The following is a 67445-nucleotide window of genomic DNA, read 5'->3' on the forward strand; positions in this document are numbered from 1 at the left end:
CCGGCGGGGTGACTCCCGGGGGTGGGGTGGGGGCAGGGCAGCCCGGCTGCACCACCTGCTGCAGCCCAGGGACATGACTCGGGCTCACAGATGCACCGATCCTTTCTTCTTAGCCTGCAGACAAGCTATTTTTGTAGAGCTTTTATGCACTTTCTTTTTTTTTTTTTTTTTTTTAGAAATTTATTTATTTTTTATTTTATTTATTTTGGGCTGTGTTGTGTCTCTGTTGCTGCGCGCGGGCTTTCTCTAGTCGCGGCGAGCGGGGGCCGCTCTTTGTTGTGTTGCGCGGGCTTCTCATTGCGGTGTCTTCTCTTGCTGTGGAGCACAGGCTCTAGGCGCGTGGGCTTCAATAGGTGTGGCGCGTGGGCTTCCGTAGTCGTGGCTCGCGGGCTCTAGAGCGCGGGCTCGGTCGTTGTGGCGCACGGGTTTAGTCGCTCCGCGGCACGTGGGATCCTCCCGGACCAGGGCTCGAACCCGTGTCCCCTGCATCGGCAGGCGGACCCTTAACTCCTGTGCCACCAGGGAAGCCCCTGCGCGCCTTCTTCTAAAAGGGAGGGAGGGCAGGAAGTGGGAGTGCGGACAGGATGACCCCTTCTCCCGCGTGGCCGGCTGCCCCTGGCCTGCACTGGACACACTTGGGTCTGGCCGGCAGGGAGGGGCCCCGGGGGCTGGGCGCACAGGTGCTCTGGGGCCCTTGGAGAGGACAGAGTGGGAGGCTTGGGCGTGGTGGCCCTTGTTAAATGTCATAGGGAGAGGGGACAAGGGGCGGGGCCCTTGGTGGAGGAGGTTAGGGGGGCTAGATGGCTCCGTGATGGGCATGGGGCACACGTCACTGTCCTTCTGCCTGGAGGTTTCAGCTTTGGCAAACACCGTCATCCGAGGAGAGATTTTAGGACCTGATGAAGCGGCAGGCATTCCCCGAAAGCCCAGCTCTCGGAGTCGGGGTCCAGCCCTGCCACACTGCCATCCCAGTGGATGACCATCTGGTTCCTTCTGAAAATCTCCCCCTGCGGTCCGGTATAATCATTGAATAAACACCTAGAATAATTGAGAGCCATCCCTGGAAAGGACCTTGGACAATGTGTCCATGCAGATGACCAGACTTTCCATTTTTGTTGTATTGCTGTACCTCTATTTACTTAACATTTTTCTTTAAATTAACTGCTTTAAGTTTTTTAGTCCACCTGAACAGGGATGACACATGTATCACACTTTGAGAACCACTGATGTCATCCAATTCACCCTTTTTTGCAGGTGAGGAAACAGACCCACAGTCATGAAGTGATTTGCCCAAAGTCTCACCAAGACGTGCCAATTTGGGGCTGGGCCTGGGGTCTCCCCCTTTACAGTTTTGATTCTTTCTGGTAGAAAGTATCATACTCTCCTGTGTGCGGAAACGATTCCTAAACGTGGTTCTATCAGTCAGCCCGGGTCAGGGTCCGCCCGCAGACCCAACCGGGGCAGCTCCTTCCTTCTGGAAGGAATCCCTGCTTGCTGGAGACCTGGCTCAGCTGCTCTCTGGAAGCTCCTGGAATCTTTGATGCTAATATTCTGGAATGTCTGGAACACATGGCTGCTGAGTGACTGCTGGGTGCTTGGCACGTCTTGCCAATGCCCGGGGGGAGGGGCAGGTCTTCAGTTCTGGGACAATTTCTTAGAGTATGTATTTCCTTTTTTTCTCCCATCTATTTTTTCTTTTTCCTCCTGAAATGTCTGTTATTTGGGTGTTGGATTTCCTGAACCAATATTCTTCTCTCCTATTTTTGTCCTACTTTCTAAAAGCTTCTCTTCAGTTCCATCTTTTAATGTTGCTAGTCAATGTTTTAAATTTCAGCATTCATGTTTTTAATTTCTGAAAGCTCGTTTTGTTTATTTTTCATACCGCCCTGTTCCTGTTTTAGGGACACATATCTTTCCTCATCTCTGTAAAGATATTAACTATGGTTCCTCTGGACTTTCTTTCGTTTCCTGTGCTAGTTCCTTCTCTGTGTTATTTTTTAAGTTCCGTGGTTATGTTGGAGGCTTTCTTCCTAAGCCTCGTGATCCTCTGCTCTCCGGTTGTATTTGAAAGTGAAACACTAAAAATCCGATCTCAGTGTCTTCCTGTGCATGTGAGCAGGGCTCGCGGAGGACAAGCCCTGGTCTGGGAGGCCTCGTGGTGAACTTTTCTGTGGGGAGACCCCCCTTGTCTGTACCCAGAGGTCTCTTCTCTGGGATCTCAGAGGAGGAGAAGCGTCGTGTACGTGCCGCCTCCTGGTCATCTGAGTATAGGATGGGAGGAGGGCTGTCCAGGTTCAACACTAAAATCTTCAGCTTCCCCCCTTCCCAAGTCTCCAGCAGAGCGATTTCCTCTTCCAGGCATCCCGATGTCCGTGTCAGGGCGGCCAGCCCTGCCCGCCCTGCTGCTGGCTGTGGCCCTGTCTTCTTTCTGCTCCGCCACATCTGGAGATGAAGCACGAAACCGGCTGTTGATGAGAGAGAAGATGATGCGGCTCGGGGGGCAGCTGGTGCTGAAGCCGGAGGAGGAGCTGGCCAACCAGAGGCTCGGGGCCCTCAAGGAGGCTGAGATGCAGGAGGCCCTGAGGACGGGGAGCATCCCACCCAGCATGCACTTCTTCCAAGCCAAGAGCCTCATTGAGAAAAGTGCGGTGTTCAACATCCTGAAGAAGATGCCAAAAGGTAGGGGTCTAGAGGGGATGGTTCTGGGGTCCTGGGGACATAGGAGGTACTAAATTGGAGCCGGCGGTTCTTGTTCTGAGTGGAGCCCAGACTCCACTGGGACCCTGAGCCCTAGTCCTTGCTGGTGGACTGGGGGCGGGGGCTCCACGTGGCTGCCGTCCACCCTGAAACCAAAACCCTGGCTCCGAGGGGCCTCGGCCTGAGACAGACGGCAGGGAGGGGGCTTGGACGTCACCGGGCATCCCTGGCGGGGCTGGAAGTCGTCCCCTGTAAGAACCCTATGCCTCCCTGCATCCGTCCTTCTAGCCTTTCCAGGGGCTAAGTTACCGAAGAGGATGCGTCCTGGATAAACACATTTCTAGTACTTCATTGCTACTGTCCACTGGAAAACAAATGCACAACATGAGAGCTGGGAGTTCAGTTTTATCTGGGGCCAAATGAAGACTAGAGCCCGGGAGGCAGCATTTCAGAGAGCTCTGAGAAACTGCTCCAGAGAGGTGGGAGGAAGGTCAGTATAGATGTGATTTTGGTGAAGGGGGAGTACATGTAATGAAGCACATATCTTTTGCAGAAGGTTCTGCTAGTCTCGTGAAGGTTACAGCTCATCACGAGGAGCAGACGTCACCATGAAGGAGTTTAGTGCTTTTCTAGACACGAGGAGATGCAAGAATAGGGCTCATAAAATCAGCTCCTGAAAATATCTACCTGAAGGCCTGCTCTGCCAGTTTTTCCCGGAGCGCAGAGGGCCTCCTTCCTGCTCTCCGCCCTGAGCTCCTTTCAGGGCGCCTTGAAGTTCAGCAGCTGCAGCGGCTCATGACTCAATCCTTGTAGAGGTAGGTGGCGAGTGCCACTTCGCAGGGGACGCTGCTGTATAAACGCATCGCTGTGGACAGTAGAACAGTCATGGTCCTGAACACATAACTTTCTATACTTTTTTTGGGGTATTATTGAGATTAAAGAATGTAAAACCTGTGAGGTTGGGAAAGCAGCCTCCCTGCTTAGAGAGGGGACGCTCCAGAGCCCGCACGGCGGGACACCTGCCGAGGGGCCGGTGTCCGGGCCAGGCGCCCAGACGCAGCAGGAGGGCAGGGGGGGTGAACCCCGAGCCTCGAGTCGGCGTGAGGTCTGAAGGAGGCCAGAAGCTGCGGGGCTCGCGGGAAGCAGGAGGCGGGCAGGCCGCGGGTGGGGTGGCGCGGAACAGGACGGGGGACTCGGGGACCCTGGGCGAGCGGGCTGGCGGGGGCGGGCGGGGCGGCCTTCTCACGCCCCTCGCGCCGCGCTGGGCCCGGAGGACTCACCTGGAGGTCGGGCTCCCCGTGGGAGCTGGAAGCCAAGAGACGCAGCCCAGCCTTCTGATTGCAAACCCACCTGCGGCCTCTCGGATGAGACCACGCAGGGCTCCTGCCGGTGAGGGACGGGGTCAGGGAGCCAGGAGGCCGGGCCGCCCCAGGACGAGGCCGCCGCAGAGGGAAAGGGCCCCGTGTCCCAGGAACGTGGCCCCACCGAAAGCCGCGGCCCTCTCGTCCGCCTGGGCTGGGCTCTCGGCCTCGAGCCCCGGGGTCCGGCCCCCGCTGCCCTCGCCTCGCCCCAGCCGCCCCTCTCCCTGCAGGGGCTGCCTTACACGTCCACGACTTCAGCATCGTCAGCGTGGACTGGCTGGTGAGAAACGCCACCTACAGGCCCCACTGCTATTTCTGCCTCACCCCGAGGGGGACCCCGCAGTTCAGATTTGCTCGCTCGACGCCCCCCACCCTGAACACAACAGAATGTCCCGAGTGGGTTTTGCTGGAGAAGTTTCGAAAGGGGCTGCCGAATATCACCGAGTTTGACCACAGGTGGGTGGTGGATCGGGAAGAACCCGTCTCGCACCTGCGCAGGTGGGGTTGGCGTGTGCGGTGTCCCCGTAGGACAGACCCTCCTAGAAACACCTGGCGTTAAAAAGTTCAGGAGGCTTTTTCTCTTAACTTTATGGGATCCTTTGCTTCACCAAGGCATTCAACACCTTTGCCGTCCGCAGCAAGTTCCCGGTACGTTTAAAACCCGATTTGAGGGGCTTCCCTGGTGGCGCAGTGGTTGCGCGTCCGCCTGCCGATGCGGGGGACGCGGGTTCGCGCCCCGGTCCGGGAGGATCCCACGTGTCGCGGAGCGGCTGGGCCCGTGAGCCGTGGCCGCTGGGCCTGCGCGTCCGGAGCCTGTGCTCCGCAACGGGAGAGGCCGCAGCGGAGGGAGGCCCGCATACCGCAAAAAAAAAAAAAACCCGATTTGACCAGCGACACTGCTGCTGCCCGAACGGGATTTGTCCGGACCCTCAGTAAGGCCGGAGCCGAGAGGGCGCCGGAGGGATGAAACAGCCTGAGAACGTGATGGCCAGCTTCCTAACAGACTTGTATACAATATTATCATAACTATTCTAATCATAGCACCATCTACACAGGGGGGGGGGAAGAAAAAAAAAAAAGGAAAGAAAATGCAGTTCAGTGTGCATTTTAAGGAGGTTGCCCAAGGCCACACAGCTGGTAAACGGCTAATCGGGGAAGTAACCTGCGTCCTGTACTGCCAAGTTCACAATTATTTCCATCGGACCCCGGGCTTGAGTTTGCTGGGGCTGCCACGACGGAGTACCACAGACCGGGGGTGGGGGGGCTTAAAGAATACAAATGTATTTTCTCACAGTTCTGGAAGCTGGAAGTCCAAGATCAAGGTGTGGGCGGGTTTCTCCAAGGCCTCTCTCCTGGGCTGCCAGACGGCCGCCTTCTCACTGTGCATGGACCCCTGGGGTCTCGGACACCAGCCCTGCCGGGTCAGGGCTCCACCCTTACGACCTCATTTAACCTTAACTACCTCCCGAAAGTCCTCATCTCCAAACACGGTCACATAGGGAATTAGGGTTTCAGCATATGAATTTGGGGGACACAATTCAGTGCATAGCACCCTCCAAGGAGAGCTTGGTCTGAGATGTCCGTTCAGTGGGGTCAGCCTGGCTAAGAGGCCAAGGGGGACAGCAGAGCCTGGCTGGTGGGAGCATCCTGCCAGGTGTCTCCCGGGGAGCACGTGGAGGTCCCGGGGGGGGGGGGGGGGGGGGGGGGGCCTCCGTCCGGGAGCCTGGGCAGGAGTCCTACGGGCGGGAGTCCTACAGGCGGGAGGCGACAGCCTGCAGCAAGCCTCTGCGCACCCTTTGTATCCTGACAGCCTGCTGAGGAATTTCACTCTGATGACCGAGAACCCCCAGGCGACTTATGCAAACCAGGACGTGGTCTGGGCCAAGTTCGAGACCATCTTCGTGGCGATCGGGGGCCTCGTGAGCTACGCCCCGGTATTCCGAGACTACATCTCCCAGGGCCTGGAGGAGTTCTACCAGGACAACGTGCTCTACCTGGAGCTCAGAACCATGCTGTACCCGGTGAGTCCGTCTCTGCTCTCCTCTGCTCAGGCTGGACTCTCTGCTCTTACCCTGTGGGGCTTCCCGGGCTCCCACCCTAGGGCTGCACAGGACCGAGGGCCGGCTTCACCCCCGAGGGGCCTGGTGCCTTTCCGGGGGCCATGTGAGCAAGAAGCCCTGGGCCGGCCCTGCAAAACGGGACACGTGCGCCTCACTGCCCGTCACCTCCCTTCCCTCGTGACCCCCGCGGCCCGGCTCGCCCCGACGCACGGGGCCTGCTGATGCATGGCGTCTGCCCTGGACTCTGGGCAGTGCCTCTGGCTCAGACCGTCCTTGACCGTCGCCTTTCCCATCCAAAGGCGCTACAGTGAGTCCCACAAGACGATGCCCCTGGTGCAAGGCCCGCTGAGCCTTTCATCCGGTAAATGGGTCTAGTTGCAGGTAGAGCGGGGTCTGGTGAGTTCCTGGGGGCCCTCTCTGTGGAGCACGGGGCCTTCTATGGGCAACACAGGCATTTGGTTTGACTTTGAGGAAGAAAGGTCAAAGAGAAAGAAAAGGAAAAGATTGAGAAGAGTCCAAAAGTATCCCAAAGTGTCAAAATATTAACAGATCGCTCACTAGGACCTTTGCCTGTTGGCCAGAAGCAAAGGGTGATGGGGTCTCAGGTACCTGAGATGGGCCGACCTCAGCTTTGCAGCCCTGAGCTGGGGGAGGCGGCGGGGTGGCTGGGGCTCCCAGCTGGGGAGGCGTCCCACAAGGAGCCGGGGCGGGTCGAGTGCTGCCGAGAGAGGACCCTTCGGGTAGGTATGGAGGAGGACTTGGCTGAGGACTTTTGGGGGGCGGTGGAGCCTCTCCCAGTGCCTTTAGGGGGCTCACCAGAGCGCGTGCGTTGCGCTGTAGGGGAGCACGCTCGCCCCCGAAAGTGTCACTCTGGCATGTGGGTTATTCCGAGCTGCAACAGCCAAGGCCCCAGAGACACAGGAAGAGCCTTTGACCTTCCCCCTAAGTGCATAAAAGCACCTAAAGGCCTGTTCTCGGCAGAGAGCCACACCAGAGGCTCTGCAGAGAATAGGGCCGGGTGCGGTCGGGGGACTCCTCAGGGCCTGGACACCAGAGTCCACCCTGCCCCGTTGTCCCTGCTGGCCCAGCAAACGTGTGTTTACCAAACACTTGCTCTTTATCACCCTGTGAATTGCCTTTCCTCCCCTTTGAAGTCCCAAACCCCTACCCCCAACATCCTCTTTTGTCTTGAGCTGAAGATGGTATTTAAGGTGAGGGCTTCAGCCATTTGGGTGAGTGGCTCAGTCTTCCTGGGTCTCTCCCACGTAGAGCTGTGATTAAACGTCTGCTGGATTTTCTCCCGTTAATCTGTCTCATGTCAGTTTAATTCTCAGACCAGCCAGAACCTCGAAGGGTAGATGGAAATATCTCCCCCTACACCCCGACCGTTGGCCAGTTGGCCTAGGCAGCTGGATTCAGCTTTACTGGCTGGACACCCCTGGCCCCAGGCCCCTGCATCTCAGAGATCCTGGCAGAAGGTGAGAATCCTTATCCTGTCAGTCTCCTGGATCTCTGCCTGCAGGGGCTTTTGGAAACAGGAGTGGTAAGCGTCCTTTTTCTCTTTTCTAAAATCAGATTAGCAGGAGAAAATATTTGTGGAGCTAGTTCTTAGGCCTTAGGGGCTCTGGGTCAGTGAATCTGGAAGAGAGCTCTGGGCTTGTGAATCCTTTTCCTCCCAGAGATGGTTGCTGTTTTTCTGCGTTTCTGTCTTTTGTGTCATAAGGAGGAAAACCATTGGTCTGATTGGTTTTACCTTTTTCTTGTTCTACGTCTTGAGAGTTTGGCCTCAGCACCAGTGAGAAAACTTGCGCTGGTCCTGCCGTCTGGAAGGCGCAGGCACCAGGGCATTTGGTGGCCAGTCGGATAGACTGGGATTCCTAGCTGTCACCTCTGGTCGGAAGCACAGGCCACACACCTGGGCTTGCAGCCAGCGTCCTTGTCCGGCTGTGCCGGCTGCCGGGGGGTTTGTCAGAAGGGGTCTCCGCCCACAAGGGGCCTCTGTCATCTCAACCTTCACGGCCTCCTTTGCTTCCTTCGACCATCCTTGGGAGCGAACTTTCTGGAGCTTGTGAGGCTGTGTCCTTTGCCCTCTCCTGCGACACCTCTTTTGTTCATGGTTAAGCCACGGAAAGCCTTATGGTGTGAGTTGGTATTACGCTCCTACTGTCGATGGCCAGAGGATGGATACTTTGAACTGGAAAAACTTCTAAATTGGTAAATTTTTTAGAGACCTCTCCTTGTAAACACCTGTTTTATTGGTACCAATGTTAAGACCAAAAGGTTACCTTAACTCAAACGAACAAAATGGTTTGGGAAGCTGTATGGAATTCAGTATCCTAGCTTCGCCTCATGGGTCTTACAGATGCTAATAAAAACGGTCCATTAATTAACAAGGGAGTGAGAAGAAGGGTGAAGTGGGGGCTCTTTCCAACAAGGTAGACATCTGTAAAGGGTTATTAAGGGGAGAGTCACAGGACTGGTCCCAGCAGTGTGGGAATCTATAGATGGTTATTAAGAAATTGGATGAATACAGTGGACTCTGATAGGATTAAAACAAAGATTTTGATAACAGCACTACCCAAGGCTGGGTGGGCCAAAGGGACCCCCGCCAGCCCCCACCCCAACATGAAAAGGCCCCAAACAAGTCCTCTCTCTTTCCCCCAGTTTGGAGAAATTTAAAGGCCAGGACGCAAAGGTGACACCTAATAAGCTGACCGCCAATCCCAAGGGCAACAGTCAGGCTGATTAACCAAGTTAAAGATTGACAGGAGGGCCTGGGTCCCTGGGCCGGACTCCCCACTGGGGGCCCAAGGCCTCTGACAAAGGAGGGTGGAGGGAACGTCCCCTGACCCCTCGATGCGGGAGCCCCAGGAGCTGTGGCACCAAAACCGCTCGTGGAGCTGAGTTGGGGTGTGAGGGTAGACAAGGTTTATAAAGCTTGGAATGTTTGAGGAGTGTTTGATGGGAACGGATGTGATGTCCAGCTGAGAGCGCTTCCCCGACGGTATCCAAACTGGTCTGTCCATTCATCCAAATTATTGAGCGTGCCAAGGCCTTGCCACGCTCAATAATTTGGACTGACTTCAAGGGTGGCACTATTTTGGTTTTGTTACCATATTCCATGGTCTTTACTGGCTCAGAAATTTTACTGTTTGTACACCCAGAAGTAAAAGGGCTCCAGAGGACTGACACACATTGACCAAAGTCATAAGAGACAGATGTATACACAAGAAAGTCAGAATGCAGTTTTCAGAGAAAATGATCAATCAGACCAGTCACGTATGCTTCCCCATCGGTAAATTCTCTCTTGAAGACAAATTTTTTTTAAATTGAAATATAATTGATTTACAATGCTGTGCCAGTCTCTGCTGTACAGCAAAGTGACTCTGTTTTACACACATTCCTTTATTTTATTTTTTTTGAGTATAACTGCTTTGCAATGTTGTGTTAGTTTCTGCCACAGAGTGAAGTGCACCAGCCATACACATACACGCATCCCCTCCCTCTTGGACCGCCCCCACATCCCACCCAACTAGGCCATCACAGAGCACCAAGCTGAGCTCCCTGTGCTAAGCAAGTTCCCTTTAGCTATCTATTTTACACATGGTAGTGTATTTATGTACATTCTTTTTTTCTTTTTTTAGTGGTATGCGGGCCTCCCTCTGTCGTGGCCTCTCCCGTTGCGGAGCACAGGCTCCGGACGCGCAGGCTCAGCGGCCACAGCTCACGGGCCCAGCCGCTCCGCGGCACGTGGGATCCTCCCAGACCGGGGCGCGAACCCGTGTCCCCTGCATCGGCAGGCGGACGCGCAACCACTGCGCCACCAGGGAAGCCCCTCTTTTTTTAATATTCTTTTCCATTATGGTTTATCCCAGGAGACTGGATCTAGTTCCCTGTGCTATACAGTAGGACCTTGTTGTCTATCCATTCTAAATGTAATAGTTTGCATCTCCCAGCCCAACACCAAACTCCCCGTCCATCCCTCCCCCACCCCACCATGGCAACCACAGGTTTGCTCTCTACGTCTGTGAGTCTGTTTCTGTTTTGTAGGTAGGTTCATTTGTACCATATTTTAGATTCCACGTATAAGTGATATCATATGGTATTTGTCTTTCTCTTTCTGACTTACTTCACTTAGTATGATCATCTCGAGTTGCATCCATGTTGCTGCAAATGGCATGATTTCATTCTTCTTATGACTCATATTCCACTGTATATATGTACCACATCTTTATCCATTCATCTGTTGATGGACATTTAGGTTATCTCCATGTTTTGGCTATTGTGAATAGTGCTGCTATGACCATAGGGGTGCATGTATGTTTTTGAATTATAGTTTTGTCCGTGTATATGCCCAGGAGTGGGATTGCTGGATCATATGGTAGCTCTATTTTTAGTTTTCTGAGGAACCTCCATACTGTTCTCCATAGTGGCTGCACCAACATACATTCCCACCAACAGTGGAGGAGGGTCCCCTTTTCTCCACGCCCTCTCCAGCATTTGTTATTTGTAGACTTTTTTTTTCTTTTTTTTTTTTTGTGGTATGCGGGCCTCCCTCTGCCGTGGCCTCTCCCGTTGCGGAGCACAGGCTCCGGACGCGCAGGCCCAGAGGCCATGGCCCACGGGCCCAGCCGCTCCGCGGCACGTGGGATCCTCCCGGACCGGGGCGCGAACCCGGTTCCCCTGCATCGGCAGGCGGACGCGCAACCACCGCTCCACCAGGGAAGCCCCTGTTTTTATTTCTATTGCCTTGGGTTGAAGGCAAATCTTAACTTCTCCTGAAGCCAAACTCTCTGATATGTTTGCATTCGGAGTCTAAGTTTTAAATCCTGGGTGGGATCCCTAGACTGACTCTATCGCCCTAGTTTGACTTGAAGGGTCGAGGGACCCTGTCGTGGAGGCTGCTCCAGCCCTGAGAACCTGTCCTTCCCATCCTGAGTCAGGGCCCCCTTTCCCTCACTTCCAGGTCTCTACTCTCCTGGGTATCCTGGATGACCCCCTTTTCCTGGGATATGTCCACACGTCCTTGAGGTCGGCCCAGGTGAGGGTGTGCACCTCCACCAGGATCTGGTGATTGTTTGGCCGGTTTAACGCTGAGCACAGACCTGCATACCTATTTCTGATTCTTGGGAAGTGGCCGTGGGCCTGACCTTGGCCCCCAGGAGAGACTTCTTTGTCAGCCTTGTGAGCAGAGTCAGTAAGTCCTGGCTACAAACGATCCTTTCAAAAGAAAAGAGAGGGTCCAGTCCCCCTTTTACTAAGAGAAGAATTTCGGAAAGAGATGAGCTGGCCCTGGACTAGCCCGTGTAGGGTGGAGGACAGTGCATCTCCCAGAGCCATTAGTCAGTCCCCTGTTTGGCCTGAAATCTCTTCCTTTGCCCAGCTGGGGCCCCGCCCCCCAAGCCCATCCTCCTCTGGAGTCTGGGTTAAGCCCTGCCTCCACCCCACCCCCCGCTTCTGGGGACTGGCTTCCTCTCGCTGAATCCCTGTTTATTCCCAGCACCCGGGTGTATGTCAGCCCTGGTTTCCCAGCTAGGGAAATGACTGTGAGTCATTTCAGACCCGGCAGAGTCCTCCAGAGGCTCCAGGGGTGATAATCACGCTTAGGGGTGGTAGGTGCACATGGGACTAATTTGGAGGTGCTCTTTGGACCCTGACCTCCCAGGGTCCCAAATCTTGGGTCTTGGGTTGGGCTAGGAAGCTTCCGAGTTAACTAGCCAAACACCCCTGTCCCCCGCGCCCCGTGGCTCCTATGCAGATGATCTGACCCAGGCCACACGTCAAGACCTTTTCAAAGCACTTTATCGGCATCGTCTCCTTTGAGCCTCACAGCCTGCACTTTGCAGATGTGGAAACTGAGGCTCGGAAGGGTCAAAGAGCCTGACCCAGGCCATGTGGGCAGTAAGCAGGGACGGGACAGGGGCCGGGGTGCTGGGCTTGGAGAAACCCTGTGGGGCCACACGCATCTCAAAAGGAGCTCCCCGATGGGCTTCCGGCCTGGGGGTGCCGCTTCCTGTGGGCACATCCTGGCAGCTCTCGCAGGGTGGGGAGTGGGAGGGAGGCCTCGCCTTGGGGAGGGGCCTTGGGCTCCTTAGGGGGAAGGGGAGAGGGTCTGAGCCCCCGGGGAGGTATTTGGGGAAGCTGCAGGGAATTGGACCTTGCTTCCTCCCTCCCCTCCCCCCTCCCCCCGCGCCCCTTGGGGACACTGGGCTCTGGGGTCTGCCCTGGGGACCTGCCCAGCTAGCCTCTCTCCCCGCCTCCTCCGGCACCCAGCCAGGATTCCTTGAAGGTGGGGGGCGGCTGGGGTTCGGGCTGGGGTGGAGGCTGAGGGGGATGGGATTTGCTGTTTGCTCTGGTCTGACCCTGGAACAAAGGGCCCTTGCAGTCCAGAGTCTTTGCCTAACGCCCCCTTAGCCAGAGTAGGGGAGCCATCAACACATTAACAACTAAAAACGTCTGCCCCGGAATTCTTTTCGGAGCCCCCTGCCTCCCCCTCCTCGCCTGTGGGGCTAATTCAGGGCCTGGGATGATGTTGATGGACTATGCTACTGTCCAGCCTCCTACTGTGTCACTTAATGCTCCATCACAAAGGCCACTCACCCGTAGCAACAGTTGCTAGGCGGGTCTGATCTCCTGGGCCCCATCCCCGCCCCCTCGCCGGAATCGGAGACTCCGACTGGGTCGGGCCAGCCTTCCGAGAGGAGCTCCCGGGGGATTATGCACAGGCGCTAGCCCAGCTGGCATCTACCCGCGGGCGGTCTGGGGGGGGACACGTCGGGGGCCGAGGGAGCTCAGGATGGTCGTCCGCGGACGGCTTCTTGGAGGCTGTCACTTGTCTAACCAGCGGTCCTAGCGCTCCCCCTATACCCACTCCCAGGGTTTTGTCCTGGATTCTCAGCAGAATCCTTCATTAGAAACTCCACCTGGCTTTTTGCTCTGGTGACCCGTGTTTCACGTCACTGGTGTTGCTCTGCAGAATCCTGATGGCCGCGCTTTCCTGCTGCGTTCCGCTGTGATTGTGCTCTTAACAAGGCTGTGAAATCGACAAAAACGGTAGATCTTCAGCCTAGAGGTACATTATTACATGAGAATCACCTGGGCGAGTTTAAGAAACCAGGTCCAACCCCCGGAGAATCTGACTGAATTAATCCGGGGTGGGATCCAGGCATTTTCTCCTCACTGGGTGGTTGGAGACTTTGAGACAGCGCCCCTCCACCGCGATGCCGCCGACCCCCAGCCCCCCACTCCAGCCAGGGAGCCTCAAAATCCTCATCTGTAAAATAAGACCTACCTAACAGTGCAGTTTTGAGGATTAAGTGAGACTGATGGAAAGCTCTTGGCATATGCCTGGCACGTAGTAGAAGCTCAGTTAATGCTTTTTAAGTGAATCAGGCTCTAGAAGTGAAAGCTGGTTGCATTCGGAACTAGAGCTTCTGAGTCCTCGTTTCTGGTCTGACACAAACTAATTGTGTGACCTTAAGCAACACTGCCCCCAAATTTCCTTTCTGTGCCTTCAGCTTCAAATTCTTTAATTCCATAATATCATAGACAACGGCAATTTGTAATCTTATACTAGTTTATGAAAGTAGTATGTAGTTTGAATAACTTCCCCACAAATTTACACTGCCTCAAGTAAACTGTAAGATTTGAGATAATCTAAATTGAGTCCAATGTGTTTTTAATCCAAGGGGGCTTATTATAGGGACATAGCTGCTTTTGTACCACTGAGCCTTAGATGAATGACAGACCCCTTCTCGTACTTACAGGTTGTTACATTCTTAGATGGTAACTCATCTTCCTAGGACAACTGCAGATTTGAGTTGTTTTTCTGCATCTGGTGATAGGTTGCTAATAACAACACTGTATTACTAGTTATCATTTCTTTTTTTTTTTTTTGCGGTACGAGGGCCTCTCACTTCCGGACGCGCAGGCGCAGCGGCCATGGCTCACGGGCCCAGCCGCCTTGCGGGCCTCTCACTGCTGTGGCCCCTCCTGTCGCGGAGCGCAGGCTCCGGACGCGCAGGCGCAGCGGCCGTGGCTCACGGGCCCAGCCGCTCCGCGGCACGTGGGATCCTCCCGGACCGGGGCACGAACCCGCGTCCCCTGCATCGGCAGGCGGACCCTCAACCACTGCGCCACCAGGGAAGCCCTATTACCAGGTATTGAGTATAGTTCCCTGTGCTGTACAGTAAGCCTCGTCTTAGTATTTTTAAAGCTGCAAGTAGGGATTTCCCTGGTGGTCCGGTCGCGCTTCCACTACAGGGGGTGCATTTTCGATCCTGGGTCGGGGAACTAAAAAAAAAGAAAAGAAAAGAAAAGAAAAAGGTGCAAGTAGACAGCACTCTTCTTAGGTTAAAGCTTGTTTCTGGAGCTCCTCCTCTGGTCCTAGGAGAGGAGGTGGGAAGGTCAAGCGACATGGAGCCCGCTCTCAGGGATCTCTGACCCAGTCGGGGTGTCTGGACAGGTGACTTGTAATGACAGAGCAGTCAAGGCACGGGGCAGAATTCTGTCCTTCCCTCCTGCAAGTCGGGTGGGTCATGCCAAGGTGACGTCCGCTACTAATTTTGGGTTGAGTTAATAACAATGGTTCTCAAACTTTTACTCACAAAATCTTTGAGGATCCTAAAGGGCTTTTGTTTATGTGGATTATATCTCCTATATCCTGTATGATATAACCAGTATTAGAAACTAAAACTGAGAAATTTTCAAAGCACAAGCCTACACAATTACACCATCTATTTTGTGTCAGAGCAATAGTGCCATATATGATGCAGCTTCTGGAAAATTCTGTACACTCTGAGAGGATTAGAGTGAAAAAGAAAACATCTCAACATTTTTATGAAGACAGTTTTGAATTTGTAGACTTTGCAAAAGTCTAGGGGACCCTCAGCAGCTCCCTGACTATCCTTTGAGAACTGCTGAAGTACAGCATCAAAGGTTTGAAGATTCTAACAGAATGCCTTGATCAGTAACAGGAAAAGCATTCTTTTAAAAAATCCTTTGGGGACTTCCCTGGTGGCGCAGTGGTTGAGCGTCCGCCTGCCGATGCAGAGGACACGGGTTCGTGCCCCGGTCTGGGAAGATCCCGCATGCCGTGGAGCGGCTGGGCCCGTGAGCCATGGCCGCTGAGCCTGCGCGTCCGGACCCTCACTAAGCCCCTGCACCACAACTACTGAGCCTGCCCTCCAGAGCTCGCGAACCACAGCTACCGAGCCTGCATGCCACAACTACTGAAGCCCATGCACCTAGAGACCGTGCTCCGCAACAAGAGAAGCCACCGCAATGAGAAGCCCGCACACCGCAACGAAGAGTAGCCCCCGCTCACCACGACTAGAGAAAGCTCGTGCACAGCAATGAAGACCCAGCGCAGCCAAAAAAAGTCCTTTGTAAGTAGGAAAGGAAGAAAGTAAGTTTCCTTTACCTTCTTACGATCTGTTCTTGGGATGTGCAAATTAAACTGACAAAAGCAGGGCTTCCCTAGTGGCACAGTAGTTAAGAATCCGCCTGCCAATGCAGGGGACACGGGTTCGAGCCCTGGTCCGGGAAGATCACACATACCACAGAGCAACTAAGCCCGTGCACCACAACTACTGAGCCTGCGCTCTAGAGCCCGCGAGCCACAACTACTGGGCCCGTGTGCCACAGCTACTGAAGCCCGCGTGCCTAGAGCCCGTGCTCCGCAACAAGAGAAGCCACCACAGGCAGAAGCCTGCGCACCACAACGAAGAGTAGCCCCTGCTCGCTGCAACTAAAGAAAGCCGGCACGCGCAACGAAGACCCAACACAGCCGAAAATAAACAAATAAATTTATTTTAAAAATAAAAAATAAAGTGACAAAAGCCACATTAACAGGACAAAAGGCATAGAAATTTTATTTGATGTTAACGTTTAATTTTTACGTGCATGTAGACCTTCATAGAACAGAAGTGAAGACCCAAAGAAGTGGATAGACCAGGTTCTTATATACTACAGTGTTTTAACAAATGGTGAGAAACTGTGGAAAAGTAACAAGACAAAGGAAAAGAGGTTTGGGCTTCCAGGTGCAGTAAATTGTGGGGAGGTAAGTGTATGGGGGAACTAATAGAAGACAGGGGTTATTTTAGTCAGGTTTGTCTGTTCTGATCCAGCTTGGAGCCCAGTTTCTGTCTCCAGTGATAAGGGCTGTTGTTCTGGAATGGGAGCTGGAAGGGGGCGCCTTCACAGACAGAAACAGATGTCCTGCTCTGAGGCAGAAAGGAGGGCACAGAGCTCTGTCTGCTTCTGTGCTTCTTAATTGCCTTCAGCTCAAAATAATCCTTATGTAAAAGTGGGATACTGGGGGCAGCACACTCTGATACCCTTCAGGGCCCCCAGAGATGGACAAGCAAAAAGCCTGCTCTTCCCCACTGTGTTTTTCCTTGTGTCTCACCTACTGTGTGCCCCTGCCTCTTCCACTCTGCCCCTGACCACTTCACTCTTGGTGTCCCTAGTGGCTTGGCCACCTCAGGGGTCCCCCGCCTCGGGGTGGGAGAGTGGGGAGATGAAGTGGGTCCTTGGAACACCCTTTCTGGCTTGTGTCCTGTCCTCAGCTGGCCTGTTCCTCATTCGCTGTACAAACGCTTACTGAGCACCGACCACGTGCCACGCACTGTTCCAGGTGCCAGGACCCAGCCCTGAGCAAGAGGCAGACATCCCAGCCTCGTGGCACCAAAGAGCATGATCCCCTTCGGGGCTGGGACCTCTGATCGGCCTCAGAGGCCGTCAAAGGCACTGAACAGGGAAATCACAGAGTCCAACCTGGTTTTGGAGATTGTTGGCAGTTGGGACTGGAGATCTGCTCTCCTCACCTCTGACATCTGGTCGGGACCATGCTTCTCTCGCAGGTGTATGAACTGAACGGGTCGGTCTACAGCCCAGAGTGGTCGGTGAGGTTGTACGAAGAAGTGGCTCGTAATTTTGCAAAAGAGCATCCTGGGTTTCTTGGAATCAAACTCATTTATTCGGATCACAGGTGAGAGCGAGCATGGCTGAGGCTGAAGGAGCTAGGAGGAGATGGGGTGGGGAGGGGGGAGGAGAAAGGGGTGGGGAGGGGCCTGGGAGGCTGGGGCCAGAGACCCCGGGGGACTCCACGTGCCGTAGCGGGAGTGCAGAATCCACTCTGAAATCACGACCAGGCTGGAATGAAGAGCCGTGGCAACTTTCCAGATCATTCCAGGCTGTGACCCACACTGGCCTGAGTCATCAGTTACGGGTTTAGTGTTTTTGTCGGAATGTTTTTTGCTTCAATCTGCGGCCGGGTTCTCTGCCTCACGGCAGCCACGTCTGTGTGGAGACCTCTGGGAGCTGCAAAGAAAGACTCACCCTTGCCCCAAGCAAGAGAAGGAAGCCTACAGCGGAATTCTCCGGCTTTTACCAAGGGTCTCCCTTTTGTCAAAAAGCAGCCAGTCTGGACAGTCGGTGCCGTGTCCAGCTGGAGGGTTTGGGGAGGGCAGACCCTGCCTGCTCAGCCCCCCGCCAGGGGAGGTGGAAGGGCAGTCAGACCTCCCTGAAGCCCCCTCCCCTCCTGGTGAGACTTGGGGCCGCCGGAGCTGGTGGGCCAGGGTGGAGCTGGCAGTGGTGGACGGTGGAGGCTCCCGGGGGCCGGTGGCAGGAGCGCGTCTGCACGGCGTCCCCTGGGCGCTTGGGACGGAGGCAGCTGCTCCTGGTGCAGAGGAGGGACGGGCAGGTGTGGGGCTCACAGAGCCAGGGATGGAACAGGTGCGCCGATGCCTCGGCCCCATCACGGACTTGCGCCTTTTCTCTTTGTGCTTCCGTGGTGACACTCCCGCCTTTTCCCTGCCCTGGGCTGGAAGGGAGAGACACGCGGGGGAGAAGAGGCACTTTGGTCGTGTGGTTTCTGCAGGGCCCAGGCCCAGCTGCCCTGGCAGGGACTGGGTGGCCTGTGGTGTTCGCAGGTGCCCAGGGAGCAGTGGGCTGGCACACCCAGGGCCGTGCTCTCCGGGATGCGGGGCAAGTTTGGGGCATGGCCGCTTTGCTTCAGCCAAATGCAGACAAATAAAACTGCGTTATTTGTTTTGACCCTGTGGGTCCCCGTCCCCACTGGCTTTCCAGAGCCTACGCTCTCTGCGGACCCCGCCGGAGTCCTTGAAAGGATGGATTTGGGCAGAATTTCTCCGTGATGTGGCACTTGGGGGGCACAACAGCCTGGATGGGGCGGGGTCGTGTGGGAAGGGCGGCTGGGTGCCCTGGCTGAGGCCAGACTGGCCATGAGGGGCGCTCACTACACCCACTGGCCTCGAGGAGCCCGCGCCCTTGCTTCTCTCCATCTCTCCCACAGGTCCAAAGATGCGTCCGCCGTCACGAAATCCATCCAGACAGCCATGGAACTTCGAGCCAAGTTCCCCGGGATGGTGGCGGGGTTTGACCTGGTAATGGGCCCAGCCCAAAGCCCTCCGGGAAGAGCTGGGCGGCTGGCACCACGGAGACCCTCCCTCGGGGCCTGGGGTGGCGGGAAGGGAGAGCAGAAAAGTTCAGAAAAAGGCTAGAAAGGGAAGCTCCAGAACAAGGAAGGGCCAGGATGAGGGGCTGCCCCCCCACTCCCCGGCCTCTGCCCTGCTCTGGCCTCAATGCCCATGACACATCGCTCTTCAAGCTGCAGCCCAGGGCTGGGGTGTCTGGAAGGAGACGTGGGGCTGGGCCTGAGCGCACCGTCCAGGATCCAAAAGCGGCCCCGCCCCCTTCACCCCAGCTGTTTCCAAAGCCCCCTCACCCCCCTGCCCCAAACAACAGCCAGGCCACACTTCCAGGTGACCACTCCGTAATCTCAATAAGAAGCTAAATTAATCTAACTGGCTAAATGCACCCCTGACCCCCTCTTCCAGAATGCGCACGTTTTACTCGAGACTGTGCTAAAGCCCTTACTTTCAGACCCACCAGGGCCCCGGGAGCGGATCTCAAGGAATTGTTTTCTTTGCACCAGGGTGTCCTCCTGGGGTCCTTGGGGGCTGCTCAAGGGATCCGGCCTCCCCATCTCCTTTTTCCCTCTGTGCGCGGCGCCTCCCGACAGGTCCCTACAGGACTCAGGTGCACCAGTCCTCGAGGGAAGTCGGGCCGGTGTCGTTCAAAGGGTCGGCTCCCGAGCCCCACGTTTCCTGGGGTCTGCGCTCCGTCCTGCTGCGCTGAACACCCAGCTTGTGTTATCACGAGAGTGTCGGCGCCCCTGCCCGCTTTCTCTCCCAAGGCTTTCTCACTCCCGCCGGGGGCTTCCTTTGAAGAGCTGGACTTTGGTGCAATTGCTGTCGGGTTAATTACAGCTGAGGGACCCTGCTGGGAGCTGCCGGGCCCGGGGACCCCAGGGGGCAAAGGCCAGAGTCCTCCCGACCCTGGACTAGGGCTCCTGCTCTCCCGCCCTCTCTGTCTCTGTCTCTGCGTCTCTCTGAGTCTCTCTCTCCCCCAACAAGGAGCTCGGGCTGGAGCGCAGGGCTGGGAAGGCCGCGTGCAGGACACCACGCAAAGGCTGGGCGGGTTGAGGTACAGGCTCTGAATAAGGGGGGAGTTGTCTCGGGGCAATGGCGCTCTCCTTTTCTTTCCCAGTCCTGCTACCGGTCCATCTCAAAAGGCTGTGTGCCTGAGGCCTCAGCAGCGCTGGCAGGTACGGGGCTGCAGGGCACACCAGCGAGGTCCCGCGCTCTGTCCCGCAGGTGGGGCGAGAGGACACGGGCCACTCCCTGTATGAGTACAAGGAGGTGTTGATGATACCAGCCTCGCGGGGCTTTGAGCTGCCTTACTTCTTCCACGCCGGAGAGACAGGTGAGCCTACGACCCCGTCGGGGACAGAGGCGCTGACGGGCAGGGCTCCTGGCCATCGCCGAGGGCGTGGACGGGACACCGGGAAGTGGACTGACAGCCCCCAGGCAGCTCGCGGCACCTGTCCCTTTCACGTACACTCTCACATCTGTCCTGACAGCAACCCGGAGAAGGAGGGCCAGTGATGCTGGGGCAGCTGCCCTTCGCATACATTATTCATAGCTCTCACCCCGTCCTGCCAGGAGGGCGCTTTGCCCCCATTTACAGGTGAGGAGCCCAAGGCTCCAGCCAAACACGGTAACTGGTCCACAGGAAGGAGCGGGGAACCTTTCTGACGATCTCCTTTGCATGAGGCCTGAACTGTGCTTTCGAGGGCGTCTCACCCGCAGAGTGGCACACCGGGAGGTGGCGGGAGAGAGACCACCAGACCGGGTCCACATGTGGGAGGCACTGTCCACAGCCACGAGGCTGAAGGGGGGACCCCACCCCACTCAGGCAGCCCGGCTGCCCTTGTTTCTGAAATGCCACCTGCGCAGCCATGGCTTTGCTCCTCGAAGCTCAGGCCACGGGCTCACTGGTCATCGCTCAGCCTCCAGCCATTCCAGACCTTAAAGAAAATGTGTCAACCCTCAGCGGAAGCAGCACCAGGTCACAGCTGCGACATCACATCCCAGGGAAGATCTGGGGGGCTTAGACCTGCTGCATCCCGACTGGCACCCCTCAGAACACCTTAGGCTCCTGCTGCCCGAGAAGACCTAGGGGACAAGGGCAGAGCCGTGGGAGCTGGGGTTTCATAGCCAGGCTTAAACCTTGGTGTCTCACATCATGTCTCAGAGGAAGCCTCCTGTGCACTAATCTCTTATTTATTTGTTTGTTTAGGCTGCTCCGGGTCTTAGTTGCGGCATGCGAGCTCTTAGTTGCGGCATGCGGACTCTTAGTTGCGGCATGCGGACTCTTAGTCTTGCCATGCGGCATGCGGGATCTAGCTCCCTGACCAGGGATCGTGGAGTCTTAACCACTGGACCACTAGGGAAGTCCTGCCAGGGAAGCCCCACATTAATCTCTTTTTCCTGACATTATTTTCAAGTCCATTTAGATCCAAGCTGTTCTAGGAGATTGAAAGAACTGTTTGTGGGGATGGGGAAGTGGAGATGGGTCGGGGGTGTGTGTAGGGGGGGCATTAGCCTTGAAGACCGCGTGGTTTGGTTGGGAAAATCATACTCACCTCTGTGAGATCATCTCAATTCCAAGACGCATGGTCCTAGGAGAGGATTTTGCCAGGACTTGGGTATTTAATACCTTTATTTAAAAAGAAGAAAATCTTTGAAAAGAAGTATTAGTTAGGAAACTAGTGAAAATCCACCTGAAGCCCATGCCCTCACCAGCAATGGGAATACTTGGGTTTCATTCCCAAGAGAAAAGTGGAGTTTTCACATTTCACATGTGAATCAGTCAGGGCGCTTTTGGCATCCAGGCATGGGGCCCTCACACCTGGGTCTCACAATTAGGTCTTCTGTGATCTCCCGCAATAAGCAACCTCTGCTTTCTTTCTGGGTCCGGGATTTCACCCCGCTTGGTCACAGATAGTGAAGTCACATCCAGGCGCGACCAAAGAGGAACTGTTTCCTCCAGGGCACCTCCTTGTACCGGGGGTGGCGGGGGGGAAGCTGCAGGAGTCCTCACCCACACCCTCCCTCCCCAGGCTGGCAGAGTCAGAACTGCCCTTCTCACCTCCGGCGAGGCCCTGCCAGCGGGAAGTTGCCTCGGGGTGGCTGGTTCCTGCTGGCTGTTGCCATCCTGCCGCGGGTTGTCCCAAGAGTTCTGTTAAAGATAGAAATTAAAGGACGTACAAATCATTATAGTGACCGAGTCTGCAGCACATTGTTGTAGAGATCCTACACGTAAAATTCCCAGAAAACGGCTCTGGAAACAAACATAAAATGGAAAGAAAGAATATGGACGGTGGGTCAGGTAGACCGAGGCTTGAAACCCAGTTTTCCTGCTTCCTACCTGAGGACCTTCCTTGAGTTTATAAAACCTGTGTGGGTTTCAACTTCCTCAGCTGTTACATACATGCATACATACGTATGTACCTATAGGCAGGCCGTACCTCTCTTCAGCGTTGTCACAAGGAAAATGTGTGCTCGTGTGCGCTTTTGTGTTAATGTTCATTTCTCTTCCTTTTCCTGCTTGGGGAGTCTGGGCCCTTCACCTGCAGATGGTCTGTGGGTCCCATCCATCCTACTGAAGACCCACCCCCTTTATTTCTAGACTGGCAGGGTACTTCCGCAGACAGAAACGTTCTGGATGCCCTGATACTGAACTCGACCAGGATTGGCCATGGGTTTGCTTTGAGCAAACACCCGGCCGTCTGGGCTGAGGCTCGGAAGAAGGACATCCCCATCGAAGTCTGTCCCATCTCCAACCAGGTACGCAGGCTCCCTGGGGCCAGTGGAGGGCGCCCTCCTCCCCCGGCCACGACCAACCTTTCTCCTGCGTAATCTCTCCGTTAACTCCCTTGGTTTCTCCGTCCCTCCGCTCTCTCACTCCGTTCGTTAAGTTACGTAGGAATGGACTTTGCCTAAGCCATGCATAGTAGTGAGGGCCCCCAGTGGGGCGGGACTGTGGGTGAAGCTGTGGACAAAGCTAAAGGGGCCCGGGACGGCCACGCAGGGGGTACCGTGGGGTCCTACTGCCGCGCAGCTGCTTGGGCCCTTGTGCTTAGGACAGCTGCTGCGAGCAGGACCAAGAAAGACCAGATGTTTGTGGAGAAAACGAGGAATCGCGGGAGGCCCGGCTCTTCCTGCGTCGGGACCGCCCAGAGCCCCGACGCTCGGACAGGGGCGGGAGGGCAAGGCGCGATGATACTCACGTCCTCACCTTCCTCGTGACGCCTCTTCATGGGCGCACGGTTGTCTGTGTCTGGGCAGGTGCTGAAGCTGGTGTCTGACCTAAGAAACCACCCCGCAGCGGTGCTGATGGCCGCCGGCTACCCCATGGTCATCAGCTCTGATGACCCCGCTACTTTTGGAGCCAAAGGCTTGTCCTATGACTTCTACGAGGCCTTCATGGGCATCGGGGGGATGACGGCTGACCTGAGAACACTCAAACAGCTGGCCATGAACTCCATCAGGTGCGTGTACGTGCCCTCCCCTCCGCTCTCCGCCCGTGTTGACCGCTCCGAGGCGTGGGCGGAGGCCCGAAGGTTTCCGTGCGCTTCTCTGCCTCGTCTCTTACCCTGTGACTGCTCTCGGGCTGGGGACGCGGTGCCCTGCCAGCATCCGAGGTCCCCTCCCGCCCCTCCCCAGGCTGACCCGGGCGCCCCTCCCCCGCAGGTACAGCGCCCTGTCGGAGCCCGAGAAGCAGTTTGCCATGGCAACCTGGGCGGAGAGGTGGCAGAAGTTTGTGGCCCAGCTGGCAAGGGGCCCCAAGTGAGGAGACGGCCGTCGGTCACCGCTGCCTCTGCTTCCCTCCGTCCCGGCCTCACCTTCTCTCAGCCGGTCCGGAACCCAGGGGAGTCACCTCCGTCTCTTTACCAGAACCGACCTGCGAAGGCCACCCTCAGCCTCCACCTTGCCCAACCTCTCAGAGCTCTCATCAGTGGACCCCACGCACCCCGTGGAAGGTCCTCCCTCGGCCTCGGTGACACAGCCCCTCCGGGTTCCTGCTTCCCTCCGGCCGCAGCTCCCGGGGGGGCCCCGTCCCCGAGCTCCTCTCGGCCTGATCTCGGGTGGGCGTCCCTCAGCTCAGCCCTGCGCTTTTGTCTGGGCTGCTTTCCTCGCCTTTCGTCTCTTCCCTCCACACTCTTCTCCTGGGTGGTCTCGTCTACTCCTTCCTGCTTGTTGGTGACTCCCAAACCTCTGGATGGCTCCCAATCGATACACTCGATGGCCCACGGGAGCCGCGGACACCGGCGCCGAGCAGCACGTCCCTCCCAGGCGCCTCGGTGACTGGCATCTCCGTCCACGGTGCAGAGGTCGCCAGAGGTCGCCAGAGGTCACCAGAGGTCGTCAGAGGTCACCAGAGGTCACCAGGGGAGTCCTTGATGCTCCTGTTCACCCAGTCTCCCCCCCACCGCTGCGGCCTGACCTCCGGCTGCTGTACGCGCGCTGGCCCGACTCACAACGGTCCCTAGCTGCTCTCTCCCTTCTCTTTGCCCTTTCCAGCTCATTCTCCCGCAGCAATGACTATTTAAAGTTAAATTAGGGGCTTCCCGGGTGGCGCAGTGGTTAAGGATCCGCCTGCCAATGCAGGGGACACGGGTTCGAGCCCTGGTCCGGGGAGATCCCACATGCCGCGGAGCAACTAAGCAGGTGCGCCACAACTACTGAGCCTGCGCTTTAGGCCCTATGAGTCACAACTACAGAGCCCGTGAGCCACAACTACTGAAGCCCGTGCGCCTAGAGCCCGTGCTCCACAGCAAGAGAAGCCACCGCAATGAGAAGCCCGTGCACCACCACGAAGAGTAGCCCCCGCTCGCCGCAACTAGAGAAAGCCTGTGTGCAGCAAGGAAGACCCAACGCAGCCAAAAATAAATAAATAAATAAACAAATTTATTTACTTATTTATTTATTTTTTGTTTGTTTGTTTGTTTTTGCAGTACGCGGGCCTCTCACTGCCGTGGCCCCTCCCGTTGCGGAGCGCAGGCTCCAGACGCGCAGGCTCAGCGGCCATGGCTCACGGGCCCAGCTGCTCCGCGGCACGTGGGATCTTCCCGGACCGGGGCACGAACCCGCGTCCCCTGCATCGGCAGGCGGACTCCCAACCACTGCGCCACCAGGGAAGCCCACAAATCTATTTTTTAAAAAACAAGTTAAATTAAACCAGGGTCCTCCACTGTGACAAGTCTGTGCACTTAGGAAACTCCTGTCCCCACCGGGCACGTAGCATCCTGTGACCCGGGGTCCCTCCCACTCCGCCCCGCCCCGCACGGGACTCCAGCCTCGGTGTCCCGAGCTCTGCCCGTCCCAGGGCCCCCCTGGATCTCTCTGCCGGACATACTCCTTCTCCCGCTTGTGTCTCACTCTTGTCACCCTCGGGCTTCATTGCTTCAGAAAGGCTTCTCCCTCGGGGCACCTTGCTCTCCCCTCCCACCCCACCGTGATGTGTAATGACCATGTATTTAGTTCTGCGGGGCCGCCCTCCCCGACGCCGTCATCTCCCCGTGGACAGGCACGAATGACCGGCTCACGTCCACCGCGAGCCCGGAGCCCAGCCCGCGCCCAGTCAGCCCCCAATAAACATTGTGTTGCAAGAACGGACGTGCCCTGTTCGTGCTGAGCTGGGGTCGGATCCCGGCTCCCAGCCTGGTCTCTGGGAGAAGGAAGGCAGGAGGTGGCCCTGGCCTCACACGGCGCCAGGCTGCGGAGGAGGACCGAAGAAGTCATCGCAAGTGCCCTGTGGGTGGGATGAAGCCCACAGTCTCCCTGGGTCCTGTGGCTCCTGGTGCTGGGACAGCCTTGCTGACTAGGGTCCTCAGCCACAGGCATGCGCCCAGGGGGACCCAGAGGCCCTCGAAGACCTTTTGATTCATGGCCTTAACCAAGCCCAGCACGGGGCACACGGGGCCCAACTGAGCTGACTTCGATTCAGTGAATGGTGACAACGGAACTGAGCAGAACGGGCTTCGGTAGCAAGCTGCCACAGTCCTGGGGGCCTCCCAGGAGCGTAGGGTCTCTGATTGGGGAAAACGAACCAGCTGTGGTGCCTTCGTGCCAGTTCAACAGGCAGAGTCCAAGCAGAGAACCAGAAACACCAGCAGAGCCAGACCGGGACTCGCCAGGAGGGAGGAGCCGCGGCCCCCGGGTTCTGCGGCGCAGAGAAGGTAAAGCTTGTTTCACTCACTCCTCCTGTGACTTCCCAGAGGGGCCCTGACATACAGGTCTTCGGGGAAAACTTCTGTTAGTTGAATTCTTGTAAGCAAAACCTTGCTGCCCTCGGGGGCTCGCTGTTTCTTTAAAGGAAATCTGTAGCAAAACCTCCTGTTCACAAAACACCTTTTGTGATTTGAACTCCTGGAGTCTGTATCTATTTGTTTTTAGAGCGAGGTCAAATCCTTTGTCCTCCTTTGTCAGATCAATGGTCTGGGCTGGAAAACCAGAGTCCCCATGTCTGGCCCGCGATGGGTGCCCTGGCCTGACCTCCTGGTCCTGGAGTTTTGCTTCCGTCCAGGACAGCTTGGGGTGGGGGGCAGTTCTGGAAGATCCAGCTGAGGGAATGCCGTTGGAGAGTGAATCATCCCTTTTCCCAGCAGTTTAGAAGTTGGGATCCAACCTCAGGGAAAACCATGGAACATTTCATCTTATAATCTTTTTTATTATTATTATTATTCAATTTTATTTTATTTTTGGCTGCATTGGGTCTTCCTTGCTGCACACAGGCTTTCTCTAGTTGCGGCGAGCAGGGGCTACTCTTAACCACAAGCCTAGGAACAAACCTGGAAAAGACAAGGAATGGATTCTCCCCTAGAGCCTCTGGAGGGAGTGTGGTATTGACAATACCTTGATTTCAGCCTTATGGCTTCCAGAACTGTGAGAGAATAACTTTCTGTTGTTTTATTTTTATTTGTTTATTTTAAAAAAATATTTATTTATTTATTTATTTATTGGCTGCATTGGGTCTTCCTTGCCGCGGGTGGTCTTTCACTAGTTGGGCGAGCAGGGGCTACTCTTCGTTGGGGTACACGGGCTTCTCATTGCGGTGGCTTCTCTTGTTGCAGAGCACGGGCTCCAGGCGCGCGGGCTTCAGTAGTTGTGGCTCGCGAGCTTCAGTAGTTGTGGCTCGCGAGCTTCAGTAAGTTGTGGCTCGCGGGCTCTAGAGCATAGGCTGCCTCAGTAGTTGTGGCGCATGGGCTTGGTTGCTCCGCGGCATGTGGGATCTTCCCGGACTAGGGCTCGAACCCGTGTCCCCTGCATTGGCAGGTGGATTCTTAACCACTGCGCCACCAGGGAAGCCCCTTAATCTTATAATCTTGAAATAATGTGAAACTTCAGAAAAGTAGCAAGAATAGTACAAAGAACTCTAAACATGCTCTTCACCCAGGTTCCCCGATCAACATTTTACACATTTGCTGTCTCACTCTCCCTCCCTCCCTCCCTCCCCCCATCCCTCTCTCAGTGTCTATATCTAGACATCCTACTTCTCTAACCACTGAGACTCAAGTTGCAGACTTCCTGCCGCGTTACTCCTAAACACGCCAGGGTACCTCTCATAAAGGCAGCATCGTTCTCCTATGTAACCAGAGTACCAACCTCCGGAGCAGGAAAGTGACGTTGACAAGACATTACCTTCTGGCCCTGGCCCTTCCAGGCATTTTCCTTTTCTGGCCCAGAACCCAAACCAGGATCTCGTTTCACATTTCAGTCTGGGACAGTTCCTCTGTCTTGTCTTTTGTGACCTCGCCGTCTCTGAAGAGCACAGACTCATTTCGGGTTTGGGATTCCAGTTATGTATTTCTCACGTGCCTTGGTGTCCTCCTCAGTGCGCTGCCTGGGGCAGCCTCACCAGCCTGGGGTTAAACCAGTGGTGGTCTGAAAGTGGTCATCGCGGGAAGGAGTTGTTTTTTTTGTTTCTTTGTTTGGGTTTTTTTTTTGCGGTACACGGGCCTCTCACTGTCGTGGCCTCTCCCATCGCGGAGCACAGGCTCCGGACGCGCAGGCTCGGCGGCCACGGCTCACGGGCCCAGCCGCTCCGCGGCACGTGGGATCCTCCCGGACCGGGGCACGAACCCGCGTCCCCTGCATCGGCAGGCGGACTCTCAACCACTGCGCCACCAGGGAAGCCCGGGAGGGAGTTTTTACACCACCGAAATCAGCAAACGTGGCAAACCAGCGCCGTCCCCCCCAGTACCCCCAGGCGCACGATGATGTCAGTTTGTCCCATTACGAGGAGGTTCACTTTGCTCACTTTGTTAATGTGACGCCTGCCAGGATTTGCCCCTGTAAAGTTTTTCGCTTTGTGATTAATAAGTATTTTGTGGGGAAACATTTTAACTCTGTGTTTGATTCCTCATCACACCTTTACCCCTTAGTTTTTGCATCCACTGAGGATTATTGTCTGAATTGAGACTATTACTCCCCTCGTGGCTGTTTTAGTTACCTAGTGCTGCAGAGTAAATTATCCCAAAATTTAGTGGCTTAAGAAAGCAATAAGCCGTATTGTCTCTCACAGTTTCTGTGGGTCCGGGATTTGGGGTGGGCCCAGCTGGGCAGTCCTGTTTGCGGCAGTTCCGTCTCTGTCGTGAGGTGGAGGGGTGGGAGTGGCTGGGGGCTGGCCGGGACCTCCTTGTCTCCACACAGCCTCCCGCCTCACCCAGGGGCCTCTGCACAGGCCCGGTGGGCTTCCGCACAGCATGGCGGCCGAAGGCTTCCAGAATACGTGTTCAGGGAACAAAGCAGAAGTTCTATTGCCTTTTCTGATATAACCTTGGAAGCCCCCTGGCATCACATCTGCCATACTCTTGGGTCATACCTCTCTAGGCTAAACCCTCCCAGTTTCAAGAGGAGGGCGAGAGACCTCGTCTTCTGATGGAAGATGGTCAAGGTCACATAATAGGAAGGACATGTAAGATGCTGTAGAAAATATCTGGAAGAGACAACCACCAAATGGTGGTTTTTCTGGTTCCACCATTTCTTGCATATGTATGAGCTGCCATTCTGCTGTAAGAACTTTCTCTGATCGATCGATTGGTAATCAGGTGCTGCTGGAACTTCCTCAGGAAGACCTGCCTGTTTAATTTTTACAGCTCACCAGAACAGGATTGTGTGACCCGTCTCAGCCACCTTGTCCAGATCCCCAAATGTCCCTTTCCCCAGGTCAGGAGTTTGAAGCACTGATGTGAGCCATGCCTCTTGCAAGACCGGACCCCTTGAGGTCTGGCTACGTGTAGATGCATCTATCGGCCGAAATTAAGTCAGCTTGCTAGATTATAAATCTTATTTTCACATACGTAATATACGCTACTTTAAATAGCAGTCATCCTAAAATAATGTAACCTTCTTTGTTCTTTCTTCTGTGTCCCGAAGCGCGTCCATCAAAGGTGTGGGATCTGGGATCATGGTGGGGGACAGGGAGAGATTTCAGATGGGCTTTGCCCTGAGAAACACCTGTAGCTCCCAATTCTCACTGCCGATGGCGCGGCTGGGGCAGAGATGCTGGGTTCCACGGGGTCCAGGCTTTTTAGCCAATAGCCTCTTCCTCTTCCTCCTTCAGGCCAGGATCCAACCTTCCAAAGGGCCTTTCCTTGGGGGCTGTCTGGAGACCGTATGTTAGGAGATGAGGTCTGCCCAGTCCAGCCAGACCTCCCAGAGGGGAAGGGGTGGGAGGACTGGAAGTTTTATTTTTTATTTTATTTTTAAAAATTATTATTTTAATTAATTAATTAATTTTTGGCTGCGTTGGGTCTTCGCTGCTGCGTGCGGGCTTAGTCGCTCTGCGGCATGTGGGATCCTCCCGGACCAGGGCTCGAACCCGTGTCCCCTGCATTGGCAGGTGGCTTCTCGACGACTGCGCCACCAGGGAAGCCCAGGACTGGAAGTTTTAGATTCACAGAATATCAGAGCAGGGAGAGGCCTACAGGTCATTTTATCTACTCTCTCTGAGTGACAGAGGACTAAACTGGGGCCCAGAGAGGGTCAGTAACTCTCCCAGGTCACGCAGCAGGTGATAGCAGGTTCCTGAGTCTTGCCTCAGTGCTCACCCTACAATACGGGGCCGTTTTCTCTCCTGTCGGGGGCCCATCACCCTGGTGGGCCCGAGTCAGTTCTCTGAGGGTGGAGTACGCACTGCTCAACCGCTAACCCACCCACGACAGCCGCTTCACCCCTGTTCTGGCTCCATGAGGCCAGGACGCATCAGCCCTCGGGGGACAGGCTGACCCCTGGCTTCCCTTGGCCTCGGCTTCCTGTGGCCCCGGAGGAACGGATTCTTGCCCAGAGTCCTCCGCACCCCCACCCCGCCCCCGGGGACCGTCGTTTGGTGGGAAGTGCCCGGAGGAAGGAGTCGGAAAGCAAAGGCGATGCTTGCGGCCCGCACCTTCGGCACCTGTGGCGGTGGCACCTGCGGCGGGCGGCGCGCTGCTGACCCCTGGTGGCCGCACACGGTAGCGCAGGTGCCGCCCCTCGCGCCCGGCGCCCTTTCCGGCTCAGACCCGCAGGGGCAGGTGCGCTCGCCTTGAAAACACATCGGCCGGAATTCCACTTCCTCCTTCCCTCGGTGACCAGACCTGGGGTCCGTTCCCCGGGCTCCGGCCGTCTCACTTGCACTACCTGCCTCCCCTGCTTTGCTTTTGCGCCCCATCTCCTCCGGGAGAAAGGTCCGCTCCTGCCATCGGCGTCCTGCCCTCTGGCCCCATTTAGAGCTCGTAGCGGGACGGGAGGGCAGGGCCATCGAAGTGTTTAAATTTTGTTATAGTAAAAGAAGGAGTTCGAATAGGTATGGAATCACATTTCAAAAATCAAAAAAACATGAAACGGGATACGTTGAAAGATTTATACCCACCTCTACTCCCCACGCCTCTTTCCCACCCCACCTATTTTTCCCACCATGTTTATGTTTCTTTGTGCAAAATAAACAAATGCACATGTAAACTGTTTCCTCTTTCTGTGATGAAAGGCACGCATTGCCCACTGTCCTGAGCTTTGCTTTTAGTTGAGGGCCTTTCCCCACCCTCTGTCTCACTGTTTCTCAGTGGGGACACACCAGAGCTTAATAAACAAGGCCCAGATAGCTGACACCTGGATTGTTTTCAAATATCTGTTATTATAAACTCTTGGGAATTCCCTGGTGGTCCGAGTGGTTAGGACTCCACGCTTCCCCTGCAGCGGGCACGGATTCGATCCCTGGTCGGGGAACTAAGATCCCACATGCCTCATGGTGTTGCCAAAAAAACCCCTAAAGCCAAAAACCAAACAAAGAAACCATACACAAAAAAACCCACAAAAACTCTTGCAACGTAATAAGTACCTAATATATGCAATGAATGAATAAATGGCCAGGTGACAGGAGCCCTGAGGGCACTTCCCTGGGTTTATAGACATGCCCCTTCCTCCAAGGCACCAGCTCCAGGGAAGGCTCTAGGACGTTTAAAACAGTCATCTGTGCGACACGGGGAGGCAGGGTCTTGCTTTATAGGTCAAACACACGGTCCAGGCAGATTAGAAGTAGAAATGAAAAAAGGAAAATATATGAACAACATTTTGAAGGAAAAAATAAGAAACCGGACATAACTTTCTGAAGATGAGGGACACCTGCAGTTCTGTCTGTTCAGAAGGGGGTTGGAGGCCGGGGGTCAGCGGCTCGGCCTGTGAGCTCCGGGAATGCCCTCTCTCTGACCCCCTCGGTCCTCCTTGCCCCAAACATCCTCTGATGCTGGGAGCCGTATCTGGGGTCCCAGACCTCTTCCAGAAAAGCCCACACTTGAACCCCAGTAACTCACCCAAGGCCAAATGCAACAAAGCCGCCAGGAGGAGAGGTGAATGGGTCAGGGCCTGGGAGGAGCGCCGCAGGGCCGTGAGCTCTGGTTCCACGTGGATTCCTGCCCCACAGACGGGGAGGCCCGTAGGAGGTGAGGGGTCGGACGGGGGTGCATCTGGGGAGGTCAGCACGGGAAAGAGAGAAGAGTGCCCTTCCCTGAGGTCTGAGCGCCAGCCAGAGGTCTCTGCCACCGTGTCCAGCGCTCTAACCCTCGTCCACGGCTCACAGGGCTTCTGGGCTGACGGCCTCATTTTATCACAGGAGGTGCTGGGCCCGGTGTGCTCTTAGAGCCCTTTCTGGCTCTGACAGTCAGTTCTGTGCTCTGAAGGAGGTGGTAACACTGCAGGGAGAAAACTCGGTCCACGGGGAGGCGGTAGCACCAATGGCTAGAGGGGAAGGAGGTGCCAGCCTCTGAGTGAAAACCAACCCTGAGTTCATCTTGGCAGGAAAGCCTCTGGTGAGGACCAGGGGGCAGCCGGGGCCTGAGATGAGAGGCCGGCCAGCTTCCCCCAGAGGAGACCAGGGATTACCGCGCACCATTTCAGCAGCACCCCTGCAGGCTCCGTCGCTGCTCTTTTTTCTTTTCTTCTGTTTCTTCAAGTTTGTTGGGTGATGGAACCAGCCGTCTGTCCCGTAGAGCACCCCGTCTGGAACGGATAGCGCCCCCACGATGCTCCTTACCATGTCCTCTGCCCTTTACTTCCTGTCAATCGGTGGCTGGACCTCAAGTCTTGGTGAGATGTCATTGATCCTCTCGCAGGCAGGACTAGGTCATGAGTCAAAACGATGCACACCAGCACACAGCAGCCAGGCTCAGGCTCAGGCTGCGCCCTGCCCAGGGCTGGAGGTGGAGGGGGGCAGCCCCTCCATCTGCAGCCCCCCAGCCACCTGTGGGAGGACAGTCAGACTCCCCAGGGGCCTCCTCTCCCCGACCCCGTCCCCCGAATGCCCACCCCTCCCTGGGAGGCCCAGGGCCGCAGCCCTGCATTCATGTGTTCATGGAAGACGCTCTATAGGACTTCCCTCTACGGAGGGGCCAAGGTGTCAGAAGACACCCTTCCTCCCTCTCTGCTGCAGTCGGGCCGGAGGGCACAGGCTGGGGGCGGGGCTCGATGACACAGTGCTTTACCTCAGCAGGTTTTAAAGATTTTCTGTAAATGTTACCTGGCTGCAAATCAGGGCCACGTAATCCATCTGACACTGTCCCACCCGGTGGACCAGGGCTCCCACCCGGACCCACTGCAGCACGAGGCCATCCAGGAACCAAACCTTGTCACCCAGGATTAACACCGCCATGTCCCCTGCCTGCCTTTCCCGAGCAGGGGGTACAGGTGTGCCTGGGAACACGGAGCAGTGCAGTGACCTTGTGCTGGGGCTGGTGGGAGCTGAGCTCCGAGCCCTCGGGCCCCGGCGGGCCTTTGCTCTGCCCACTGCCACCCTGTGGTGCCTCTACGTCCCCCTCCTGACCACTTACAAAGCCCGCATTCAGGATGGGAGCGTCAGCCATTTATACCATGGAGTGAATTATCTCAACTTTCTGTGTCCCTGTTTGCCCCGTCTTAAGTCAACGTTCTATGCAAGGTGTAGAAGGTGATTCCTTGGGGGTTTGGGGGGAGGGGTCCGGGAGCTGGCCTGGGCACTGGGGACCTCCCAGCCACACTGGAGGCCACTTATTCCACTAATCGGCAGGGCACGCGAAGGCAGTGGCAGGAGGCTGTCGGGGTTTGGGGGATAAATCATAAACGACGCCCTTGCTTTCCTGCTTACGTCTAACTCGGTTGGGAAACAGATGTGGGACAGATGGAAATAAAAGGTCAGATGTATTCCTGCTGAAAGCTTGTTGGAGAGAATGGCTTATCTGGGAGACGAATGGACTTGCTGACACTCTACCCTTGAATTACACTTATCCAGCCATCCCTGGCACAGCTGAAACCCCAGCCCCTCATTACTGGACCAAACACCGGGGCCCCTGATGGGGCAGCTCCCAGAGGGAAGAGAGGCCGAGCCGCGGCTGCCCATTCTTCCTTCCAAGCTCACCCATCAGGAGAGTCCTGTGTCCTCGGCCTGGGTGGAGAGAGGCCCAAGTTCTATGGACCGAAGTTCCTCTTCAGGGAAACGCGGGGAGGGGATCAGTATTCCTCCCAACAGAGGCGAACGCACCCGTTCCTCTACTGGGAACCCACAAACTCTCTGACTTCTTTTGTCTGCTTCCACCTGGTGTGAGGCATAAAATGCCAACCCCCCCATATCCTTTATTCCCTTCTTATGTGGAAAAGGAACCCCTGATTTTTAGCCAGGCATAAAGCTACATTTCCCAGCTTCTTTGCTGCTAGATGTGGCCATGTGCTTAAGTTTTGGCCAATGAGGTGTAAGCAGAATGGGTATATAAGACTTCTTGGAATTGTACCTGTAGGGAGATGGCATTCCCTTTTTTGTCTCTTCTTTCCTGATGGCTGGAATGTGGACGTGATGGCTGGATCTTGAGCAGCTATCTTGGACCATGAAGTGGAAGCTGTGCAGCGAAGATGGCAAAGGAGAAAAATAGGAGCCTGGGTGCCTAATAAGTTTGTGGAGCCACAATACCAAGCTTGTACTCTTCTCTCCCAACCTTGTTCACATGAGAGAAACAAATCTGTTTCTTATTTAAGCCACTGGTCTTTGGAGGTTTCTGTTAACGGTAGCCAAACCTAATCCTAACAAATACAAAGTATGTGCATGGGTGTGAGCAGGCTTATGCTTACGTGTGTACATGCAAACATGTATAAGCAAGTTTATGGGGAAAGTAACAGTGTAGATAGTCATCCACTTGCCTGTTAATATTAATTGTACATCTGTCATGTGCACCTCACCCGGACAGGCCTTATGAGAGAGACAAAGATGAACAGAGAGGGACCCTGCCCCCAGAGATTTTTGTTGTTGTTGTTAGAGGATGGTTCTTAACCTCCTCTTCCTTAAGAACCCTAGAGGATCTAAGGAAAGCTTATCAATATTTGAACACACATGCACACAGAGTTTGGATTACAATGATCAGGTTGGAACCTCCCAGAATGCACCTTCTGTTCTGTCATCATTCCTGAAAAACACCAGCCCATTTCTGATCCCTGCCAGAGATGGAGCTGAGTTCACAGCCAAGGAAGACTGAAAGCAGGGCAGACCCAGACAGGGTCAAACCTGACCCAAACTGAGAACCCTGGAGATGAAAGAGCAGTGATTACAATACAATTTTGATCACCAAGTTGCATAACAAATTTCCCGAAAACTTAATGACTTAAAGCAACACACATTTATTATCTCCTAGTTTCTGAGGGTTAGGACTTCAGGAGTGACATAGCTGAATAGCTCCATCTTGGGGTCGTTCATGAGGTTTTGGCCAATATGTCTGCCACGGCTGAAGGGTCTGCCTCCAAGATGGTTCTCTCACTCAACTGTGTGCAGGAGACTTCGGGTCCTCATCTGTGGGCCTCTCCAGAGTTGCTTGAGTGTCTTTATGACACGGCATTTGACTTCCTTAGAATGAGTGATCCAAACAAAGGCAATGTGGAAGCCACAATATCTTTTATGACCTAGCCTTGGAAATCACATACCATCACGTCTGCCCCATTTTCTTATTCAAAGTGAGTCATTAAGTGCAGCCTACACTCAACGGGAGGGGAATTAGATTCCACCTCTTGAGAAAAGTATTGTCAAATAAACTGTGGACATATTTAAAAACCACTACACCAAGAAATGCTCTAATTACTGAAGTAGTTTCTAGGTAGTTTGATAGCAGGAAGAAATTGAGAACATTCTAATCCTGGAAAGCTATGTTCCCCTGGCAGGGTTTATGTGTTGGGCTATTGTAGGTTTGAGTAATGTGAGTCAGTCTTCCAGATCCTGCTCAAATGTGGGTAAGCTGACATTATTAAGATCTTGGTATGATTTCAATCTTCTGAAATTTGTTAAGATTTGTTTTATGGCCTAACATATGATCTATCCTGGAGAATGTTCCATTTGCACATGAGAAGAATGTGTATTCTGATTCTGTTGGATGGAATGTTCTGCAAATATCAGACCATCTGGTCTAACGTGTCACTTAAGTCCAATGTTTCTTTACTGATTTTCCGTCTTGGTAGGCTATCAATTGATGTAACAGGGGTATTCAAGTCCCTTTCTATAATTGTATTGATCTCTATTTCTTAACAAATATCTTTTGTAACAAGTGTTAACAAATTTAAGAAGACTGAAATCATATCAAGCATATTTTATGACCACAATGGTATGAAACTAGAAATCAATTACATGAAGAAAACTGGGAAATTCACAAATATGTGGAGAATAAAAAACATGTTACTGAATAACCAATGGGTGATTAATTAACCCATTAATATTAAAAGAAAAATTTTAAAATGCCTGGAGACAAATGAAAATACAACATACCCAAACTTATAGGATGCAGCAAAAGCAGTTCTAAGAGGGAAGTTCATAGCAATAAATGTCTAGCTCAAAAAACAAGAAAAATTTCAAATAAACAACCAAACTTTATACCTCAAGGAACTAGAAAAAGAAGAACAAACAAAGACCAAAATTAGCAGAAGGAAGGAAATAACAAAGGTCAGAGCAGAAATAAATGAAATAGAGACAATAGAAAATATCAATAAAACCAAAAGCTGATTCTTTGAAAAGATAAACAGAACTGACAAACCTTTAGCTAGACTCACCAAGGAAAAAAAGAGAGAGGACTCAAATAAATGTCAGAAATGAAAGAGGATATGTTGCAACTGATACTACACAAATACAAAGGATTATAACAGACTACTATGAACAGTTATATACCATGAAATTGGGCAACCTAGAAGAAATGGATAAATTCCTTGAAACATACAACCTTTAAAGGCTGAATCATGACAAAATAGAAAATATGAACAGACTGATAACCAGTAAGGAGACTGAATGAGTAATAAAAAAAAAAACTTCCAACAGGGACTTCCCTGGTGGTCCAGTGGTTAAGACTCCATGCTTCCATTGCAGGGGGCACAGGTTCAATTTCTGGTCAGGGAACTAAGATCCCACATGCCACATGATGTGGCCAAAACAAACAAACAAACCCTCCAACAAACAAAAGTCCAGGACCAGATGGTGAATTCTACCAAATATTCAAATAATTAATACCAATCCTTCTCAAACTTCCAAAAAAATAGAAGAGGAGGGAACACTTCCAAACTCATTTTTCAAGACCAGCATTACCCTGATACCCAAACCAGACATGGACACCACAAGAAAAGAAAATTACAGGCCAATATCCCTAAAGAATGTAGAGGCAAAAATACTCAACAACAACATACTAGCAAACCAAATTCAACGATACATTAAAAGGATCATACACCATGATCAAGTGGGATTTATTCCAGGGATGCAAGGACAGCTTGTCATCCACAAATCAATCAATGTGATACACCACATTAACAAAATGAAGAATAAAAATCATATGGTCATCTGAATAGATGCAGAAAAAGCTTTTGAAAAAATTCAACATTCATTTATGATAAAAACTCTCAACAAAGTGGGCATAATAAAGACCATATATGACAAACCTACAGCTAACATCATACTCAATGGTGAAAAGCTGAAAGCATTTCCTCCAAGATCAGGAACAAGGATGCCCACCCTTGCCACTTTTATTCAACATAGTATTGGAGGTCCTAGTCAGAGCAATCAGACAAGAAAAAGAAATAAAAGGCTCTCAAATCAGAAAGGAAGAAGTAAAAGTTTCATTATCTGTAGACGACATGACACTATACATAGAACTCTAAAGACTTCACACACCCCCCCCCACACACCCTGTTAGAACTACTAAATTAATTCAGTAAAGTTGCAGGATACAAAATCAATATACAGAAATCTATTGCATTTCTATATACTAATAACAGAATATCAGAAAGAGAAATTAAGAAAACAATCCCATTTACCACTGCATCAAAAGGAATAAAATAGGGACTTCCCTGTTGGTGCAGTGGTTAAGAATCCTCCTGCCGATGCAGGGGACACAGGTTCGAGCCCTGGTCTGGAAAGATCCCACATGCCTCAGAGCAACTAATCCCGTGCGCCACAACTACTGAGCCTGTGCGCCACAGCTACTGAAGTCTGTGTGCCCTAGAGCCCACGCACTGCAACTACTGAAGCCCGTGCACTCTAGGGCCCACATGCCAGAACCACTGAGCCTGCATGCTGCAACTACTGAAGCCCACACGCCTAGAGCCTTTGCTCTGCAACAAGAGAAGCTGCTGCAATGAGAAGCCCGTGCACTGCAATGAAGAGTAGCCCCCGCTCGCTGCAACTAGAGAAAGCCCACACAGAGCAACAAAGACCCAACGCAGCCAAAAATAAATAAATTTTTAAAAAAAAAGAATAAAATACCTAGGAATAAATTATACCAAGGAAGTGAAAAACCTGTACACTAAAAAACTATAAGACATTGATAAAAGAAATTGAACACACAAATAAATGGAAAGATATTCCATGCTCATAGATTGGAAGAATTAATATTGTTAAAATGTCCATACTACCTAAAGCAATCTACAGGGGCTTCCCTGGTGGCACAGTGGTTAAGAATCTGCCTGCCAATGCATGGGGCACGGGTTCCAGCCCTGGTCCGGGAAGATCCCACATGCCACGGAGCCACTAAGCCCATGCGCCACAGCTACTGAGCCTGTGCTCTAGAGCCCATGAGCCACAACTACTGAGCCCACGTGTTGCAACTACTGAAGCCCACGTGCCTAGAGCCCGTGCTCGCACCAAGAGAAGCCACGGCAATGAGAAGCCCGCGCAGCACAACGAAGAGTAGCCCCTGCTCGCCACAACTAGAGAAAGCCCGCGCGCAGCAACGAAGACCCAACGCAGCCAAAAATAAATAAATAAAAAATAAATAGATTAAAAAAAAAAAAAGAAGTACAAACTTTCAGTTATTGATTAAAACCCAGAGACGGAGGCGGAACTACAGCTCCCGAGATGCCCCACGCCCCGCCCCACGCCCCGCCCCGCCCCAGATACGGAGGCGGGACTACAGCTCCCGAGGTGCCCCGGGCGCCACCGGCCCCTGATTGGCTGCGCGGCGGTCAGGCGTGCGCGGTGCGCGCAGGAGGCGGCCCATGGCTGCCCTCGGCGAGGCGGCGGCGCGGTGGGCACCCGGACTGTGGCGACGGGCGGCGCGCGCGGCCGCGGGTTTCGGGGGCTGCCGTTTCGCGAGCAGCTCGCAGGTGAGGGCGGAGGGTACGGGGCGGCGGCGGGAGGCCGTGCGGCCTCGCGGGCCGGGCTCGGAGCAGGGTGTCCGGCCTCCGGACGTCACTCCCCCCGCTCTGCCCGCGTGTGGTGACGTCACGTCCCCTGGGGCCCTGGCGTGCGGGCCCCTGGCTCCCCCGGGCTCCGTTCACAGAGCCCGGGGCGAGGCGTGACCCTGTCGCCCGCGGGGGCGAGCGGGGGGCGGGGACGCGGGCCTCCGTGACTCGCCCGCCGGGATGTGCTCCAGGAGGACTCTGCGGCCCCCGCTCCGCGGGTCCTGACTTTCCGGACTTTCCCGGTGGAGAGAGTGGGGGGAGGGAAGAAATGATGCGGCACTGGCTAAGGGATCAGTCCTGCCCGGGCCGCTTACTGCCTGTTTGACTTAAGGCAAATTGCCGCTGCCCCTCGGTGTCGCGGGGGACCTCTAAACCCGCGGGTGCTCGAGTCCCACAGCCGACCCTGCATCCGCGGACTCGGCATCCGCGGGCCCGGCACCCGCGGATCCACCAACCCCCATGGTGTGTGAGGTTTGCGATCAGCAGCTGGTTGAATCCACTTGTGAGGAACCCGGGGTTACCGAGGGCCGACTGTATCTTTATTGAAAAAAATCCGCCTGTGAGTGGATCGGCACAGTTTAAACCTGTGTTGTTCTAGGGTCAACAGTACTTAGCTTTCTAAGCCTGGCTTTCCCCGTGTGTGTACCAGGGATAGTCCTTACCTTGCAGTGTTTTTGCTAGAGGGTACCTGGGGTACTTTGTGTGATGTAGGTGCAGTACTTTGCACAGTCACCGCATGTAGTAAATTCTCGCAAACATGGAGCTGGTTGGAGTGGACAGTGTCCTGGACGGTAATTGTGATGCTGTTGTTGGAAGCACACCAGCCAGTTCCAGATAAGAAGCAAAAACACAAAGGAACATCTTAATGGTCCCTTCATTTAAAACTAATCTTAAGACCACACTTCTTTTTTTTAAACTTTTTAATTTTTATTTTTATTTTTGGCCACGCCATGCGTCTTGTGGGATCTTTGTTCCCCAATCAGCGATTGAACCCAGGCCCTCGGCAGTGAAAGCACGGAGTTCTAACTCACTGGAGCACCAGGGAATTCCTAAGACTGCACTTTTTAAAATTCATGTGTAGTTGATTTACAGTGTTGTGTTAGTTTCAGGTATACAGCACAGTGATTTAGTTATACATATACTTTTTCAGATTCTTTTCCATTATAGGTTATTACAAGACATCGAGTATAGTTCCCTGTGCTATACAGTAGGTCCTTTTAATTTTATATTTAGTAAAAAAAACACACATTTTATCACTGCCACAAATATGCACTTTAATTAGAAGATCTGGTGTAATACCCAGGACTAGTTAAAAAAAACATGAAGTGAGAAAGAAGAAAAATCAAAATACAGATACAGAAGAGAATGAAAAGAAAAAAGAAAAAAAAAGAATGAAAAGAAAAAAATCTAACCCTATGTCCTTTTCTCGAGGTGCCTTCACTCAAAAAAAAATTTAATAGATGTTATTTTTTTAGAGCAGTTTTAGGTTTTCAGGAGAGCTCAGCAGAAAGTGTAGAGAAGCCCCACATACCACCCTCCCCCTGTTTCCCCTCTTGCTAACTTCTCACAGGAGTGTGGCATGTTTGTTAACAATTACTGGGGGCCTTTCATTTCTAGGTGGCTGGGTGCCTGGTTCTCTGTGTGCACTCACCTTAGGGGTTGGGGGTTGTGGTTACACACTGCACAGGAACAGATGAGGGAGCGTCGGGGATATTGCTAAATTGTCCTGAGACTTTCTTGTTCTTAGTAGCAGGGTCTGTGGGTTCTTATGTCTAAGAGAGCAAATCTTGTGACTATTTAGGATATGGCCTCTAAGACCAGTAAAACGGTATGGTTAAGATTGGCAGCCATCAGCACAAACAAGCTGTTTTATTTTTTTAACTATGGAATTGTCAAAAATCCAAGAACATGGGGGCTTCCCTGGTGCCGCCGTGGTTGAGAGTCCGCCTGCCGATGCAGGGGACATGGGTTCGTGCCCCGGTCGGGGAGGATCCCATGTGCCGCGGAGCGGCTGGGCCTGCGCGTCCGGAGCCTGTGCTCTGCAACGGGAGAGGCCCGCGTACTGCAAAAAAAAACAAAAAAACCAAAAAAAACTAAGAGCAATATTATGAACTCTAAAACCCATCTTCCAGATTCAGCAGTTATTGACATGTTGCCGCACTTGCTTTGCTAATCACCCCCACTTTTTTTTTCTTTTTGTGGCTCTAAGATTTTAAAACAAATCCCTGATTTCTTGTCATTTGAACCCTAAATTCTTCTGTGTGTACCTTTAGGAAAAGGTATTTTGAACATAAGCACAATGTGTGTGCGATGAAAGTGGCTTGACTTAGCGGGCGCCAACAAAAGGAAAATGACAAACAGGTTAGGTTGGATTTTTCTGACAACTGAAAAACATCTTGTATGTTAACAGACAATTCATAAAATAAGAAATGGGATGAATTTTTAAAAAGGATAGCGTTCAACTTTGTAAGTCGAAGAAATGCAGATTGAGAGGAGATAATCACTTTTTTAAACTTTGAAATTAACAAGATGTTTGATACTTAACAAACTCTTTGATACTGTGAAAATCATCCTTGGCAAGGGTACCAGGGTCCATGTGAGTTGATACTGTTTTGGAAAACTTGTCAGTAGGTGTTATGTCATTGTAATGTTTGCACTTTTTTGGCTTATTACTCTTGCTTTTTAGAATCTAGCTTAAAAGGGCTTCCCTGGTGGTGCAGTGGTTAAGAATCCACCTGCCAGTACAGGGGACACGGGTTCGAGCCCTGGTCCTGGAAGGTCCCACATGCTGCGGAGTAGCTAAGCGTGTGCGCCACAACTACTGAGCCCATGTGCCTAGAGCCCGTGCTCCTCAACAAGAGAAGCTACTGCAATGAGAAGTCCACACACCACAACAAAGAGTAGCCCCCGCTCGCCACAACTAGAGAAAGCCCGTGCGCAGCAACGAAGACCCAACGCAGCCAAAAAGAAAGAAAGAAAGAATCTAGCTTAAGGAAAAGTCCATAATAATGGAAAAATCAGTAAGCATGAAGAGTTCCTTATAGCATAATTTGTAGTAGCAGAAATGTGGAAAAACCTAAATGTCTGAAATAGGGGAAACCTAATGTTAGCGGAGTATTCACTCAGGATATTATGTAGCTAGAAACATGCATAGGTGGTAGGTCTGTGTGTATTGATATGGAAAGATAACCAAGGGATACCAACGAGAAAAAGGAAGACGGAAAAGAAAGCACAACATAGTACCATTTGTGTGTTAGCTAAAAGGTGAGAAAGTAGAACCATCCATGAAAAGTTTCTGGAAAATACACAAGAGGGGATGGTACTGGGTGGAGGAGGAAGCAAGAAACTTAAAAATTTTTTTTCTATATCGTCTGTAGCAATTGAGTGTTTTTTTTAAAAAACTCTCTGTGTGTTGTTACGATAAAACAAAATTCTAAAAGATGGTTATGAAGGCTGTTGTAACAAATAAAAATGCTTCATGTCAAGCAAAAAAAACAAGATACAAAGTTGTACATATAAGGTGCAGTCATAGCTGCGTGACAAACATAAAAATAGAGAAAGGAGATGAAAGGAAATACTGATCGGTTGTTTTAAAGTGCTGGGCTTGTTTCTGGATTTCTCTGTTTTCCAATTTAAAAAATTCCTTTATATTAATTATGTAAAAATAACTTTAACAAAATAGTTATATGCTTAAAATTACCTGAAAAGCCTTAATTCTTTGTTGCAGGTGGATTTGCCCTATCGGCAACCCCAAGTCCTCACCTTGCGTTCGAGGCCCGTGCTGGCCCGAGGGTGGGGATGAGGCTCCCCCGTCTCCTCTGCCTCGACTCAGGGTCCGTTCTTGTCTCGCCTCCATGCAGAGCCCTCCCACCTTCGGGTTCCTGTTGGACATCGATGGGGTGCTGGTTCGAGGCCACCAGGTCATCCCCGCTGCGAGGGAGGCCTTCCGCAGGCTCGTGGACCCCCAGGGGCAGCTGCGGGTGCCCGTGGTCTTTGTCACGAACGCGGGGAACATCTTACAGTGCAGCAAAGCCCAGGAGCTGTCAGCCCTGCTGGGCTTCCAGGTAAGGAGCGGCCGGAGACAGGAGGGTGAGGACCTGGTTCCCGTGGAGCCCCCTCTCCAGCCCTGTGTCCCCTGCCCTGTGGGGGGACAATATGGATGATCCCAGTACACATCTTCCTGCTGGAAAAATAACTTGAAGTTCAAGGCCAAACTCAGAGGGTAGAGCCTCATCAGCAGGGTCATCTTTTATGAAAGCGTACATGTTGAGCACGGAAATCCCACCTGTGGTCTTGGCTGTTTCCATCTTTCCTCCTGGCCTCAGGGTCACGTGTTTCTAAATCTCCGTGTACCAGGTGGGACTCTGAAGTGACAGCCCTCGTTTCTCATGAGTAAGATGACAGAGCTCAACGAGCTCTGTCCCTCGTCACCCACCTGCGGCTCCCACCGTCCCCGCATTGACACGGGGACAGTGTTGGCAGTGGATCTGGTTCTTGGAAGGAGTCCTTTGGAACCAGGAGGGTCAATCCCATGCTGATCAGCTGGGACACGCTGCTTGGGGAGGAGACCGGGTCCTACCCTGGTGTCTGGACAGTGGGGCTGCGCACTTGCCATTAGCATAAATGCTGAAAAGCCAGGTCTTTATGTAGAACTGAAAATAGTCAGAGGTGGAGGCGGGTCTGAGCTCATGCACGAACCCTGTGGTTCCCAAGTCGGGCTGAGAAATCGGGGTGTCTGGGCCGGTGGGGCCCATGGTGGCCACATCTCCTGCGGGCCCTGGTGTCCGGGTCCCCTCACACCTGTCGGGGCCGTTCTGGAAGGGTCGGGCCCCCTTCTGGGCAGGTTTCTCCTTCCCGGGCCAAGGAGCCAGCTCCTTGCTGCCGCCCTCACCTGCCCTCACACGCGTGTCCTCTGCTCTCTCCATCGCGTGGCTGCCCTGCAGGTGGAGCCCGACCAGGTGATACTGTCCCACAGCCCCATGAAACTCTTCTCGCAGCATCACGACAAGCGGATGCTGGTGTCTGGGCAGGGGCCCCTGGTGGAAAATGCCCGAGCGTATCCTTTTGCTGCTCCCTGCTCTGCTGTCCTTGCCCGGCTGAAAGGACCGGGGTCAGGAGCTCTGGGCGCCTGTGGGAGGGAGGGAGGGCACCTCCCAGGGTGGCCAGCCCTAGCGCCCGGGGGCTCCCGAAAGCCAGCCCACCGCCTCGGGGCCTGCTGGGCAGCTCGCAGAGCAGATTCCTGCCCGTTCTCTGCAGAGTCTGACTCACTGGGTCTGGGAACCCAGGCGGTTCTGTGGTTCGGTTTGGGACCCACGGCTCCCTGTGTGCGTCTGCAGGGGGCTCGGCCCCGGCGTGTGCTCAGCGTGGATGTGTCCCTGCTCTGAAGCAGCGCGTTCCTCTGCTGCTTCCGCAAACCCAAGGGAGCCGAGTGCCGCCTGTGCGTGGCCGCGTGCTCAGGGGCCAGAGCAGCACACGGCTGGTGCTTCGTCAGGGCTCCTGCCTGAGGTGGCGGAGTGACACACCAGGAGCGGTGCAGGAGCGGGTAGGACGGCGTGTGACCAGAGGCTGGGGAGAGCAGAGCGGGTCCGAGTGTCACAGAGGCTGGGGGGGCACCCTGGAGCGGGGGTCCCCCGTGGCTTCCTGGGGGCTGGCGGTGCCACAGGAGGGGACGCAGCTGGGCAGCCTGCCGAGAGGAGGCCGGGATGGGGTCGGGCGGGGAAGGGGGCCAGGAGGGACAGCGCTGGGCTCCGGAACCTCAGACGTGAGCGCTGAGGAGTATGGTCTGTGCGGGTTTTATTGCTGATGGAAGCACCGTTTTGGGGAGATGTGTTTTGAGGTGATCTGACCCTGCGGCCAGTTCAGACTGCCAGTGGGGACTGAGGACAGGGACACGGCGGCAGGTGTTGGAGGGTAAGGCTGCACCGGGCCTGCTCCCCACGGCCGCCCTTCTGGCTGAATCCGGTCCATCGTCCAGATTTAGCTCCGGTCTGGCTTCTCCGGACTCCGCTCAGCTTCCTCCCCGCCGAGGAGTCCCCTCTGAACTGTCCTCAGAGCCCTGGGCCAGCGTGAGCTCGAGGACGAGGCTTCCTGTGTGCCTTTGCGTGGGCGGTGCCCAGAGTAGGCCAGGCCCCCGGGTGTCCGCGCCGCCCGCGCCCACGCCCGCCTGCAGCGCTCCTGGTCGGCGCTGGCCTCACGGGGCTCTGTCTGGGGGCGGGGCGGGTGGGGTTGACGTGGGCTGCGGTGGGTCCCTCACTTTAAAGGCGTCTCCCTGGCACTGGGCGGCTTTGCTTCCTGACCTCCCTCCAGACTGGGCTTCAAGCACGTGGTCACAGTGGATGAGCTGCGGGCGGCCTTCCCTGTGCTGGACATGGTGGATCTGCAGCGGCGGCCCAAGACCACGGTAATGGGACACGCTCGGGTCTCCCTGCTGACCCTGCAGCCCTTCCCGCTCCGAGCTGCCTTCTCAGATGGGAGGGCACGTCTGGCCGAGGCCTTTGTTCCCGGACACACGTTGTCGGGGGTGGTGAGCAGGGCTGTCCCCTCTCTTTCCACAGCCCTCGTGTCCCCTCCAGGTGGTAGTTTTGTGATTTACCAGCTTTCCTAGAGTCGCTTGGAGAACCGCTAGTGTTAAGTTAATCGCTGCTGTACTGTCCTGGAGCTCCTTACAGAGAGCTGGCCTGGTGGGAAGTGGCCTCCTGTGAAAGCACTGGCGGCTCTGAGCGTCTGCTCAGGTTCCTTTGGGTTTGGCTCATATTTGAACCTTATCTTTTCCGACCAGTGGTCACGGGGCCTCTCGTTGACCCTCTAGGGTGACCACCCGTCTCCTGCTGCCCCTTCACCCTCTCCTTCCCTGCGTGAACTCTGTGTCTATCACAGAGTGTCTATCACCGCCTGTTCAAAGTCAGTGCACGTCAAAGTTTAATGAACTGCAGTTATAAACAGACAGGCCTGCTTTTGTTTGTGTAGCTCTTGTCCTCCCCCGAGCTTTCCGAGGGCTCCCCCGCCTTTGAGCTGTGCACGTTATGTGCAGAACCAGGTGCCAGAGTTGGCATGGCTCTCAGAGCAGCACAGAGATAGCCCCACCCCCTGCCCAGGGACGGGCTCGGCCCAGGTCTCAGCTGGTTACTGGCAGGGCCGAGGGCAGGGGAGCTGTTCCTAGAAGGAATGGGCCCCCCGGCGGTGGTCCTGTGATGGCCCTGCCTCCTGAGTGACGTCAAGCTCCCGTCCCTTCCTGGGCTCACCTCGTCCTCTGCCACCTGATTCCAGACTCTCGCCTCCTGTCCTTGCTGGAGGAGGACAGCTGAGCAGCCGTCCCCTGGCTGACCTACACACTTGGTGCCTGCCGGCCTGGGGTGTGGCCGGCCTGAGCGCGCTCTCCTCCTGTCCCAGAGGACCTCTGCCCTCTGTCCTGTCCGTTTCTCCTCGGCCTGGGCTAGACCGAAGGGTCTTCCGTCTGTCAGGCACGTGTCTTTCCTCCCACCCCTTGGAAACCGGGCGTGGAAGGTGACCGTGGCATTGACGGGCTTGTTCTTTGTCTCTCGCAGCCCCTCCCAAGGAACGACTTCCCTGCGATTGAAGGTAATGAGGTCCCTGCGTGATGTGGGCGGGCTCTCCCTGCAGGCCCTGCGGCCTGGCGGTGTGGCTGGGACGTTGGGTGCTGGGTCTCCTGGGCTCTGGTCTCGGATCTGCCAGTCACTACCTCTGAGACATTAGCTGCTAATCTTTCCTTCCCCGTGTCACTTGCCCTTTTGTTCCAGAAAAATCATAAGTGTAGAAAATCTAAGTGTGGAAAGGTACCTAAGGGAACCTGGTCCAGTGTTTCTCAGCCCTATTAAACCCAGTTGTCCCTGGGTAACAAAAATATTGTAATGTCCCCTTTACTACCCTAGATGGATTCTTTCCTATACACAAATATTAAAAATTAATTAATTCATGGTAAAGCCCTAATTGTAATAGAGAGAAACAAAAGGGAACGTTTTTTAGTCAGGTAATCTGCATTTCAATATGCAGTAATTATCCAAGAAGGCGTGATTAGGTAGCGAAACGATTGCACCAGAAGTAGGATCCCCGTGAACGGTACAGCCACAAGTGCAGTGTGTTTACAGGTGTGTTTCACTGGAGACTCAGAAATTAGGAGCAGTGTTGTCACTGGTGATGCGATTTTCCAAAATGGGGAATAACTCTTGGTAAAGTTTTGAAAAAATAAAGTACGTCTTCTCTTGACTAACATGATAGTGGCATTTTTGGAAGAATCAGTGTTTATGAAAAGTCTACCAAAAAACACTTTGTGTGGAATGGAATTAGGGTTTAGGCTCAGTAAATTACAAGCGAGTTGTCCTCCTGTGTGCGTGTCGGCTGTTAACAGACGTGGGGCAGGTTTTGACTCTGCAGAACTGTCCTGAGCCCCTTGCACCCCAGTCTTCTCCCGGCCCTCCCCAGCGGTGTCAGTCATTGCGACAGTTGAAACACCTCCCGGGGGTGGCCTGCCCACTGGGCCACGGTCTGGCCCCGCTCCCCGTCTTGAAGCTGGCCTTGGCAGCTTGTGTGCAGCGTGGGCTCCGTGCTCTGTCAGGTCTCGTTTTTATCCTCCTCCCAGTAGTGGGTGTTGTCCTCACGTAGCTGAGGAAGCTTAGACACTCTGAGAACTGGCCCACCGTCCCAGAGGGACGTGGGCAGCGTCAGGCCGGTGACCCCGTCTCCCCGCCATGTGGCCAAGTGACCCCTGGGGCTTGGGGGACGTGGCTGGGCGGGTGGGGTGCTGGGCAGGGCGTCGGTCAGCAGGGGCTGCTGCTTCTCTGCTTCTAACCCTTGGGACGTCCTGGTGGACACACTGAGGAGCCCTCGGGAGCTCCTCCTGGGCCCGGCTTTGTACACCTCCTGGGACCCATGCCCTCGGCGGGGCCGTGCACCCCAGGCCTCCCGAGGGCCTTCCACGCCCGGCACCCCGGCTCACCCCACCCCCACTCTGCAGGGGTGCTCCTCCTTGGGGAGCCCGTGCGCTGGGAGACGAGCCTGCAGCTGATCATGGACATCCTCCTCAGCGATGGGAACCCCGGCACCGGTCTGGCGACGGCCCCCTATCCCCACCTCCCTGTCCTGGCCAGCAACACGGACCTCCTCTGGATGGCCGAAGCCAAGATGCCCAGGTGAGGACTCGGGGTCCCTGCCTTGGCCCTGGGGGCCACCTCCAGCTGCCTCCTGGGCTGTCCTGCTGACGGTGCCTCGAGCCGCCCCAGTGCTCTGGGCTCAGACCCTCCTCTAGGCCCTGGAGTTGCCATGGCAACCTGGCCACTGGGAGCGGTCTCCAGGGTCACTTCACATACTGATTGATAAATGAAAACTACCACTTACTGAGCACGGAAGGTGGGTAGAGGTGGTCTTTAACCCCCGGCCCCGTTAGAGTCTAACAGGACGTGCTTTTTCTGGCTCGTGGAAGCCAAGTGATGCTCAGTCCCTGTTATGACCCAGCCGCCCTCCCTCGCTGCCTTCACCCTGTGGCGCTGGCTCTCTCGCTTCTTTGTTTCCTTCTGCGCTTAAGACGATGGGGAGGGGAGAGTAGGAGTGATTCCAAGGCCCCTGGACCAGTCACTTCCTCAGAGGCCCAAAGGCTCCAGGCAGGCCCCCCGCCCCCGTCCGCCCCGGCACTGAGCACAGCACAGGCCGCCGTTTTGCTGGCCCTCAGGTTGCCTTCCTGGAAGGGCAGCTGCCGGTGCTATTTGGCTGCTCTTGTCTGCGAGGCCCAAGTCTGGAGTTTCTCCCCCTGCCCTGCCTCCCAGTGAGCTGTGTGGTGGATCCGTCACTGAGGGCCTGAGGGCCCAACACTGAGCCCAAGGAGGTGGGGATCACCGTGTTCTTTCTCAAGTGCATTTCTGCAGCTCGAGGTCAGGTATTTTTTCTGGAACATTCTTCCTAGAGTTCGGGTTTGCTGACACGAGGTGAAGGGGGTTGGTTATGTAGGCTGTGGACTGAATGGCAGGAGGCAAATTACTATTTATAAAGCAGATTTGAGATCACTTTTTCATTCAATAATTTCAAAACTGAAAGTAGAATTCAGTACATAAATAAGTGACACTGAAGTGTAACTTCAAGATACTGAACAGTATCCGATAGGATTTGATTTAGCAGCAAGGGATGAAAACCCAAAAGAAAAGAATCTTAAACGAGACGGAAGTTTGTTACTGTGAAAAAGTCTACCCATCAGGGACACAGGCACCTTAGCCCTTTACTATGTAATCCAGAAGGGCTGCCTGATCTCCAGCCATCATGTCAGCATTCCAGGCAGCAGGAGGGAGTACGGGGAGGGTAGAGAAGAGCACCCCCTCCCCAGTTTCCAGGCTATTTTCCAGGAGGTTAGTGCAGCACTTGTGATTTCATTGACTCTTAGGCTGTAGCTTAGTCACTGGCCATACACTTAGCTGCAGTGGGGGCAGGGAGGGTGCTTTCTGACCCTCGGTGGCAGTGTGCTCAGTGAAATTGGCACCGACGAGTGAGGTGAGATGCCAGCCAGCATTCTGCCCAAGTCCAAGGCAGAATTGAAGCTGGTCCTCTGGTTCCAGCTCCAGCCACCTTGGGCAGGTTACTCCATCTCTGGGCCTCAGTTTTCTCACCTGTGCGATGAGGAGAATGAACGCCATCTCATCGGGCTTTTCTAAGGGTTGAACGTGATGTGCCATCTCCAGCGCTGGGACAGCGCTCAGTAGACGTCGTCAGGTGGTCGCAGGCCATCAGTGCACATCCTAAGTGTGACAGCCTCTCACCAGAAGTGATTCACTTTGCCCTGTCACCGTGCTCTGTGCCACCGCGAGAGGGTGGCACACAGGGCATGTCTGAGCCTTGGGGCCCTGGGAGGGGACCGAGCACGGCTTTTCCTCTGGCAGGTTCGGCCACGGCACCTTCCTGCTGTGCCTGGAGGCCATTTACCGGAAGGTGACGGGCAGAGAGCTGTGCTACGCGGGCCTGATGGGCAAGCCCAGCCTCCTCACCTACCAGTACGCGGAGGGCCTGCTTGCCAGGCAGGCGGCGCGGCGGGGCTGGGCGGCCCCGATCCGGAGTCTCTACGCCGTGGGGTGAGCCCCGCACCCCTCCTCCGCCCCCCGCGACGTGCCCCCCTCCCCTGGTGCTCACCCCCGGCCCCCGGGTCCCGCCCCTCCGTCCCCGGAGACGCGCCCCCCTCCCCCAGTGCTCACCTGTTGGCCACCCCCCTCCCCACCCCCCTGCCGTCCCCGCACCTCCACCGGCGCACAGAACTGGGCCTTCTCTCCCCAGTGACAACCCCATGTCCGACATCTATGGGGCCAACCTGTTCCACCAGCACCTGCAGACGAGGCGGGAGGGGGCGGCCCGGAGCTGCGCCGCCATCCTGGTGTGCACCGGCGTGTACAGCCCCCGGGCCCCGGGCCCCGCCGCTCCCGGCCCGGGTGGCGAGGGGCCTCCGTTCCACGGGCACCGGGACCTCGGCTTCAGCCCGGGGCTCCTGCAGGCGGCCCACGTGGTGAGCGACGTGCACGAGGCCGTGCGGCTGGTCCTCGGCAGGGAGGGCTGGGCTCTGTAGCAGGGAGGGAGGTGGGCCCGCTGGCCGCCCCCCGCCAGCGCCGTGACACTCTCGCTCCTCCTGGGCGGGGCCGCACGATTGTTCCCGGGGTAGCATTTGGGTAGCAGCCTCAGATTTTTCTAGGCTGGTTCCTGTCTGCCTGTGCTGGCAGCTCGTCCTCACTCTGGGGAGTCTTCTGCAGAAGAGGAGGCGGTGCCCGCCTCTGCCCGCTGCCAGCACGGGCTGTAACTCACTCTCAGACACTACTTTTTATGGTAGTTTAGCTTATTGCCCAGAGGCTTTGGACTTATTTTTTTAAGTTAAAATAATTGTAATAAATATTCATTTTGCTGTCTCTTGTGAAGCTCTGTCTGGAATGTACTAAAAAGTCCTATGGGGGAAGGCTCGTGGGCCGGCAGGGTGGGTGACCTTGAGGCCCGGGCACTGGTGGCATTTCAGTCCCGTGAGCGCTGACCCCAGCCCACCCCAGTCTGGGCCGCGAGCCCGGAGGCCTGCCGTCGACTTAGCACTTCCCTGACATGGAAAGAAAGGAGCTTTTCCTCTGGTGACTCTAAAACCGTGTGTCTCGTACTCCTCCCTGTCGCCGTGGTCCAGTGAGCCCCGTCGGTGCCGGCCCCTGTCTAACTCCAGCAGCACCAGCCGGCTGCTCCCTCCCTTCTCCAAACCCTTGTCCCTGGGCAGCACCTGGGCTCCAGGGAGAGGCAAGGTGTGCCCTGCCCTTGAGCGCCAGGGCTGGGCCAGCCCACCTGCGCCCCCAGCGCCCCCAGACAACAGCAGCTCCTCCCCGCGTGCAGCCCGGCCTCACCTGCAGAGCACCTGGGCCAGGGCCCCTCCAGCCCCCGACGCCCCCGGCAGCCTCCCCACTGGTCTACCCCACAGGCCCAGTCAGATGGGAGGTTTGGTCTCTCAGAGGGTCAGGCCCCCTGTGACTTCTCACCACAGCACGGGTGCCCCCCTTCCATCCTGTTCCACCACTTTCCCCTCCACGTTTCGTGGGTCCCGCATGTGCCCTCCTGCCTCAGGGCCTCTTGCACTCGCGGTTCCCTTCCTTCCGACATCCGCGAAGCTCTGTCCCTTTTTAAGGATGTGGGAATTGTCCCCTCGGAGAGACTCCCTCCACTTCCTATAAAAAGCAGCACTCTGGGACTTCCCTGGCGGTCTAGCAGTTAAGACTCTGCACTTCCGCTCCAGGGGGCACGGGTTCCATCCCTGGTTGGGGAACTAAGTTCCCATGTGCCGTGCCGTGCGGTGCAGCACAAAACAAAAAAACAAACGAATGGCGCTCTCTGCTGTCCTGCGTCCTGTTCCCCGTGGCCCTTATCAACCCATGACCTGTATTTACTCCTTATTGCCCGTCTTCTGCTAAAATACAAGCTCTGTGGACTGTCCACGTTGGTCCCTTCTCGAGTCCCCACACCCCCATGCCGGGCGCTTCCAGACCCTGTAGGGCGCCCCACATCACAGGCAGATGTGGCTTCTCGCCCTTCTGTCCCCTGGGGCTGGGCTGGGGCGCTAGCTCCCCGCTCACAGCCATGTAGCCGTGGGCGATCCCCTCCGCTCCCCAGCTCCTCCCTGTCTGCGGACCGGCGTTGGCGATGTGGGCCTCACGAAGGAGCTATCTGGGTGCCTCACTGTGCCATGTCGGCTTCTGTTCAGCTGCCTGACCGCAGCGGCTTGAACGCTTTCTAAGCGTCAGGACGCTGGGAGCAGGCATTCAAGCACGCCGCTCGCCCCCCGTGCGGGCGTGCAGGCCCGCCCGCCCGCAGCACGGCCCCGGTACCCACGCGCAGGCCCGCCCGCCCGCAGCCCCGCCCCGGCACCCACGCGCAGGCCCGCCCGCCCGCAGCACCGCCCCGGCACCCATGGGGAGAGGAGGGAGGGGCGAAGACAGAGCAGGTGGGGCTGGACTCCCTTTAAAGAGCTTTCCCGGAAGGCCCACCTCGCTGGGGACTCCGGTCCTGTCCGGCTGAGCAGAGGCGGGTCACAGCGGCGGCGTCCGGGCACACCATCGTGCCGACAAGATCAGGGCTTGTTCGTGAGGGAGGCGAGTAGAGGGGGCGGCGGGCCGGTGGGCGGCAGTTCAGCCCCTGGGACCGAGCTCTGCCCTGGCTCTCCGTCTGAGTGCCCAGAGGACGTGTCTGTTGGGCCACTGAGCCGCTGGCTCTGGAGGCCTGCGCCGCACATGCTGGCCTTTTCCAGAGCACCTTACACCGGCATCACTGGTGCAGGGTTTGTCAGAGCCTCTCAGAGCCCCTCGCGGACACGGTTCTCACCACCCCGGTTTATAAATGAGGGCACGGGGCAGGCCGGTGACCCTTTCCTTTCAGAAACACTGACTGAAGACCCACTTGCTGCCAGGCCCCACGCCGGGCGCCACAGCAGCCACCAGCCATTGGCAACCACACCTACCCTCGTGGGGTTCGCCTGGTAGTGACCATGCGTCCGAGGTCAGTTAGGAAGTGGAGGGGCTGGGCTGACAGCTGGGCCTCCTACTCGGGCATGTCCTCCCGGGACCCCGCCCGCCCTCAGCCAGCCCACTGTCCTTCCTATGGGTCCTGGAGCAGCTGCTGTTGCGGGTCCAGCCCCGCGAGCTCGCCCTGGGCCCAGGAGGCTCACGGGGGTGACTGGGGAGCGGGGGAGGAGTTGGGGAGTCAGCCGGGTGTGGCCGCGTGCCGAGGAGTCTTGCCAGAGCCCAGGTGGAAGGGACGGGGTGACAGCATCTGTGCGCCTGACCCTGGCTCTGCCCCGTGGCTGGCAGCTGCTCTCCGGGGCCCTTTCTCTCCCTTTCTTACTCCTGGTTTCCTGAAGGTGGCAGGAGCCCTTCCAGATGGGGTGCAGGAGGGCAGGCGACTGCAGCAGCATCACGCAGGTGCAGGGCCAAGGGCAGGCCTGGGCACGTGGCTCCAGACGGGTCTCATTGCTCAGGGGCTTTGTCTGGACCCTGGAACCAAAACCCACAAGCAGCCGCTTCATTGCTCAGCCTGACTGAGTGAAAATGTTATCTTTTTGTGTTTTGAAGGAGCCAAGAGATTAACACGAGACGCTGTGAGTCACTTTGAACAAGAAGTAAGTGCATGTTTATAGTAAAGTGATCAGCCTGGAGCAGGACTGGACCGTCAGGTGCCCACTTGGGTCTCCAGTCCTGAACCCCGGCACTTTCTCAGTGTCTCCATGGTGGTGGCAGCTTCTGGCCTCCTGAGGACACCTCTGGGCTGAGGCAGGTGGGGAGCCATCAGGTAGTCAGGGCTCCCAGCAGAGCTAGGGTTGCTGTAGCAACCGGATGCTGCCTTGAGGGCGGATTTTTAAAATATCTTGGCTATAATAGTTTTTTCCCCACAATCTCTCTGTCACTTCCCCCGTGCCGCGTGGTGTGGCGAGGCTGGGTCGCCCGGGGACGCCTGCCTGCTCTCTGCCTGGGGCTGCTGGCAGCTTCTTCGGGGGCTGGATGTGGGAGGAGTGTCTCCGGGTGTGAACTGCTGTGAAGCTGTCAGGGCTTCGGCTTTTGCTTCCAGCCTTCTCCAGCTCTTGGATCCAAAAACCTTCTGTCATTTTCTCTTTTTGGGGAGGCAGAGAAGAGGGGTCTAGCTTGAAACTCCCACCCCCCCCCAAAAAAAAGCATCCTGGGACCACTCTCTGGAAGGGGAGGGGTGTCTCCTCTTGTCTGCTTTTTCCTTTGGTATTTCTAACTTCCGCTTTTGGCTTCATTTATTCACTCAGCAAATGCCTATAGAGCACCTACTACACCCCTGAAAGAAATGGAAAAACTGCCTTGTCCTGGAGAAGTTTATCCCTGTCTTCATCTTGGACTTGGTCCTATCAGATTTCAAACTTTTTTCTAAAGTTACAGTAATTAAGACAGTGTTCTTTTGGCAGAGGGAGGGATACAAACCAATGGGACAAAACAGCACTCAGAAACACATATATGAAAATACGGCTTAACCAAATGTGTATTTCTTGCTCATTTCATAGGCTGATGTGGGCTATGTGCTGTTCTTGGCCTTTCCCTCCAGGTGGTGACTCGGGCATTCAGGCCCCTTCCATTTGTGATGCTGTCATCTTCGAAGAGGGAGGGAGGGTGGATGAACGTGGAAGGACTTGGGTGAGACGTGGTCTTGGTGGTCAACACTTCTGTCCATGTCCACTGACCACGCACGTGGTTCCATTTCGCCGCTCCCGAGAGGACAGGAACTGTGGGGAAAAGGAAATGGGATCAGTCGGCACCTAGCCTGTCTCTGTTGCCCTATTACTGTTTACTAGGATAAAGAAAATTGGATTTGCTTAGTTTTGTTTAAATTCATGAATATATGTTGCAGTTTGTTTCTGTTTATTTATTGAGTTGATCATAAATGTTTTTCTCCTTTGATCTCTTCACTTGGTAAATGACATTCATAAATTTTCTTCTCATCTTTAACTCTGCCTTTCATTCCTGTGATAAAACCTAATTGGCGGGCTTCCTTGGTGGCGCGGTGGTTGCGAGTCCACCTGCCGATGCAGGGGACGCGGGTTCGTGCCCCGGTACGGGAGGATCCCACACGCCGCGGAGCGGCTGGGCCCGTGAGCCATGGCCGCTGAGCCTGCGCGTCCGGAGCCTGTGCTCCGCAACGGGAGAGGCCACAGCAGTAAGAGGCCCGCGTACCACAAAACAAACAAACAAACAAAAAAACCTAATTGGCTGTGTTATATGTTGCTGTCTACCATTAGCTAGAATTTCGTTTATGTTCATAAATGAGACTGGCCTGTACAGTTTAACTTTTTTCTACTGCCTTTGTCTGGTTTTGATACCAGTTGTATTAGCCTCATACAATAAATGGACACATTTCATCTTTTCCTATTTTTGGAACAGTTTGTTTAAAATGGGATTATCAGTGCCTTGAATATTGGTAGAACACACAAAAGCATCTGAACCTGGTAAATTTTGGAGGGGAGACTAAATTACTGATTCAGTTTCTCTAATAATTAAATGTATATTCAGACTTTTCTACTTAGTTTAGGAAAGTCATGTTTTTCTAGGGAATTTTCCATTTTTCTCTAAGTTTTAAAATACAGGGGTGTAACATTGTTCATAATATTCTCATCATTAAAAATCTGTTTCTGTAGTTAGACATCTTTTTCATTCCTATTATTGCTTTTATTTATGTTTTCTCTCTTTTTTTCTTAATAAGTCATGTCAGATCTTTGTGTATTTAAACGTCAGTTTTTATTATTTCTGTTTTTATCTTTAATATTTCCTTCTTTATGTTTTCATTGAATTTACTTGTTCATTCTCCAATTTATTAATTTGAATGCTTAGCTTATTAATGTGTAGTCTTTCTGCATTTGTAACAAACATTTAAGGTTATAAATTTTTCTCTAAGTTTTGCTTTGGCTGTATGTCATTCATTTTGTCAAGTAGTATTTTCATGATCATTTAATTCTAAGTATTTTCTAATTTTTGTGTGAGTTATTTGGAAGAACGTTTAAAATTCTCCAACTGTTTGGGGAGTGATTGGTGATATTTCTGTTGCTGTGTTCTAATCTAATTGCTTTGAGGTCAAGGAATATAGTCTGTACATGGTCAGATTTTATAAATGTTGCACATACATTTATAAACTGTGTGCGGTATCTAAGTTTTTGTAGAGTTCTACATTCAGCCATTAGATCAACCTTGTGTTTAAACTTGTATATGTATTTACCAATGTTTTATCTGTTTGATCTGTTAATTACTGAGAGATGTGTTTACATCCCCCACTATAATTAGCTATTTGCCAATTTCTCATTATAATATTATCCATTTTGCTTTATATATATTTTAAGCTATGTTATTATGTACACATAAGTTCAGAATTTTGCTGTCTTTCTGGAACTTGGTTCTTTTATAGCAGCAAATACTTATATAGTACAACATGCCAGCATTTTCTAAGTGCTCTCGATATATTAATTTACTTATCCCTCATAATAACTCTATGAAGTAGGTGCTATTATTGTCCCCATTTTACAGATGAGAAAATTGAGGACAGAGAAATTAAGTAACTTGACCAAGGTTGCCCAGCTTCTGAGTGGTGGAGTTAGGATTTGAACTCAGACAGTCTGGCTCTAGCGTGTGTGCCCTTAACTACTTTGCTATACTGTCTCCTTTATCACTATATGATGAAATTCTTTATTTCTAATAATTTTCTTGGGTATAAAGTTTAGTTTTTTCTTTTCTCTTCCTTTTTGGCCATGCTGTGCGGCACGCGGATCTTAGTTCCCCGACCAGAAATTGAACCCGTGCCCCCTGCATTGGGAGCACCGAGTCTTAACCACTGGACCTCCAGGGAAGTCCCAAAGTTTATTTTTTTCCTAATGTTAGTATAGCCATGCCAGTTTTTTTAGTTAACATTTGCCTGGTTTATTTATATAAATGCATTAAAAGAATATATATGTCTACATATTTTTTTCAACCTTCACTTTCAATCTGTCTTTTTGTTTTAGAGATATTTCTTATATAAAAGCATATAGCTGGGAATTAAAAAAATCTAATCCAATAATCTGTTATTTAATAGGACATTTATTGTGATTACTGATATATTTTGCTTTATTTTTTACCATCCATTGCATTCTGGCTTCTGTTATTTCTGATAAGAAGCCTGCTGTCAATCTAACTGTTGTGTTGTGATTTACTGTCTGGTTTCTCTTAAGATCTTTTCCTTTAGATGCTCTCCAGTTTCACATCTGAGCATCTGGGAGCATATTTATTTTTATTAATCCTGTTTAGGATTCATTGAGATTCTTAAATCTGTGGATTGGAGAAGTTTTTTCACCAGCTTTGGAAAATTCTCAGCCAAAATTTCTTTGTTATCTTTCCCCCACTCTTTCAAGTTTCTCCTTCTGGAACTTCTATTGGGCATATTTTGAATCTTCCCAATCCACCCACCTTGTCTTTTGATTTCTTTTTATATGTTACAACCTCTAGCTCTCTCTACTGCATTCTAGAGAATGTCATCAGATATGTTATGACATTTACTAAGTCTCTTTAGTTGCCTCTAATCTGCTGCTTAATCCATCTATTATTTATTTATTTATTTATTTATTTATGTATTTATGGCTGCGTTGGGTCTTCGTTGCTGCGCGCGAGTTTTTTTCTGGTTGCGTCGAGTGTGGGGGCTACTCTTTGTTGCGGTGCGTGGGCTTCTCATTGCGGTGGCTTCTCTTGTTGCAGAGCACGGGCTCTAGACGCGTGGGCTTCAGTAGTTGCAGCATGCGGGCTCAATAGTTGTGGCTTGCGGGCTCTAGAGCGCAGGCTCAGTAGTTGTGGCACACGGGCTTAGTTGCTCTGCGGCATGTGGGATCTTTCTGGACCGGGGCTCGAACCCGTGTTCCCTGCATTGGTAGGTGGATTCTTAACCACTGCACCACCAGGGAAGTCCCCATCTATTAATTTTTTTCAATGACTATATATCTGAAATCTGAAGTTCTTTTTAAAAAAATCTTCATTTTTTTTTGTATTAAGAGATTTTTTTCTAGTATAACATTTAATTCCATTAATGATTTTTAAACTGTTTTTTATTTGTTTGTGGTTTTTTGTTTGTTTGTTAGTTTGTTTGTTTGTTTGTTTTGCGGTACGCGGGCCTCTCACTGTCGTGGCCTCTCCCGTTGCGGAGCGCAGGCTCCGGACGCGCAGGCTCAGCGGCCATGGCTCACGGGCCCAGCCGCTCCGCGGCACGTGGGATCCTCCCGGACCGGGGCACGAACCCGTGTCCCTGCATCGGCAGGCGGACTCTCAACCACTGCGCCACCAGGGAAGCCCCTAAACTGTTTTTTAAACATTTTCTTAGCGGTTGCTCTAGGGCTAATAATATACATCTTAGCTTATGATTTATACCGATTTAGTTTCAGTGAGATATAGAAACTATGTTTCTATATATTTCTGTTGCCCTCTTCCCTTTTTAGTACTATTATTGTTGCACATATTAGATCCATACATGTTACAGAACCCAATAATACAGACTTACAGTGATTACTTTTATATAATTTTATGTCTTAAAGAAGCTGAGGTCTACTCTCTTTCTATGGGAGAGAAAGTATATATTTATAAAGTTTGTCATACTAAACTTATTTACCATTTCTGGTTCTCTTCAGTTTTGAGGATTCAAGTTACCATCTGATGCCAGATCCTTGCCTTATTACAGTTTCACTCCCACCCACCTCCTTTGTGCTTTTATGGGCAAATATATTACATTTTTATATAGTAAAGCTCCGACAATACAGTTATAATTATACGGTTTTATGCGATTGCTTTTTTTTTTTAAAGACAATTTTAAAGATAGCAGTTTTATGTCCACAGCAAAATTGAGAGAAAGGTACAGAGATTTCCCACATGCCACCCCCTGCCCCCGGCCCATATGCATAGCTCCCCCCAACCCTGCTATCAGCACCCCCCACCAGATGGTACATTGTTATAATCAAGGAACCTGCATTAACACATCCTCATCACCTGAGGTCCATGGTTTACATTAGGGTTCACTCTTGGTGTTGTATGTTGTATGGGTTTGGACAAATTATACTGACATATATCCATTACAGTATCATACAGGGTATTCTCACTGCCCTCAAAGTCCTCTGGGCTTCACCTATTCACCCCTCCCTCCCTCCTAACTTCTGGCACTGATCTTTTTACTGTCTCCATAGTTCTGCCTTTTCCAGAATGTCATATAGTTGGGATCATACGGTATGTAACCTTTTTCAGATTGGCTTCTTTCATTTAGTAATATGCATTTAAGTTTCCTCATGTCTTTTCATGGCTTGAGAGCTTATCTCTTTTCAGTGCTCAATAGTATTCCATTGTGGTAATGTTCCCCGGTCTATTTATCATTTCACCTACTGAGCCAAGCATCTCGGTTGCTTCCAAGTTTGGCAATTATGAATAAAGCTGCTATAAATATCCAAGTGCAGGTTTTTGTGTGGACATAAGTTTTTTTCCCACATGCCACCCCCTGCCCCCGGCCCATATGCATAGCTCCCCCCAACCCTGCTATCAGCACCCCCCACCAGATGGTACATTGTTATAATCAAGGAACCTGCATTAACACATCCTCATCACCTGAGGTCCATGGTTTACATTAGGGTTCACTCTTGGTGTTGTATGTTGTATGGGTTTGGACAAATTATACTGACATATATCCATTACAGTATCATACAGGGTATTCTCACTGCCCTCAAAGTCCTCTGGGCTTCACCTATTCACCCCTCCCTCCCTCCTAACTTCTGGCAACCACTGATCTTTTTACTGTCTCCATAGTTCTGCCTTTTCCAGAATGTCATATAGTTGGGATCATACGGTATGTAACCTTTTTCAGATTGGCTTCTTTCATTTAGTAATATGCATTTAAGTTTCCTCATGTCTTTTCATGGCTTGAGAGCTTATCTCTTTTCAGTGCTCAATAGTATTCCATTGTGGTAATGTTCCCCGGTCTATTTATCATTTCACCTACTGAGCCAAGCATCTCGGTTGCTTCCAAGTTTGGCAATTATGAATAAAGCTGCTATAAATATCCAAGTGCAGGTTTTTGTGTGGACATAAGTTTTCAGACCCTTTGGGTAAATACCAAGGAGCATGACTGCTGGAAAGCAATACGTTTAGTTTTGTTAAAACCCCAAACTGTCTTCCAAGGTGGCTGTACCATTCTGCATTCCCACTGACAACGAATGAGAGTTCCTGTTCTGCATCCTCACCAGCGTTTGGTGTTGTCAGTGTTCTGGCTTTTGGCCATGCTAATAGGTGTGCAGTGGTATCTCATTGTTGTTTTAATTTGCATTTCCCTGCTGACAAATGATGTTGAGCATCTTTTCATATGCTTATTCGCCATCTGTATATCTTCTTTGGTGAGGTGTCTGTTACGGTTCTTCGGCCCATTTTTAATATTGGGTTGTTTTCTTATTGTTGAGTTTTAAGAATCCTATGTATATTTTGGATAACAGCCCTTTATCAGATGTGTCTTTTGCACACATTTTCTCGCAGTCTGTGGTTTGTCTTCTTATTCTCTTGACAATGTCTTTTGCAGAACAGACATTTTAAATTTCAATAAAGTCTAGTTTCCAATTCTTTCTTTTATAGATCATGTCTTTTTGGTGTTGTTGTAAAAAGTCATCGCCAAACCCCAAGATCTAGGTTATTTCTCTTGTTACCTTTTGGGACTTTTATATTTACTTTTGCATTTTACATTTAGGTATGGAATCCATTTTGAGTTAATTCTTGTGAAGGGTGTAACATCTGTGTCTAGATTCATTTTTTTGCTTGTGAATGTCCAGTTGTTCCAGCACCATTTGATGAAAAGATGTATTGCTTTTTAACTAAGTTAGAAGAAAGAAGAAGAAATACATATTTACATTATTTCCTATAATTACCTATATAATGACCTTTACTGGCAGTCTTCGTTTGTGTGTGTGTGTGTGTGTGTGTGTGGATTTGAATTATTGCTTCCAGCCTGAAGAACTTCCTTCTATACAGTATTTTTTATAAGGCAGGGGTGCCAGCAACATTTCTCAGATTTGTTTATCAAGAAATGTATTAATTTCACCTTCAGTTTTTTTTTTTTTTTTTTTTTTTTTTTTTTTTTGCAGTACGCAGGCCTCTCACTGTTGTGGCCTCTCCCGTTGCGGAGCACAGGCTCTAGACGCGCAGGCTCAGTGGCCATGGCTCACGGGCCTAGCCGCTCCGCGGCATGTGGGATCTTCCCGACCAGGGCACGAACCCGTGTCCCCTGCATCGGCAGGCGGACTCTCAACCACTAAGCCACCAGGGAAGCCCTCACCTTCAGTTTTGAAAGATAGTTTTGCTGGGTGTAAGAATTTTGTTTCACCTTTTTCCTTTCAGGACTTCTAATATGTCATCCCGCTGCCTTCTGGGCTCCACTCTTTCTGATGAGAAGTTTACTATCACTCTTCTTGGAATTCCCTTGTTTGTGATGTGGTTTTTCTCTTGCTCTGTTCAAGATTTTCTCTTTGTCTTTATCTTTTAACATTTTGATTGTGATGTGTCTGGCTATGGGCCTCTGCACTTATCCTGCTCAGAGTTTTTGAGTTTCTTGGATGTGTAGATTAATGTTTTTCATCAAATTTGGGAAGCTTTCAGACATTATTTCCCTGAATATCTTTTTTCTGCCCCCTTTTTTCTCTCCTGTCCTTCAGATGCTCCCATCGTATGTATGTTGATGCAGTCAGTTGTGTCCCATCTCTCTCTGAGGTTCTGTTCCTTTTTTTCTTAATTCTTTTTTCTTTGTTCTTCAGAGTGTTTAATTTCTATCAATGTATCTTTAAGTTGGCTGATTCTTCTGCCAGCTCAAATGTACAGTTGAGTCCCTCTTATTAGTTTTATATTTTAGCTAATGTACTTTTCAACTCCAAAATTTCCATTTGGTTCTTTCTTTTTATTATTATAATTTCTTTCTCTTTATAGACATTCTCTATTTGATGAGACATTGTCATCATACTTTCCTTTAATTCTTTAAACATGGTTTCCTTTAGTTCTTTCAATATATTATAATAGCTGCTTTGGAGTCCTTGTCTGGTGAATCCAATATCTGGGCCCCTCAAAAGCAGTTTCTATTGTTTGTATTTCTTTCCTTGTGTCTGGGTCACACTTCCTATTTCTTTACGTCTCATAATTTTTTGTTGAAAACTGGACATTTAAGATAATATATTGTAGCAACTCTGGAAACTGTGATCCCTTACCTCCCCCATCCCCCAGCCAGGATTTTTTGTTATTGGTACTTGATTTTTTGTTATTTAGTGATATGGATGGATGAATTCAGTGAGGTCTGTTTTTCCTGTAGTGTGAAGCCTCTGATGTGTACACAAATCTCCCTGCCCCCTGGGATAGCCACAGTGTTAGCTGGGTTCTCATTGACTGTCTTTTCCCCAATCTCTTTGTTAACCTTCAGCAGCTCTGCCTCTATTGGTATCACACTGAACTGTTAAGCTCCACTAATTGCTACCTGATTGCTCTGTTATTTTTGACAATGTCCTGGGACATAAACTGCTCCACATCTGATCTGATAAAGTTGGGCCCCTTTGCAGGGGTAGTTCTTAAGACCAGTCTTTGAGGCTTGCTCTGACCCCAGCCGGGTTCTTTTCAGCTGTCTCTCTGTTAAACTCCTGGCTGGTTTGTTTCACTTGTTCCATCAGGGAACGACCAGCCTCCTTTAAGTGACTCACCACCGAGGTCTTCCTTCTTTTCAATAGTGCCCTTAGGCTTGAACTTCCCTGCACTCTGTTCCAAGTGAGCCAGTCCCCTTAGCCTGAGCTACAGAACCCTCTGTTTCTACACCCAAGGCAAAAGCTACATGCCAACACTCTGGACCTGGGTACAGCAACCTGCTTCTCTTAGAGTGATACAGCTTTTCCATGAGTTGGAAGGGGATGGGAGGAGGGGGTAGTAGCCCCTTGTCTTCTCAGTTTGCCTCTCCCTGCACAGAACCTCTACCCTACAAGTGAGCTGGGACAGGAGATCGGGTCAAGGTAACCAAGGCCTGCCACACCTAGATTAGAGCTTCCAGTCTAACAAGTGGGGACTGGGTGGAGGTAGGGAGCCTCAGGCCTCTCAGCTGTGCTTTTGTGGAACAGAGTTTCTGCACATGAAGCTGTGGGGCAGGGAGAGGGGAGATGAAAAATGCAGTGACCAGCGCCTCTGGAGAGAAACTATTGTCCTACACTCGGAGATGGGGAGGAGGGGCCCCTTCTTGGCCACACTCACCTGGAGGTGAGTTTCTGCCACACTGAGCTGGGGGAGGGGAGGGGACAGGTTGTGGCTTCAATGCCACAGACTCTCACTGTTCTTAATGAGATTTAGCAGATTTCTTGAATAAACGTTTTTCCATTTGCTGTATGCCCTAAGACAATTTTCAGAAATTTTAAATGGGGGAATTCCCTGGTGGTCCAGTGGTTAAGACTCCACACTTCCAATGCCGGGGGCCCGGGCTCGATCCCCGGTCGGGGAGCTAAGATCCTGCAAGCAGCGTGGCACAGCCAAATAAAAAGAAAAAAAAAAAAAAGAGAAAGAAATTTTAAATGTTTTTTTCAAATTTATTTTTTATTGAAGTATAGTTGAATTACAATGTTGTGTAAATGGTTGTTTTTTATAATTTCCACCAGTTAGGATTATTTCACTGGGGAGAAAATTCACAGAGATCCACACACTGTGATTCTTGGATGTGCTTCTCCCTGCCTTATTCTTTCTTTTTTCTCCACTATTCTTTTTCGTAGTATTTTATTCTTTTTTATGCTCTTAATCATTTTAAACCTATTGGTATTATAGCCATCATCATCTGAAGTTCCTGGGGGGGGGCGTCTAATCTTGCTATATGTTTCATACACTGGCTTTCATTCATGATGGGTTATTTCCTTGTGTGTTTTGCAATTTCGTATTGTGAACTGACTTTTACTGGTGCTTTATCTGTGGGAATCCTCTAAGGCTTGGTTTGATGGTATGCCCCCCCAGAACTGTTTTGTATTTGCTTTTGCTGGGTATCCATGGTTATTACCAGCCTACAACCAATATTTATGTTACTTTCTCAGCTTGAGATTGTGCAAATCTCAGATCTATGGGTGGTATAGTCCAATGGTTATGAATTCCCAGGAGAGATTTTTATGCCACTTCAAGCCTAGGCCAATGCTTATTCATTTTCCTGTGGCCTTCCTGTTTGGGTGGGAGATCTATTTTTCTGTTCACCCTTTCACTGAGTCCTGGTTTTATGTAGGAAGCTCAGCTCTGTGTTCTTGTCTCCTTTGGGTTGAATGCCAGGTCTCCTGTTTCTGTTTGGCTGTGAAATCCACAACCCCCCCAGTGCTGCCCAAGAGGACATATGCCACAGTGATGGAATTGCTCTGTATCTGCTGTTCCGTGTAGTAACCAGCAGCCACGTGGGGCTTCTGAGCACTTGAAATGTGGCGAGTGAGACTGAGGAACTGAATTTGAAATTTTAACTGATTTCAAATGATATTTATTTATTTATTTTAAATTTAATTATTATTATTATTATTTATTCATTTATTTACTTTTGGCCTCGCCATGCAGCATGCAGGATCTTAGTTCCTTGACCAGGGATTGAACCCGGGCCCCCTGCAGTGGAAGCATGGAGTCCTAACCACTGGACCGCCAGGGAAGTCCCAGCTGATATTTATTTAAATACATTCAGATTTAGGTAGCTGCTTGTGGCTGGTCCCCACTGTATCAGACCAACCACACATCTGAAGCATCGTGTACTTCACTCGCCATTCCAATTTCCTCTTCACGGACGGCCCCAAGGGTTCATCTTACTCTCTTAACTGTGCATTTAAACTGTTCAGTTTTACCTGGTGTTTTTGGTAAGCTGGGAGGTCTTATACATTTTGTTCACAATATCGCCAGAATGGAACACAGTCTCTGCTTCCATTTTCTCTCCCCTCCAGCCCATCGGTTCTGCCGCAAAGTAATTTTTCTATGATGCAAATCTGTCCATGTTACACGTCTGCTTTCAAGAGGTCCCTGTTCTCTTGGAATGTAGCCCGAGCTCAGCCTGGCCCCGGAGGTCCTCTGTGACCTGGCCCTGCCTGTCCGCTCAGTTGACCCGTCATACCCTTCTCCTTGTACTTCATACTGAAGCCAAGGATCTGTAATTCCTCCACGGTGCCCGGCTGCCTCACACTGTGGGCCCTCCGTCCACCCTGCTCCTTCTCCCTGAAATGCCCACCAGTCCCGAGTCCACCTCCCAGCTGCTCACCAGCATCTGCTTACCTTTCCCAACAGTGCTCATGTCCTTTGCTCCTCTAGGCCCCATAGAGAATTTGGCCATAACCTTCACAATACTTGACTGTGCTTTCTTGTGTATGTGTCTGTCTCCCTCCCAGCCTGGACTCCTAGGAAAGCACTTGCTGTTTTTAGCCTCTGGAGCCCTGGCACCCAGGCCAGGGGCTGAGTGACACTTGCAGGCACTGATGCCGGACCTTCTCCTTTGCCCACGAGGGTAGCGCCTCGCTGTGGGCCGTCCATGGGGTGGCCCAAGCCACAGCCTGGCTCCGGGCCTTAGGGGCGCTCTGCAGTGGGGTAGCTGGAGTGTTACCGTCACAGACGCTCCAAGGAGTTCTGAGGCTTCAGTTCCTAGTAAGCCGAAGCTTCGCAGACCCGTCCCGCTCCAGCCACAGCTCCCTGCCCACTTCCCTTTCATTTCTGGGAGTCGGCACCGCGACTGTGAGGTTGAGCAGCAGAGGGCCCGCTGTGCCTTTGCACGGGGCGCCCGGTGAGGCTCCACCTACTCGTCGACAGCGCCCTTTGGACCTGCCCTTCATTCTCGCTGGGGGAGGAAAGAGGGCAGGATGACAGACAGACGGCGGGTCAGTGAGGACCGGGCCTTGGTTCAGTGCTGGGAGGGCTGGCCCTGCCCGCTGAGCTTTCCTGGGCTGCTGAGATGACGGGGGCATCTCTCCTCCCTCCCGGCCCACCTGCCGCTGCTCCAGGAGGATGAGGGTATCAGGTCTCCAAACGAGCCTTACCCAGTGACACCCCCGCCCGTTTAACAGGTGCTCAGGGAGATGATTTTTGGATTGAAAACTGCTTTGTTTGTCCCGGACTCCCAGGATGCCATCCTAGGCTTGTGAGAAGGAGCGGGGTAGATGGGTGAGAGTCCTGGGCGGGGAGCCGGAGGTCTGCCCTTGACAAGCTGTGTGGCTGTGGGAGCAGGGTGTCCTCCTTCGGTCTCTGTCCCCAGGTATCGCAGGTAAGAGGTAAGCGCAGACCTCGGGGGCTTCGGAGCCGCTCGGTGACTGTGTTCTCCCTTTTCCAGATCCTTGTGGGATACTTTATATACAAGAAAGTCTTAACTTCCTTCTCACCCTAGCCGCATCTTTGTCGAGCCCATCGCGGGCTGAAGAGAAGGCTCTCTGTGTTGGTGTGTGTGCATGTATGCGCCCAAGTGTGTACGCGGATTAGACGTAACCCAGCGCAAAGCCGAGGTCCCTCTCGTACCCAGACCACCAGCTTCCTCTGTCGTGTGCCCTGATTTCTTACCCTTATTGTCCGTGGTCTTCTTATTCAGAGCCTCAGACCTGAAAGAAATTGGGTTAAAGAATCTCATACAGAAGTTACTCTGAGCAATTGAAGTCCATTTCCCAGAAATGCAAGGATAACTTCAAAGGGCTGGTACAACCCAAGTTCCCAGGGAGGAAACCCGTCCTCAGGAGGTACCCGGGCGAGGGCTGGCCTGATGGGCAAAGGCAGGAGGGAGCTGGCCGAGCGGCCAGGGCAGCCGGTCCGGGCTGGGGCGGGGGCAGACCCGCCAGTGCTCCCTCAGCGGCCCGTTCTCAGCCGCACCAGCTGCTCCTGCCTCTCCTACGGCTTCGTTGACGTGAGCAGCCGCTGTGGGCCAGCTCTCAGGTTAGCGGCTGGCTGGTGTTCCCCCTGGGGGAGAGCTGGGAGCCAGGCCGTAATCTGTCCCTTTAGCAGCTGGCAGCTCCCGGCCCGCTTTTTCACCTGGACCGGCTCCGTGCTGACGTCGCCGGACCCGCCGTGACGCTCATGGATGCGGGCCGCCTGCGCTGTTTGCTCCCCCCGTGCCCCGTGTGGGTGGCCTTGGCGCCAGCGGGCAGGGCTGAATCGTTCATACCGTGACCAGCTCCAAGAACCGCTGCTCCCAGAGAGAGCTGCTCTGCTCCCTGGCACGTCGCGAAGCACAGAGCTGTCGGGGAGCTGAGCTCGGAACGTGGCCTCGGGAAGGGCTCCAGCCCAGAACACAGTCATTAGTGGCCTGTGCTGTGAGTAAATGTTCCCGGGGCTTGAGACATGAGCTAAACGGAACTGTGATGATAACACCAGCTACCTTTAACACCCTCCGTACCAGGCATTGGGCCAAACCCTTCGAACTCATGACCTCCCTTAATACAACAGCCTGGGAAGGTAGATGTTGGTCCGTTTATACGTCATCCGTTTGGATAGTCCTAGGGTCAGAGAGGTGAAATAACCGGTCCAAGATCACACAGGCCACGTGGCAGAGCTGAGACCACACTCCGGAGCTCAGCTGCCCCCGACACCTGCGGGGCTGCATGACGACTGGCCATGGACCCGGTGTGCGCCCGGGGCGGGCTGCGGGTGCTAAACCCCACATCTGCCGTGGGTTGGTTGTACAGAGCTCTGCGCTTGTAGCTGCAGGGCTGCTGTGTTCCCGTCCACGGCCTCGTCTGCAGCATTCACCATCGCTGCTTCGGGCCTGTGTTTCCATGGAGG

The 67445-nt window shown here is 52.9% G+C and overlaps 2 protein-coding genes across 2 annotated transcripts; both read left to right on the forward strand.

Annotated features, from left to right (window-relative positions):
• Positions 1 to 2358: 2358 nt before the first annotated feature.
• On the forward strand, positions 2359 to 24422 carry ADA2 (adenosine deaminase 2). Its single transcript, XM_024129300.3, has 10 exons — positions 2359 to 2679; positions 4289 to 4514; positions 5869 to 6079; positions 11085 to 11159; positions 16981 to 17108; positions 18435 to 18525; positions 19798 to 19906; positions 22175 to 22332; positions 22834 to 23036; positions 23239 to 24422. The coding sequence occupies exons 1-10, from the start codon at positions 2367 to 2369 to the stop codon at positions 23336 to 23338; spliced, it is 1614 nt and encodes a 537-aa protein (XP_023985068.2). The 5' UTR covers positions 2359 to 2366; the 3' UTR covers positions 23339 to 24422.
• A 14060-nt stretch (positions 24423 to 38482) lies between these two features.
• Positions 38483 to 50525, forward strand: HDHD5 (haloacid dehalogenase like hydrolase domain containing 5). Its single transcript, XM_024129284.3, has 8 exons — positions 38483 to 38607; positions 42546 to 42749; positions 43629 to 43741; positions 44992 to 45085; positions 46230 to 46263; positions 47657 to 47831; positions 49563 to 49751; positions 49951 to 50525. The coding sequence occupies exons 1-8, from the start codon at positions 38500 to 38502 to the stop codon at positions 50234 to 50236; spliced, it is 1203 nt and encodes a 400-aa protein (XP_023985052.1). The 5' UTR covers positions 38483 to 38499; the 3' UTR covers positions 50237 to 50525.
• The last annotated feature ends 16920 nt before the right edge of the window (positions 50526 to 67445 follow it).

This window comes from Physeter macrocephalus, chromosome 6, assembly GCF_002837175.3.
Source record: "Physeter macrocephalus isolate SW-GA chromosome 6, ASM283717v5, whole genome shotgun sequence".
In the NCBI taxonomy this organism is placed as follows: domain Eukaryota; kingdom Metazoa; phylum Chordata; class Mammalia; order Artiodactyla; family Physeteridae; genus Physeter; species Physeter macrocephalus.

Excerpts from the sequence above, each read along its gene's own strand:
- ADA2 (XM_024129300.3), top strand. The coding sequence starts at position 2,367 with ATGTCCGTGTCAGGGCGGCCAGCCCTGCCCGCCCTGCTGCTGGCTGTG. Across the intron at positions 17,109-18,434 it reads CTCATTTATTCGGATCACAG|GTCCAAAGATGCGTCCGCCG; the intron begins GTGAGAGCGAGC and ends TCTCTCCCACAG. Across the intron at positions 22,333-22,833 it reads TCTGTCCCATCTCCAACCAG|GTGCTGAAGCTGGTGTCTGA; the intron begins GTACGCAGGCTC and ends GTGTCTGGGCAG.
- HDHD5 (XM_024129284.3), top strand. The coding sequence starts at position 38,500 with ATGGCTGCCCTCGGCGAGGCGGCGGCGCGGTGGGCACCCGGACTGTGG. Across the intron at positions 38,608-42,545 it reads GTTTCGCGAGCAGCTCGCAG|AGCCCTCCCACCTTCGGGTT; the intron begins GTGAGGGCGGAG and ends GCCTCCATGCAG. Across the intron at positions 46,264-47,656 it reads CGACTTCCCTGCGATTGAAG|GGGTGCTCCTCCTTGGGGAG; the intron begins GTAATGAGGTCC and ends CCCACTCTGCAG.